Source organism: Panthera leo, chromosome E1 (genome assembly GCF_018350215.1).
Source record: "Panthera leo isolate Ple1 chromosome E1, P.leo_Ple1_pat1.1, whole genome shotgun sequence".
Lineage (NCBI taxonomy): Eukaryota > Metazoa > Chordata > Mammalia > Carnivora > Felidae > Panthera > Panthera leo.
In genome coordinates, this window is record NC_056692.1 from 35,120,548 (window position 1) to 35,184,183 (window position 63,636).

Genomic DNA, 63,636 nt, shown 5'->3' on the forward strand with positions numbered 1-63,636 from the left:
TATGCTGAAGTCTTGATTTCTAAATACCACTGTCTGCCAGAAGAAACCAGGACTTCTTGGAGAAATGGCTGATTACAGGGCTGGGGCAGGGAAAGTACAAGACAAGCCTGACTTATCTTGTGCAGAAAATACTCAGAAATGATTAAATAGAGTTACCATATGATCCAGCAATCCTATTTCTTTTTTAAAATTTTTTTAATGTGTATTTATTTCTGAGACACAGAGAGACAGAGCATGAGTGGGGGAGGGGCAGAGAGAGAGGGAGACAGAGAATCCGAAGCAGGCTCCAGGCTCTGAGCTGTCGGCACAGAGCCCGACGCAGGGCTCGAACTCACAAACCGTGAGATCATGACCTGAGCTGAAGTCGGTCAACTGACTGAGCCACCCAGGTGCCCCCCAGCAATTCTATTTCTAAGCATACCCAAGAGAAATAAAAACACATATCCACACAAAGACTTGTGCCGGAATGTTTATAACGACACCGTTCATAATAGTCAAAAGGTGGAAACAACTCAAATGCCCATGAACTGATGAAAACAAACAAAATGTGGTATATCCATAAAATGGAATATTATTCAGCCATAAAGAGGGACGAAGTACACTAAAACCTTGGTTTGTGAGCATAGTTTGTTCCGGAAACATGCTTGTAATCCAAAGCACTTGTATATCAAAGCAAATTTCCCAATAAGAAATAATGGAAACTCAGATGATTCGTTCCACAACCCAAAAATATTCATATAAAAAATGATTACAATACTGTAATGTAATACAAAATAATGATGAAAATACAAAATATAGAAATAAGCCATACAGAGGAAGACAGATACCATATGTTTTCACTCTTATGTGGATCCTGAGAAACTTAACAGAAACCCATGGGGGAGGGGAAGGAAAAAAAAAAAGAGGTTAGAGTGGGAGAGAGCCAAAGCATAAGAGACTCTTAAAAACTGAGAACAAACTGAGGGTTGATGGGGGGTGGGAGGGAGGGGAGAGTGGGTGATGGGTATTGAGGAGGGCACCTTTTGGGATGAGCACTGGGTGTTGTATGGAAACCAATTTGACAATAAATTTCATATATTGAAAAAAAAAAAGAAAATACAAAATATAAAGAAAAAGAAACAAATTCACCCGCACTTACCTTTGAAAACCTTTGTGGCTGGTGTGAGGGAGACCAGGGAGAGGAAGGTTATTGTGGAGGATGACTTTCACTATCACTCACGGAATCACTGCTATCTGTGGGCTCCATGGAATCTTTCTCTTTTCCTGAAATTTAACAAGGAACCTATCCAATGACACTTGCTTTTGCCCCCTTTTGAGGATTTCACAGAAATGTGACGTTGCGTTGTCGTTAAACAGATTCATCGCTCGCACTGTTACAGCCTTATTCGGGTGGTGATCTTCTACAAAATTTTGCACTGTTGCCCACATTTTACACATCTCCCTAATCTCATTTGAAGTGAGGGATTCCTCCACCTTTCCCCACCTCCTCTGCAGTCCTCCGTAACCTCTTGAGCTTTTTGCTCACGATGCGGATCCATCAGCTCGTCGGTGGTGGTCACCTGGGCCTGAGACCCGAGCACCTGAGCATGGGAGACGATCACCCACATCGCAGACAGAGAGAGAGAGAGAGAGAGAGAGTAGAACCACTGGCTCAGTTGTGACATTTGGTGTCACGTGCTACTCGTATTGCGAGACATCGCTCGTTTATCAAGTTAAAATGTATTAGAAAGGTTTGCTCGCCTTGCGGAGCACCGGCCAAACAAGTTACTCACAATCCAACGTTTTACCGTAATTCTATATGCTACCCCTTGGATGAGCCTTGAAAACATTATGCTGAGTGAAAAAAAGCCAGCAAACACCACCTGTTATATGATCCCATTCACATGAAGTTCCAGAATAGGGAGACGTATAGAGACGGAAAGTAGATTAGTGGTTGCCTAGGGCTAAAGTGGGGACAGGAGGATACGAGGATGATAGCTAAAGATTACAAGGTTTACTTTTGAGACAATGAAACTGTTCTAAAATTGACTGCGGCAATGGTCGCACACATCTGTGAATGTACCAAAAACCACTGAATTGTACACTTTAAATGGGTGAATTGTATGGTATGTGAATTACACTCAATAAAGCTGTTCTAAAAATAAGCATCCAAAGAATGATGGAGACATGTCAAAGGAATACAGAAGCCAGCTGGAAGGGACTTCCATTGGCAGCATCTGGTTATTTGGAACATCCAAATAAATAATGATATTAATACATTATAACTTACCGAGTAAAATGGGAATCCATGACTCCATACCGATACACTGAATGCAAATACGGAAAGTTTGTTGTGGAATGGGATATTGACATAATCTCAAAGTGTTTTCCTACAAAATATTTATCAATTGCAAAGGGAGAAGGGTAACTTTACAGTGGAGAAGGCCGGCAGACACCAACTTAATCAAGAGGTCAAAATAAACATCGCAGTAATAGGACAACTTACAATCGTGCACTACCCGATAGGAGGCAATGAGAGAGACACAGAGCATCGCTTCTGTGACATCGCTACATAAAGCGCACAAACCGAATCTAGTCATGAGGAAACATTGGACAAGTCCAACTTAAGGGAACGTCTACAAAATAACTGGCCTATAATCTACAAGAGTGTCCTCAAAGTTAAGAAAAGGCTGAAACACTGTTCCATATTGAAGGAGACTAGAGATATCTGAGAGCCAAGTGTAACATGTGATCCTGTACTGAATGGTTTTGCTGCAAGGGCATTATTGGGATCACTGGTGAAAAGTGAACGGAGGGTGTGGGTTAGATGGGAGTAATGTTCCAATGGTAATTTCCTGATTTTGATGATGGCATTGTGGTCATCCAGGAGGATGTCTTTGTTCATGGGAATCATGAGTTGAAGCGTTTGGGGGATGGTGGCAACACACCTCAGCTGAGTCAGGAAAATGGGTTTTTGTACTATATTTGGGACCATGCTAAAAATTTGAGATTGCTTCACATTAAATAAAATTAATTATCATGTATGCGAAGAAACTGAACTAATGCCTAAAACCTAAGAGAGAAACAGATCACATAAAATACAATCTCCCAGGAGATCCAGATATTGGAGTTATCCGGGGTTTTTTTTCTTTCCCGTTTTAAACTCAGATCAAATGTAGAAACCTTCGTAGTTAGAAAGGTCAGTTGTAAAACATTTTCTTCTTTTTTCCCCCAAGATTTTAATTTTAAGTAATTGCTGCACCCAGTGCTCAAACTCAAAACCCCAAGGTCAAGAGTCACATGTTCTGCCAACTGAACAGACAGGTGCCCCAACTGTAAAATCTTTTCATCATTGTTCAGAATTGATTAGCCTTTATATACACACATCTTCATTGTCATTCATCCATCAGCACCCACCCAATGTCATTCATCCATCAGCAAGTACTCAGTTATCCACTGTCACCTTAATAAACACACACACACACACACACACACACACACACCACAGACGTAAGCCTCATTGTTTTAAATTACTTTATACATTCGCTTCTCAAAACTACAGTGGTCATGCATTAGGTAGACTGGAAGGTCTTCTGATGCTCAAACTTGGCTGTTTCCATGAAGACACAGTTTGAAAATAACTAAGATCATACCGTATAACAAAACAGATGAAAAGCTGTAGAGTTTCATAAAAGAAGGGGGCTTAATGAACAATAACGAATCAAATGGAATCCTAGGATGGGAAAAATACAATAACTAAAATGAAGAATTTATTATGCAGATCTAAAGGCAGGACAGACGGAGCAGAAGTGAGAATTAGGGAACTGGAAAAGAATTCAGTAGGAAATACCTAGATTGAAACACAGACAGGAAAAGAAAGAAAAAAGATGGAGAACACAGAAAATGGCGCTACGGTTACATGCAACACAATAAAAGGTCTAACATCTGTTTCTGGAGGCGAAAAAAAGGAGAAGAGGAGAGATAATGGGGCAGAAACAATATTACTAGCCCCAAGTTTTCTATACTTGACGTAAGAATCAAGATAAATAGGGTAATTACAAGAAAACCATACTTAGGCACATTGTAGTTAAACCGCTAAAAATTAAAAACAGAGACAAATCTTAAGAAGCGCATCGCTTCAAAGAAACAGCCCTATGACTGACACACTGAAAGATGAAAAATATGCAAAATCTAAATGTGACTTGAATAGATAGGACTAGCAGCATCTTAGACATTGCAGAAGAGGCCATCGGTGGACTGGAAGCTATCTGAGGACGTATCAGCAGAACGTTTCTGAAAAGAAGCACACCGAAAACATAAGAGAACCAGCGACCTATGACAAGATATCAAGTACCCTAACACCCTTGTAGTGTTAAGTCCAGGAAGAGAGGGAGATCAGAAAAATAGGGACTCAACATTTCCCAAATTTGACCAAAACTAGGAAACCAAAGATCCAAGAATCTCAACGCTCACCACAAAATGAAAGCAAGGTTCATTATAATCAAATTGCTGAAAGCCTGTGACAATGAGAAGATCTTAAAGGAAGCTAGAGGGGGGAAAGGGATATTTTGTTACAAAGATAAAATGATCACAGCCTTACTGTCAGAGACTATACAGCCGGAAGAAAATAGAACACACTTTTTTAAGTTGTGAGTAAATGAGGTACTATCAACCTAGATCTGTAAGCTTAGTGAAAATATCTCTTTTCCTTAAAGTTTTATTTATTTAGTTTTTGAGAGAGAGAGAGAGAGCACAGGAGGGCCAGAGAGAGAGGGAGACAGAGAATCCCAAATAGGCTCCGCGCTGTCAGCGCAAAGCCCAACGCAGGGCTCGAACTCAGGAACTGTGAGAGCATGACCTGAGCGGAAATCAAGAATTAGACACTTAACCTGACTGAGCCACCCAGGCTCCCCAGCTTAGTGAAAATAGATTAAAAATTAAAGCGAAAGAAGATTTTTTTTCCACACTCACAAAAATAAAGGGATTTATCGTTAGTCAACCTGCACTATAACAAATGTTAACGTTTTTTTAAGCAGAAGGGACGTGATGCCAGATGGAAATTGGGATCTACACAGAGGAATGAATAGAACCTCAAATGGAAAATATGGGGTTAAATGTAGAAAATATTCTTCTCCATTAAAAATTTGTTTAATAGGTAATTGACTACTTAAATCAAAAAGAATAAAATGTGGGGCGCCTGGACGTCTCACTCGGTTAAGCATCTACCTCTTGAATTCGGCTCAGGTCATGATCTCACAGTTCGTGGGACTGAGCCCCAAAGGAGGCTCTGAGCTGAGCACTGCCTGCTGGGGATTCACTCTCTGTCTCTCATGGTGGCAAAATTTTCACGTAAAGGGCCAAATAGTGACTATCTTAGATGTCAAAGGTCATACAGCCTCTGTCGCAACTAATCAACTCTACTGTTGTCATATAAGAGCAGCCACAGACAATGTGTAAATGAGTGAGCATAGCTGTGTTCCAACAAAACTTTATTTGTGGACTCTGAAATCTGAATTTCAAACCGTTTTCATATATCATAAAATGTTATTATTCTTTTGACTTCTTCAGCCTTTGAAAAATGTAAAAACTGTTCTTTTTTTATTTTTTTATTTTTCATTATAAAATTTTTTTTAATGTTTATTCTTGAGAGAGAGAGAGACAGTGTGAACCGGGGGCGAGGTGGGGGGGGGGGTGGGGGCGGGATGCGGTTAGGGGCAGAGAGAGAAGGAGACACAGAATCTGAAGCAGGCTCTGGACTGTCAGCACAGAGCCCGACAACAGGGCCTGAACCCAGGAACCGTGAGATCATGACCTGAGCCAAAATCGGATGCTCAACCAACTGAGCCCCCCAGGCGCCCCAAAACTATTCTTAACAAATCTCCCAGGCAGAAGAATCCTAGATAATTTATGTAGATACTCTGTTCTCAAGGTCAGCATAGCTCCCCACTCCTTACGTGCGGGCTGGGCATGGCGACTTTCTTCCAAATAGTACAGTATGGAAAAGGATGAAAGGGTGACATTAGAGAAACCTGATAAACACTGCGTCAGCCAGGTAATCAAGATCTGTTTAAACAGTGATAAGTCATGTTGATAGTATGTACTCTTGATGTGATGCGATTAAAATAACATTTGAAAAAAATAAAAATAAAAAAAAATAACATTTGATCTGTGCGGTCTTCTTTCAAAAAAAACCCATAATCCCCATCAGGGCATGAGAAAAACATCACATAAATCCAAATAAAGGGACGTTACACAAAATATCTGCCTAGCGCACTCTTCATTGTCAAGGTCAACATTATTGTCAAGGTCGACATAGTGCCACTCTTAACATTGTCAAGGTCAACAACAAAACAAAACAAAACAAAACACTCCAAACAAACAGAATAAGTGAAGAAGAAAAGAGAGAAAAAAGAAAAAAGAAAAAGGAAAGTCTGAGAAACTGTCACAGCCCAGAGGAGCCTGAGAAAACACGATGATTAAATGTAATGTGATTACATTTGAATGGGATCCTGGAATGACAAAAGGACATTAGGTAAAAACTAAGGAAATCTCCCCAGTACTCACCGATGGATGGATGGATGGGTGGATGGATGGATGGATGGATAAACAAAATGTGGTAATATACAAACAATGGAATATTATTCAAGCATAAAAAAGAAGGAAATTCTGACATGCTACAATATGGATGAACCTTGAGGACATCATGCTGAGTGAAATAAACCAGCCATGAAAAGATAGATATTATATGATTCCACAATATATGAGGTATTTAGAGTAGTGAAATTCACAAAAATAGAAAGTAAAATGGTGGTTGCCAGAGGATGGGTGAGGGAAAAATGGGGAGATGTTGTTGAATGGGTATAGAGTTTCACTTTTGCGAGATGAGAAGACTTCTGGAGATCGGTTGCACAGTGATATGAATATACTTAACACTACTGAACACTTAAAATGGTTAAGATGGTAAATTTTTGTTATTTGTATCTGATCACAATTTCTTAAAACTAAGGAAGTCTGAATTAAGTATGGACCTTAGTTAATAATGATGTATCCATATTGGTTCATTAATTGTAGCAAATGGACCATACTATAATGGAAGATGCTAATAATAGAGAAGACTGAGCACAGGGTATATGGAAACTCCATGCTTTCTTCATAATTTTCTTTAAATCTAAAACTGTTCTACAAAATAACGTGTTATGAAAAAGAATTCTTGAGGCGCTCGGGTGGCTCAGTCGGTTAAGCGTCTTGATTTCGGCTCTGGTCGTGATCTCGCGGTCTGTTGAGTGCAAGCCTCGCGTTGGGTTTTGCACTGACAGTACAGAGCCTCCTTAGGTTTCACTCCCTCCCTCTCTTTCTTTCCGTTCCCTGCTCATGCTCTCTCTCTCTCAAAATAAATAAACTAAAAAACCCCCGAAAACCCATTCTTATTTCATGGGCCATAAAAAACAGGCCATGGGCCATATGCTGATCTCTGCCCTAAAACAACTGCTAAAGGTATTTAAAAACAATATAGATATTAAGACATTAGTGAATATCAAAGGAATATTTAAACATAATCAATTAATTACAAAGAAGGCAGGAAAAGAAGAAAAGAGAGATAAAGAATACATGAGACTCATAGAAAACAAGTAACAAGACCATAGATGTAGAACCAACCATACTGCTCATTGCATGAACGTAAATGATCTAAATACTCTAAGACACAGATGATCTGACTGGGTTTTTAAAAATCAAACCCCAACTGTATACTGTCTTTAAGACATAAGACTGACATCTAATGTTTCCATGGAAATGATGGGGATGAGAAAACAATGAAATGACATATTTGAATTTTTTTTTAACGTTTTTATTGATTTTTGAGACAGAGAGAGACAGAGCATGAACAGGGGAGGGGCAGAGAGAGAGGGAGACACAGAATCTGAAACAGGCTCCAGGCTCTGAGCTGTCAGCACAGAGCCCGACGCGGGGCTCGAACTCACGGACCGCGAGATCGTGACCTGAGCCGAAGTCGGCCGCTTAACCGACTGAGCCACCCAGGAGCCCCTGAAATGACATATTTGAAGCACTGTAAAATAACTGGCAAACAAGTGAAAATATCTTTAAAAAATAAAGATGATACCAGTCTGGCATGTAAGAAACGTAAAAGTCATAACCTCATCCCCAAAACAACTAAAAAGCTGAACAAACTGAAAAAATCAACAGCTTTTCCCAAATCCATGACAGGGCAAGCTCCTGTCCCCAATATTGGAGAGACTTGGAAAGACAGATGGGCAATCACAATTTACTTGAGCAGAAATCTCTGCAGGGACCAGGGCCAAGGTAGGAAAACCTGAGCTCTAACTGGTGAATTTTGTGAGGCTTCGTATGGAAAGTCTAAGAGTTAAAAATGTCAGAGGGACCCAGTTATAGAGGAGCCTCACACTTCTGTGAATTTTACTTCCAATAGCTCCAAAAGTTTCTATCAGAGAAAAATCCCCTCAGACTTCCAGGAAGGAGAAGGGGAAAGAAACCGTTGTGAAATATCTTGTATACATTAAAAGGATAATAAAGGACTATGATGAAAAACTCTATGCCCACAATTTGACAACCCAGATCAAATGGACAAATTTCTTGAAAGAGACAATCTGCCAAAACACACACGAGGAAAAATAGACAATTTGAATAGGCCTATATCTGTTCAAGAAATTGAATTGAGGGGCGCCTGGGTGGCTCAGTCGGTTGAGCATCCGACTTCAGCTCAGGTCACGATCTCACGGTCCGTGAGTTCGAGCCCGGCGTCAGGCTCTGGGCCGATGGCTCAGAGCCTGGAGCCTGCTTCCAATTCTGTGTCTCCCTCTCTCTCTGCCCCTCCCCCGGTCATGCTCTGTCTCTCTCTGTCCCAAAAATAAATAAACGTTAAAAGAAAAATAAAAAAAAAAATAAAGAAATTGAATTGATAATTAATAACTTTCTCAAGCAGAAAGCACCAGGCCCAGACGGGTTCCCTAGTGAATTCTACCAAGAATTTAATGGGGTGCCTGGGTGGCTCAGTCAGTTGAGCGTCCAACTTCCGCTCAGGCCATGATCTCACTGTCCGTGAGTTTGAGCCCCCCCTCGGGCTCTGTGCTGACAGCTCAGAGCCTGGAGCCTGCTTGGGATTCTGTGTCTCTCTCTCTCTCTCTCTCTCTCTACACCTCCCCTGCTAGCGCTCTCTCTCTCTCTCTCTCTCAAAAATAAAATTTAAAAAAAACATTAAAAAAAGAATTTAAGGAAGAAATAATATCCATTCCCTACAATCTCTTCCAGAAGATAGAAGCAGAGAGATTATTTTCTGTGTCATTCAATGAGACCAACATTATCCTAATAGCAAAACTAAACAGACAGTACAAGGAAAAAAAAAACTAGAGATCAACGTCTCTCATGTACATAGATGCAAAAATTCTCAACAAAATATTAGCAGATCAAATCCAACTATATATAAAAAGAATTACGTAGCACAACCAAGTGGGATTTATCCCAAGTATACAAGGCTGGTTCAACATTTGAAAACCAATTAATGTAATCCATAACATCAACAAGCTAAAGAATAAAAATCACATAATCAATAGATGCAGAAAAAATATTTGAGAAAATCCAACCCATTTGTGGTGAATACTCTTAGCAAATTAGAAATAGAGGGAGGGAAACTTCTTCTCTTAGCAATTGATAGAAAAGCAGGAAAAAAAATTCCGATAAGTATAGGGAGAATTTAAACCAATATGATTGAACTGTATATTATACGTACATCAATATAGTCAATAACTTAAGAATACACATTCTTTTCAGGTGCTTGGAAAAATTACCAAAATTGACTTTATACCACGTCACAAAGGAAGTCCTGGAAAATGTCAAAAAATGGGAATCATACAGAGTATGATCTTAGACGACCATGGAACTGGGCTAGAAATCAGTAATGAAAGGATAACTTGAAAATCTTACAAATCTTATAAATACATTTATAAATGACCTATTACTCAAAGGAAAAATATGCTTGATATCAGAAAATATTTTAAATAATAATTAAATATATTAAAATTTTGGGATGTAGCTAAACAGTTCTAGAGGAAAATTTATGGACATACATATACATTAAAATAGAAGAAAGTCTGAGAAATCACTTAAGATATCAAAATAAACCTCCTAGCAAAACAAACCTAATAAAATATAAGGGAGGAATAATAAAGACCAAGAATGATCATGAAAGAAAGAAAGGGCACAAATCAACAATATCAGGAACAAGAGGTCATCACTATAAACCCTACAGACAATTAAAATGTTATGAGGATATTTTATTTTTTAATTTTTTTAATGTTTATATATTTTTGAGAGAGAGACACACACACACACAACACGAGTGGGAGAGGGGCAGAGAGAGAGAGAGAGAGAGAGAGAGAGAGAGAGAGAGGGAGAGGGAGACACAGAATCCAAAGCAAGCTCTGAGCTGTCAGCACAGGGCCTGATGAAGGGCTTGAACTCACAAAATGTGAGATCATGACCTGAGCTGAAGTTGGACACTTAACCAATTGAGCCACCCAGGCACCTATATTATGAGGATATTTTAATGACTCTATGCCAATAAATTTAAAAATTTTGATGAAATGGCAAATTAATTGAAAAACACAACTTGCCAAATTTTACAGTAGACAATATAAAGAATAGTCTTATATCTATTAGAAAAATTTGTCGGTATTTAAACATTTTCCTACAACAAAAATTTTAAGTCCAGATGGCTTCACTGGTGAATTTTTCCAAACATTAAAGAAAGAAATTATGCCAGTCTTAAACTCTTTTAAACTCTTACAGAGAAGGGAGAGAGAGAGAGAGAGGGAAAGAATACTTCCTAACTTTTTGGATGAGGGGAACATAACCTTGATATTAAAACCCACCTGGGACATTTGAAAAAGGATAATTACAGAATAATATCTGTTAAAAACATAGACATAAATTCTAAACAAAATAATAGCAATCAAATCCAAAGTTATATAAAGATGATAATGCATCATTACAAACTGGAGTTCATTCCAGGAATGTGAGGTTGCCTCCACATTTGAAAACCAATTATGTAATTGACCACATTAAAAGTATAAAGGAGTAAAGTCATATTTCAATAAATGTGAAAAATAGCATTGAATAAAAATTCAACATTTATTCATGATAAAAATTCTTAGCAAACTAGGAATAAAAGGGAATTTTCTTAATTTGATAATATCAAACAAAAAAGCTATAACAAATATTACACTTAATGGTAAGGTATTGGAAGCTATCTTTTTTTTTTAATGTTTATTTATTTATTTTGAGAGAGACACAGGAGTGTGAGTGGAAGAGGGACAGAGAGAGACACACAGAAACCAAAACAGACTCTAGGCTCTGAGCTGTTGGCACAGAGTCCAATGCGGGGCTTGAACTCATGAACCATGAGATCATGACCTGAGCCAAAGTCAGACACTTAACTAACTGACCCACCCAGGCACCCCAGAAGCTATCCTTTTGAGACTGGAACAAATGAGGATGTCCACCACTATCACCACTTCCATTTAATTTTATGGGAAGTTCTAGCCATTGCAATAAGGCAAGAAAAAAAAATAAGATGTAAGATTTGAAAAGGAGAAAAAAAACTGTTGTCATTTGTTGATAGCATGATTATGTATATTGAGATTTTTAAACCTATAGATATGATAGAAGAATGAATAAATTTAGCAAGTTTACTGGAAACAAGATCAATGTGCAGAAAACAATTATATTTCTGTAAGTTGACAATAAGCAATCAGAAAATGAAAAAAAGATTTCATTGACAATAGTATTTTTTATATTAAAAAGCCTAAATACTTAGCAATAATTCTGACAAAATATGTTTATAATTCTACACAGAAAGCTACAGAGCATTACTGAGAGAAAAAGAGACTTTTTAAAAAAAGAAATAGGGATACACTGTGTTTATAGATTGGAAGTGTTAATATTGTAAAGTGAACAATTCTTCCCCCAACTGACCAACAGATTCAATTCAATCTGAATAAAACCTAACACACTGCTGGTGACATTTAAAATTTGTGAAACCTCAGGGTGCCTGGGTGGCTCAGTCAGTTAAGCATCCAACTTTGACTCAGGTCATGATCTCATGGCTCATGAGTTTAAGCCCTGCATCAGGCTCTTCACTGACAGTGTGGAGCCTGCTTGGGATTCTCTCTCTCTTTCCTAATCTCTCTGCCTTTTCCCCACTTGCATTCTCTCTCTCTCTCTCTCTCTCTCTCTCTCTCTCTCTCTGTCTCTCAAAATAAAGTTTAAAAAAATAAGAAGAAAAGAATTGGTACAACCTGCTTAGAAAATAGGTCGTCAGTTTCTCCAAAGGATAAATATAAGGTCATTATGTAACCCAGCAATTCCAACCCTAGGTATATGCCCAAAAGAAATTAAAACGTGTCCACACAAAACCTTGCACATGAATATTCACAGTAATAGCTCAATATATTCACATAATAGCTAAAATATGGAAACAACCCAAAGACCATCAACTAATGGAGAAATAAAATGTGATACTTCCCTACAGTGAAATATTATTCAGCCATAAAAATAATGAAATACTGACACAGGTTATAATGTGGATGGACTTTTTAAATGTTACACTAAGTAAAAGAAGCAAGTTATAAAAGACCACATATTTTATTATCCCATTTATGCAAATTGTCCAGGATAAGCAAATTATACAGACAGAAAATACAATTAATGATTGCCTAGGGTTGGGGCATGGAGGGGTGACTGCTAATGGGCATGGGGTTTTCTTGAAGGGTGATGAAAATTTTTGAAAATTTACTATGCTGTGTTAATGGTTGCAAAACTCTGAATATACTAAAATCCATTAAATTATACACTTATTTGAATGAATGATTTTTATGGCATGTGAATTAAATCTCAAAGCTACTATTTTTTAAAACTCAATTAAATATTTCTGAAGGGGTTTTTTTTTGGTGGAAATTGATGAGCTGATTCTAAAATTTATATGGAGGGGCGCCTGGGTGACTCAATCAGTTAAGTGTCTGTCTCTTGATTTTAGCGCAGCTCATGATCTCACAGTTCGTGAGTTTGAGCCCCATCTCGGGTTCTGCACTGACAGCATGGAGGCTGCTTAAGATTCTCTCTCTCCCTCTCTCTCTCCCCCCATCCTGATCACATTCTCTCTTTCTCAAAATAAGTAAATATATATATGGAAATGCAAAAGACAAAGAATAACAAAGATGGTCTTAAAGAAGTTCAACGTTGGAGGACATAAACTAGCTGTTAGGAATACTTATTACAAAGCTGCAAAAATTAAAACAGTAAAATACAAGTTAAATAGTTAAATACAAGTTAAACTTACAGACAAATAGATTGATAAAATACAATGGAGTGTCCAGAAACAGACCCACACTTACGTGATCCAATACTATGATATGGGGAAAGAATGATCTTTTCAATAGATGGTAGTGGATAAATTTACTGTCCTTCTGGTAAACTTTGATTCCTTCCTCACACTATACAGAAAACCCATTCTAGATAGATCATTAATATAAACATGAAGGACACTAGAAATATGCCTTTGAAATTCAAAGGAAAACTATTTGTCACCTAGAACTATATACCCAACAAAATTATCAGTTAAGTGCAGGGGTAGATTAAAGACATTTTCAGATGTTCCAAGTTTCAGGAATTATATCCCTTTCGGACACCTTCCCTAGAACCTTTTGGAGAATGTACTCCTAAAAACAGGAGAATAAGACAAGAAAGAGGAAGACATAGCTTTCAGAAAATGAGGGACTCAGATATAGGAAAGAGGCAAAGGGAACCCTAAGGAAGAAGGTGGACGACTTCAATATGAGAGCTGTTCTTGGGGGCTAGAGAGCCATGGGATTGGGGTAGATCAATGGTCTGCAGGAGAGATTGGTACAAGAAGAGAAAACTGGCTACCTGATGTGTCAGAACATCTTAATGGGACACTTGGACAACTAAGGTTGCAATGGTGGTTATTATTTAGAAAACTAAATGAACACCAGCAACAACAAAAAAAGATAATTATTAACTCCAGAAGAAAAAGCAAAAGCGACCATACTACACCATACAGCTCAGACACAAATAACAATTACATAGTCATAATAGGGTAAGTAAACACTGAAAATTGGCCTAACCAAAATTATCATGTAACCATATTGCAAGATTGGTGGGACTGGAAGGGTGATTAAGTGTGGTAGAGGCAAGGAATTAAAAGTAATTAAACCCTCATCTTCCACACTGGGAAGTCAAAAGAGAATGCCCAAAACTGAAAAATCAAGAATTGGCAACAAAAGCTTGTTATTTAGAGATAAGGACAACTTTTCTAAAAAGAGAGAGAGAGAGAGAAAGAGAGAGAGAGAGAGAGAGAGAGAGAGAGAGAGAAACAAAAACAAAAACCCCCCAGCTGATTGAAATGAAAATTGTGACTTGGGGAAGCACTTATTTATTTTTGAGGAGAGAGACAGAACATGAGCAGGGGAGGGGCAGAGAGAGGGAGGCACAGAATCCAAAGCAGGCTCCAGGCTCTGAGCTGTCAGCACAGAGCCAGATGTGGATTCGAGCCTCAAACCCTGAGATCATGACCTGAGTCGAAGTCAGATGCTCAACCGACTGAGCTACCCAGGTGCCCCAGACAATTCAATTTTTTCAAATAGGAAAAAAACAATATCATTTTCATTAAAAAAAGATATATACATAGCTAATAATACATTTTAAAAAACATTCCACAGTTATCAGAGAAATGCAAGTTAATGCCGCAATGAAATACTACTGCATATTCACCAGAATGACTAAAATTTAAAAGATGGACAATACTAAGTGTTGACAAGGATATGGCCACTGGAACTCTCACATTGCTGGGAGAAGTGTAAATTTGTCCAACCACTTTACGAAAACTCTGGCAATAACTACTAAAGCTGAGTGTACACATTCATTATAATTCAACAGTCCTGCTCTCAAGCACATATCGAATAGAAATGCACATATATACACACCAAAAGGGTATTGCGAGTTTGTTATTAGCCATATTACTCACATTAGAAAGAATCCAAATAGCCATTGGTAATGGCATGGGTAGATAAATAGTGGTATATTCATTCAATGGAATACTATACAGCAATGCCAAAGCACAATTCACTGCTACATGCAAAACCATGGATACATCTCATAAACATAGTGTTGAATACATAAAGTCAGTCACAAACAAAAGAATATACTATGTGTTTCCATTTACATAAAGTTTATTTTTTTTTTAATTTTTTTTAATGTTTTTATTTATTTTTGAGACAGAGAAAGACAAAGCATGAGCAGGGGAGGGCAGAGAGAGAGGGAGACACAGAATCCGAAGCAGGCTCCAGGCTCTGAGCTGTCAGCACAGAGCCCGACGCGGGGCTCGAACTTACAGACCGTGAGATCATGACCTGAGCCGAAGTCGGACACTCAACCAACTGAGCCACCCAGGCGCCCCACATAAAGTTTAAAAATAAACAAAATTATTCCATAGTGATAGAAGTTAGTTATCTTGGGAAGGGCAATAATTGGATGGTGTATGAGGGAGTCTTCTAAGGCTCTGGTAATGTTCTACTTTGTAGAAGTTTATGAAGTATACTCTTAAGATTTGTGCACTTCAAAAAAAAGTTTTTATTTATTTATTTTGAGAGAGAAAGAGAGAAAGTGCTAACAGGGGAGGGACAGAGAGAGAGGAGAGAGTGAGAATCCCAAGCAGGCGCTGCACTGTCAGCACAGAGCCTGATGTGGGGCTCGAACTCAAGAACCATGAGATCATGATCTGAGCAGAAGTCGGACACTTAACCGACTGAACCACCCAGGCACTCAAAGATTTGTGCACTTTAAAGTACGTATACCTCAGTTGTTTAAAATTCCTCTTCCTGTCTCTTTCCCCTTCCATCTTTCCTTTCCTTTCCTTTCCTTTCCTTTCCTTTCCTTTCCTTTCCTTTCCTTTCTTCCCCTCCCCTCCCCTCCCCTCCCCTCCCCTCCCCTCCCCCTCCTCTCCTCTCCTCTCCTCTCCTTTCCTTCTCTTTCCTCTCCTCTCCTCCCCTCCCCTCCCCTCTCCTCTTCTCTCCTCTCCTTTCCTTTCCTTTCCTTTCTTTTCCTTTCCTTTCCCTTCCCTTCCCTTCCTTCCTTTGCTTTCCCTTCTCTTTCCCTTTCTAGTTGAGCGATTCAACCCTAAAGCCATTATGCAGGCCAGACCAAGGTAGGTGCCCATGGTGGTGGTGGTGGAAGCCACAGTGATCCAGAGAAAGGGATCAGAGCCAGAGTAAGGCAATGAGGGCATCCACCTTGGGGAGAGGGTGGATAGAATGGTAAGTTAGCAAGACAGGGGTGGCTTTCCAATGCATGGAACCATCCAGTTTATTAGAACCTGACTAAAGAGGACATCCCTGCATGGGGACACATGTGGCATGGGAAGGCACAACCACAGTATGTTTAAGAAGGATTCCATGTATATAGGGTGGCCAGGCGTAGGGTGTCAGACCGAGAAGAGTAAGGAGGACATCCAAGGAGTGGGGGTGGGTTTGACCAAGTGTGAGGAGTTAGCCTGGGTGGCATAGGAAAGGCATCTATGCAGAAGGTGGCCTGGAATGGGGTACCAGAGCCCAGGCAGAGAGTAGATGGAATCCACATGAGGAGGAGGTGGCAGCAGAGATGGAGAAGATTTGTTACAAACAGGGGAATAGATCACATAAGTATTTATATTAAAGAAAATGGAAACCAGCTTTCTTGTTGTTGGAGAAGGACATTACATGTAGGAAAAAGGAGAAAATGAGAATGAACCCTGTGGTTTGGGATTAGAATTGGAGGTGTCTGTACCATTTTATAGTTTTCAATGTATACAAATAAACAGAGAAATAAATGTAGATGTGAATATATGTAGTTGTATGTATTCCCTAGTTCTGTCCTTTGAGAAGCCTTGGGGGCAGTGACATTCCAACAGCAATGAGCACTTAGCATCTACCTTGGTTTCTAAGTACCACTTTCCACTAAAGGAGCCAGAACTCTTTGGAGAAATGGCTTGGCTCCAGGGCTGGGGCAGGGAAAACACAAATGAGCCTGGAACATCTTGTGCCACAAAGCAGGGAATCGCTGAAAGAAACTCTTAGTTTGCTAGAGCTTCCATAACAAAATACCACAGATTAGGTGGCTTAAACAACAGAAATGTATTTTCTCCCAGTTCTGGAGGCTAGAAGTCCAAGATCAAGGTGTTGGTAGGTTTGGTTTCTCCTGGGGCCTTTTTTTTTTTCCTGGCTTGCAGATGTCAGCCGTCTGGTCGCGTCCACACACATGGCCTTTCCTGTGGCCATCCTGGTGTCTCTTCCTCCTCTTATAAGGACACCAGTCCTATTGGGTTAGGGTCCCACCTTGATGACCGCATTGACCTTAAGTATCTCCTTAAAGGCCCCACCTCCAAACACAGTCACACTGGAAGCTAAAGGTTCAACAAGAACTTTGTGGGAACGTAATTCAGTCCATAACAGGGACGGATCAAAAAGACACAGATGCCAGCTTGAAGAGGCTCCCGCTGGCAGAATCTGGATGGTTTGAACATCAAAATAAATAATAATATTAATACTGATATAAATAAATGAAGAAAAGATGAAGCTTTTCCATTGAGCAGAACAACAGAGAGTTGGTGGAACTAGGGAGTCACCATTTGGCAGCTATCATAATAACAATATTTCAGCCAAGAGGCAGCCGTGGATACTAAAATTAATGTGTCCAAGTTGGATGAGGAATGGGAGTTTACATAGCACTTTATGAAGTACCACACACACACACAAAACTTATTAATTAAACTAGGAAAAGGGATAGCTTTACAATGGATCAACCTGCCAGACAACATGTTAAACGTTGGAGAAACTGAAATCATGCGTTGCCCGATAAGAGGCAGTGAGAGCACAGCATCACGCTTCTGTGATGTTCCTGCCCCTGACGCATAACTTGAGTCCAATCACGAAGAAACATCAGACAAACCCAAATTGGATGCTCTACAAAGTCAAGGGGCCCATGATCTTCAAAGTTTACAGAGTTTACAATGATCTTCAATGGTCTTCAAAGTTTACAATCACTAAGGAAAGACTGAAGAGCCATTCTGCCTTACAAGAGTCCTGGACTGGATCTTTTTGCTACAAAGAACTTGATGGAGACAATGGGGGAAATATGAATAAAGTACAATAATGCATCTCTAATTTCAGCGGTTGCCTTGTGGTTATTTAGGAGAACGTTACTGTTTGCAGGATTTATACTATCTGGGGGTGATGGACATCATGTTGAAAATTTATTCTCAGACGCTCTAGGGGGGAAAAATATCGTTGTGCTATTCTTCGAACTTCTCTGTGAATTTGAAATTATTTCCAAACAAGAGGGGAAAAAATGGTGACAAAAAAGCTTATAAGAATTATATGTATGGAGGGGTGCCTGGGTGGCTCAGTCAGTTGAGCGACCGACTTCGGCTCAGGTCATGATCTCACGGTCTGTGAGTTCGAGCCCCGCGTCGGGCTCTGTGCTGATGGCTCGGAGCCTGGAGCCTGCTTCGGATTCTGTGTCTCCCTCTCTCTCTGCCCCTCCTCCACTCATGCTCGGTCTCCCTCTGTCTCAGAAATAAATAAACATTAAAAAAAAAAGAATTATGTGTATGGAAAAAGTATGTGCGTGTATATATGCTACCAGCCAAAGGGTAGAATGTTTTAGACATCTACTGCTCCTGCCTTCCCTTGCATTCATTCCTCCTTCTTCCAGAAACAGCATCCAGATTTATGTGGGGGGACTTCCCCTCCCCCACACTTGGTTCACGTGTTGTTGGTGTGGGCAAGTGCCCAGGTCAGCTAGCATATTTTATCCGCCTGGCCACCGTCATCGGTCGAGGGAAGGGCTCCAGTCAGCCCAATATAGGTCAACACTGGGATTTTTTCCTGACACTATTGTGAAAGAGGTTCTGTTTTTCTCCTGGGGTTGCTTAGCTTTTAGAAAATAAACCTAGAATTGCTTGAGACCACTGCATGGAGCTGGACTGTTTCAGGGGTTCGGGTGTGTGTGTGAGGGGCGGTGGGGGGAGTCATTTCAGAGAAAAAGAAAGAGAAGAGATCGAGAAACTGTGTCTTCTTGGTATCATTTTAGCCCATGGATCCAGCTGTACTTGGACTTGTGGGTTAACTAAGCCAAGTATCTTTAATTTTCTGCTTAAGCCACTTTGAGTTAGGCTCTTGGCACTTAGCACTAAAAGAATCATGACTAATGTTAGGAATTCCAGCTGGCTGGAGTTCAGGGGGGAGGAAGGGGGGTGGGGAACTGGAGCCGCCAGCCAGACATGACAGGGCCCCTGGACCTCAGGGTTCAGTGGGAGCGGGGCCCTCAGGCGCACTTGAAGGTAATTCTGGAGAAGGCGTGAGCAGGTAGTAGGGAGACGATGGCCGAGCAGAAGTCCTTGGGTGACTCTGGACAAAGCTTGGGGGCTTAAGACTTTATCCCCAGTCAACCCCACCTCCTAAGAGCTTGCTGCCCAGCCCACCGCCCAGGGGTCACACCCTTGGCATAGCCCTGACCAGAGCCACTTGTAGATTTGGTCCTGCTCCCCACTTCCAAGGCCGCTGTGTAACTGTGGCTCGCATTTCTCCACACTGCCTCCGTGTACAAGGTAGCTTTTCTCCGGTTTGTGCAATTGACCATCAGGAGAACCCGATGAGGGCGGCCGGTCTGGGATGATTCCCATTTCACAGGTATGGAAGGTAAGGCTCGGAGAGAGAAAGCAACCCGCCCAAAGTTACACCGACATCCAGCGGCAGGGCCGGGACTAGGGGACAGGGCTCACCTCTCTAAGCCCACGGCTCTCTCTAGAGCTCTCCGAACTTTGGAATTTCTGAACTGGGGCTGAGGAAGGGCTCCTCTACCCTCATATGGGACGTGTGATTGCAGATAGAAGCTCTCCCGTTGGATTCTGGGAATGCCCTTGAGTGAGGGGGGTGGGGTGGGGTCAGGCTTTCACAGAGAGGGGCGTGAAAGGGGAATACTCTCAGGGGTCAGGATGCTGATTGGGGCAGGGTAGGGAAGCTTCACAGAGCACTCAGTTGCAGGGGCAGGACCCACGAGGTAGCTCCGGGCCATGCATTGATTGGGCAGCGCTCTGAGGAATCGGGAATTGAGAAAAGATTAGATTGGACCCCACGCGGAAGAAGCCTGCTGGTTGACGGGAAAGACCCGTATGAGAAAAAGTAAACGAACCACACAAATAAGATTAACAATAATTGCATGTTACCTAATGCATGACCCATACGCTTACTTACGTCGGGTACTGTTCTAAGTGCTTTAAGTTCTCACAACGAGCCTATGACAAAGATCTGTCAATTGCCCCCATTTTAGCGACGAGGAAACTGAGCCACGCCGCTGGAAAAGGAGGGGCTGGGGTGGCACTGGAATGAGCCCAAGCTCTCGAGAGCTCCACTGTCCTGCTCCTTCCAGATTCGCTGAGCAGTCACCACGAGCTAGGCCCCGTGCTGGGAGCCAGGGTGAACATGACAGACCGCTCCAGTCCTCCCAGAGCTGCGGGGCTGGAAGATGGGATGGGAGAGGCCAAGCAGCCACGTGAGGTGTGGGCTCTCTAGGGGAGGTGTGGGTCCCGTGGGAGAAGCCTATGGGGGCGGGTCAGGGACGGCGTCCCCCAGAGGCGGTAGCCAGGTCGAGTCCCAGAAGGGTGGGGAGTCCAGCAGGTGACAAGGGGGGTGCTCCAGGCACAGGAGGGGCAGGTGGCAAGAAGGCCTCAAAGCGCTGGGGGGGGGGGGGGGCAAGGTTAAGGGGGCCCCTGCAGTGCTAGGCTCCTGGACCTCACCCTGAGGCCTGGAGCCCTGTGTGCCGGCCTGGGGACTGGTGGGTGCGTGTTTCCGAAACGCAGGTAGGGCACAAGGGACCTGGGGATGGGCAGGACAGCCACCGGATTCTAGAGACACCGAGGAAAACGAGTCTACAGAAGTGACTGGGCAAAGAGAGGTGACGGTGGCAGAAGCCTGTGTGTGTGTGTGTGTGTGTGTGTATGAGAGAGAGAGAGAGAGAGAGAGAGAGAATGAGCCATGGGGGCCTTCTAGGCACAAGATTCAAACCAAGGAAAGCCAGTGGGTCATGGGGAGCTCACCGGAGGAGGCCGGTCCCCCAGGGGTGCGGGGGTCCGCGGGGGAGCCCCATGAGCTGGGCCTCCGGGGCCCAGGAAGGGCGGGCTGGGGATCCAGGCGGGCAGGATGCAGGCGGTGGGTTGGAGGAGGGGGAGCAGGGGACCCAGGCAGCGGGATCCAGGCAGGGGGAATCCAGTTGGGCGGGAAGTGGGCAGAGGGGATCCTGGCTGGGGGACACCGGGCGGGGCGGATCCAACCGGGCTGGACGGAGAAGGGGGTGGTATCCAGGCCGGCGGGCAACCGCCCAGGGACCCCCACACGTTCCGAGTCTGGAGCTGGAGGCGCTGGAGCTGGGAGGCCAGACCCGTGGGAGGCAGGGCTAGGGTCCTGCCCAGGCTGGGAGACCAGTGCCCTGGTGGGGGGGGGGGGGGGGAAGGGGCAGAGCGCGGAGGAATGAGCAGGCACGCGCCCAGAAGGCCACCCAGGCCTTTTGGAGAAGGGGCTGGACAGGAGCAAGGCCGGGGCAGGGGGAGGAATAGGAAGCTGTTGGGGGGATTCGCAGAGGGCCACGGGCGGTGCAGATCCGAGCCCCGGGATCAAGATTTTAGGGGGAGAAGAACCTGGATCCCAAGAGACGGCACTCTGAGCGGAGGGGTGTTAAAAGCCTGCCCAGTTCAAGACTGATGCTGCCGTTCCCCAGCAAGGCAACCGAGGGCACGTTTCTCAACCTCTCCGAGCCTCAGTTTCTTCATCTGTAAAGCGGGGACAATGATCGGTTTATCCTAAAGGCAACCCAAGCAAGGGGGCTGGTATTACGTCCTAAGTAAACCGTAGCCATCGTTCCTCTATAGTTTGGGTTGTTTTGCAGGAAAGAGCCTTTTGGGGAGCATCAAAAGTCTTGGGTTATTGTCCTGGTCCTCCCCCCCCCCCAAGCGGGGTGGATGTGCAGGGGCAGCTCCCTGGGGCGTCCACACTGGACTCAGAGTGGAGTAGATAGGATGTTGGGTGAGCCCGAGCTGGTGACCCACCGGGAGGGGCTGTGAGAGGGTCGGTCCAGCCGCACGTGGGCCTGCACCGACAAGCAGGCCGCTAGGTCCTTGGGGCCTCCCCGGATTCACTGTAGGCATTTCTTTATCTGCGGTGGAATGTGCTGGCAGTCAGGGAAGAATGTTTCTCACACTCTGACATCAGCAATCCCTTAACGGGCGTGGAGCGCACACACCGACCACCGAGTTTAAGCAAATCTTAAGAGAACCTTGTGTTTCTAACATGAAAAAAGTGCAACTTGGGGAAGTCGTACCAAAGGTAATTGTTTTGTATCAGGAGAGAGGGGGTACCTTCTGAAAATTTGCACCCGTGGTATCTTCGCCCCGTGACCATAAGACGCCACGAGGGTTTTCGCATCCTGTCAGCTTCTTTTCTTACTCCTTATCTGTGCTAAGTTAGAAAAATCCCAAACCACAATGACAGGTCATTAGAAATGGCAGCAAACGTTTGGTGGCTGTCAGACGTTGTGGCTTCAGACCAAACAAGAATCCAGAAATCACAGAGCTGTCTCTCCCTGCAGGCTATTTTCTACTCTTCTGGACACTAGGTCAACAGGTACAAAGCTTCCGAAAGTTAGAAGACTGACTATTGCCCCTTGGGAGAGAGTGCGTGTGGCAAACGAGGTATTTAATCCTCTCTTTGGTTGAATTCTTTAGGTTCTGATGTAATATTTGGATGTGGTTTTACATTAATCTTAATAACATGTCATTGATTCCGTTCCCGTGCTCAGAAACAAAAAATCGCCAAGTGTTGAGAACCAGACTCCACGATGGAGCAGTCACAAGGCAGTTTGGTTTGAAGAAATTGAGCTAAGACACTTCAGAGCCTAGAAGTGGTCTTACGTGGCACTATCAATGACAAAAAATGATTTTAAGTCATCTTTCTTTTTCACAACTTATGGGGACCTTTTTTCTCCAAAGCTAGCCTACTTCAAGGGCTAGGGGTGGAGAGGTGATTCTTCCCCATTGGTTTGTCCAGAGATACAGGCTCCTTCTATGTTCTTGTTCCGCTACCCTTGGTCTTGCCCTCACTGGCATGCTCCAAGGTGGCTCCAAGCAGGAGTTGAAGGAAAATGGAGTGGGAAGGCACGCCCACTCCCTCTAAAGACCTGAAAGTCCCCCTTCAGCTCACGTCCCATTGGCCAGAACACTGTCGCATGACTGCATCTAGCTGAAAAGGAGGATGGGAAGTGTAGTTTTTGTTCTGAGTGGTCATGTAGCCTGCTAAAAAAATTGACAGAGAATGGGGACAAGGAATATTGGGGGGGGGGGGGGGGGGCAATAGCTGACATTGCCCAAATGTGAGAGAAAGATCAGGAAGCAGATGGGAATTGGCTTTCAGCCACAAGATCAGGATCCTCCCACTCTTCTGACTGAGCCAGCCAAGCACGCCTGTGCATCATTGATTTAAAGCGATTTCACAGGGGTACCTGGGTGGCTCAGTCGGTTAAGCAACCGACTCTCTTTTTTTTTTTTTTTTAAGTTTATTTAATTATTTTGAGAGAGACAGAGACAGCATGAGCAGGGGAAGGGCAGGGAGAGAGGGAGGGAGAGAATCCCAAGCAGGGTCTGCACGGTCAGCTCAGAGCCCAAAGTGGGGCTCGAACTCACGAAACCATGAAAGCCATGAGATCACGACCTGAGCTGAAACCCAGAGTCAGACGCTTCACCAACTGGGCCACCCAATCGCCCCAAGGGACCAACTCTTGATTTCAGCTCAGGTCGTGATCTCACAGTTGGTGAGACTGAGCCCTGGGCTGGGCTCTGTGCTGACAGGGTGGAGCCTGCTTGGGATTCTCTCTCCCTTTCCCTCTACCCCTCCCCTGCTTGTGCTTTCTCTGTCTAAATAAAGAAAGAAACATTTTTTTAAAAATGTATAACGGGCGCGCCTGGGTGGCTCAGTCGGTTGGGCGTCCGACTTCAGCTCAGGTCACGATCTCACGGTCCGTGAGTTCGAGCCCGCATCGGCTCTGGGCTGATGGCTCGGAGCCTGGAGCCTGCTTCTGATTCTGTGTCTCCCTCTCTCTCTGCGCCTCCCCTGTTCATGCTCTGTCTCTCTCTGTCTCAAAAATAAATAAATGTTAAAAAAAAAATAAAATAAATAAAATAAAATAAATGTATAACAATTTCACACACACAGGCCCAGATGAAAAGAGAGACAGATAAAACCATCTCTTTAAATCACTGATCATGCCGCTTGAGACCGTTCTAAGGTCCTTTTTTTTTTTTTAACTTGAGAGAGAAAGAGATTGAACAGGGAAGAGGGATGGAGAGAGAGAGAGAGAGAGAGAGAGAGAGAGAATCTTAAGCAGGCTCCTGCTGTAGGGATCGATCCCACTCTGGGATCATGACCTGAGCTGAGTCAGACGCAGACGCCCAAGACCGGTTCCCGGTTCTAAGATCTTAAACAGCTTGCTCAGATGGCGACAGGTTCCCTGTGACAGTCCAAACTTAACCTTAAGAGCAGCACAAGGGTCCAACTTCTAAGGAGGAGTGCAAGACGGCCGGGCTCATCAAAACCCAATTATTTTCTCATAATGCACGCCTCTGGTACGATGTGACGTCCAACGCTGTCTTTCCATCAAGGAAGTTTGCCAAAAGCCACTTCTGCATTCTCTCAGAGAAAAATGTGTGTCATGAATAAACAGTTCTTTTACAAGCTTCTCAGAGAGTATTACGGGGATCTGCATTTGACTAAGAGGCGTGCAATTTTAAATGCTGCCTGTGTAGTTTTGTTTTTCTTCTTGACTTTGGTGGGGGGAAAATCCGTCCATTTTGTCCTGGAAAGCTTATTTTACTCTTGTTCTCAAAAAGAAAAAAAAAGGGGGGGCTCTAATGGTTTACCAGAAAGGTCACTGTACTTTGTTTGAAAATGATGTTAAAGGCTTGATGGCTTTATGCCACTATTTGACAAAGTTTCATAACACACAACGCTCTGGGGATTAAGATGGGCCAGTTAGCAAGTCTAGTGAAGCCCAGGGTTGGATATTCGATATCGTGCTCGCTATTTACACTTTTCTTTCTCAGCTGCCTGTGTGAAATCGTCACACGTGTCCCAGTTCTTGGACATTTACATTTTTTAAAGCCAGATTTTTGTTCTCGATCTACTCTTACAACCCGGTTCTCTGCTGTAGTATTTGGATTACTATTTCCATCGCTCCTTCTCAAGCTTTAATGAGCCACTTTTGAACCATTGACTTACTTGAGTTAAGGATATTACACATCACAAAACGAATAACCAAAACCCATAAATGACATGAAAATATATCGCCTGACACAAACTGCCGAGATGGATCGACCAAATCCAAACCCGTAGTGCGTGCGCGGTGTGGAATAATGTGACAGTTAACGAAGGGCATAATGGGATCGCGGTGAAAATCTTAATGAGTTTTGCGTGTTTTGTTTTTTTTTAACGTTTATTTATTTTTGAGACAGAGAGAGACAGAGCGTGAACGGGGGAGGATCAGAGAGAGAGGGAGACACAGAATCCGAAACAGGCTCCAGGCTCTGAGCTGGCAGCACAGAGCCTGACGCGGGGCTCGAACTCATGGACCGCGAGATCATGACCTGAGCCGAAGTCGGCCGCTTAACCGACTGAGCCACCCAGGGGCCCCGAGTTTTGCATTTGAATGTTAGGAGTCAAAGAAGTCCCTCCTTTTTTCCTTGAAAATCTCCAACACCTGAGCTTGAGGGAGCCCCAGGGGTCCATGGACCACACTTTAGGAAAATTTCTGTAGCCAGCAAGCCTACCTACCGTCTGAGTCATGACATAGGGGACGGGGGGGGGGGGGGGGGGGGGGGGGGGGGGGGGGGGGGGGGGGGGGGGTTCCTGTTACACTGCTGTCTGGCCACCTCTGGCTGGAAGTGAGTGTTTTTGGCCGGGCGACACGTTACGTGGGAGGAACGCTGATAGACACATAAGCGGCCACCCAAGAGAGATCTAGGACAATGTAATGACCAGAAACCTGGGCAGCTCAGTTTGAAGGAGACTCGTGGAAACATGAAGGGCCTGTCAGAACCCAGCTCGTCGTGGGCAACTCCAGCCACGTGGTCACCTGATGTCCCGGCTTTAGATACTCGGCCTCTGCCAGGGCCCTTCTATAGGGCACACCAGAAGCTGTTTTTCCAACAGTGCCTAATTCTCCAATGCAGAAGGTCTTTCTCCAGAACCCCAGGGGTCTGCATCGTGGTTCTCCTGTTGGGGTGTCAAAATCCTTTCTGACGCCACAGATATGGTATGACGATACCATAGGGTCTGCGGGTCTTACGTCCAAGTGGCCACACCTGGAACTGTTACAGGGCTCTTTCCTGCTCTGGGTCTCACTCAAATCTGGCAGCCTCTCACGCTACCTGTAAATGGGTCAGAGCCATCTTCCCAAGTGTAGACTGTGTTTTCTCCAGCGCTAGCAAAGCCCTACTAAATGTACTTACTTGCAGGGGCGCCTGGGTGGCTCAGTCGGTTAAGCGTCTGACTTTGGTGCAGGTCATGATCTCACAGTTTGTGAGTTCGATCCCTGCGTCAGGCTCTGCGCTGACAGCCCGGAGCCTGCTTCGGATGCTGTGTCTCCCCCTCTCTCTCTCCCCCTCCCCTGCTCACGCTGTGTCCCTCTGCCTCTCAATAATAAATAAACGTTAAAGAAATTTTTTGTACACATGATGTTAAGTGTAGGTCATCCAAAATAGCCGATCAAACTGATAACTCTGTAGGCAGTCCAGACGATCCAGGTCCCCTCAGGCTATGTTATGACAGAGAGTGGGAGTGAAATATACCCGGAGACAAGACCTCAAAGGCGTGCTGCAATCCAGCCCAAGTGAATGCAAATTGTTTCCGCTCCTCTTGATAGGGAGGAAAAAAGAATGCACTTGTGGGACCAATGGCCGTGTACCATACACCCGCAGTGTGTTCAATCCGTTTAGTAAAGCCATCCCACCTGGTCCAGAGGCGGCAATGAGACTAGCACTTGGTGCGTCCATTGCCGTCGTCCAACGGCAGCTGTCTGGTGACTTTCTGGTTTTGCGTGACACATCAGCAAGCCCACTTCTCTGCGCCTTTTGATCCTTTCCTGTCCGCTCTGGCAATTCGAGCATTTTCCACTGCACTCGGCGTGAAGTCGGCCCGCAGGTGATCCAGGTCCCAAATCCTGTGATAGAGTCTGTTTTCCTGAGGTGCCTGTAGAGCCTGTGACTCTTGATCTCGGGCTGCGAGTTCGAGCCCCACACTGGGTTTGGAGATTACTTAAAAAAAAATAATAATAAAGTCGGCTTCCTTGACCACTCCTGGCCACCAACTGTCTTAGGACAAGCCCCTGGGAAATGGACTCTGAAATGGAGATTTGGGTGCAGGAATTTGTTGGGGAGTGAATCAATCAGGGCTCGACAGAGAGAGAGAGATCTTTAACTGCAATACATTCATCACGGATGTCTCCACCCATCCCACGAAGAGTTCTGGAGCTGAGATGGTCCTTTGGAGTTGTCCCCCCTGGAGACAAGGGTTTGGGCGTTTGTACCCGCACGTCAACCAGTCATAGGATGACTGCCTCCGAGGAGGAAGCATGATCTGTGGCAAAGGCAATCCCTGTGGCGGACAGCGATTCTGGGAGAGGGCTGGGGAGTCAGCGGCTCCCACATTGCCATCCGCTTGGGAAATGGGTGTCTCAGTCCTGCGGTGGGTGCCTGGACGCACATCCCAGGAGTGCCTACGGCACAGGTTGGGGAAAGGCAGATTTCAAAGACCCCTCCGGCCATCAGAGCTTCTTTGAAAAATAGCGACAGCCCTGTCACCAGAAGTATGGGAGCCTGAACCTATAATTACCTGTCCTGGGTCTTACAGAAAAAAAGCATGGACCGAGCAGAGCTTGGGCTCAATCAACAGTTTTCAGGGGCACCTGGGTGGCTCAGTCCATTAAACGCCCGACTCTTGGTTTCAGCTCAGGTCATGATGTCACAGGTTTGTGAGTTCAAGCCCCACATGGGGCTCTGTGCTGATAGTGTAGAGCCTGCTTGGGATTTTCTCTCTCCTTCTCTCTCTGCCCCTCCCCTGCTTGTGCTCTCTCTCTCTCTCTCTCTCAAAATAAATAAATAAATTTAAAAAAAAAAAAAACAGTTTTCAAACTGGGTTCCAAGGCACCTGGAGGGTCTCTCAGACTTCTCAGGGGCCACATGGAGATTCAGGTTCAGGTTCATCCCATGCCCCTTGCCCATCACTGCTGTGACCAGGACAGCTCCATTGTCATCTGCTGATACACTAGGGCTCTCTGCACAAAGTTTTGTTTGTGGAAAGTCTTTTGCTGCTGGGAAATAACACGAGGAAATTTTGCAGAATACCTAACCAGGACTCCTCAAGATATCAAGGCGACGAAACATAAGGAAATACTGGGAAACCATCATAAACCAGAGAGGACCAAGGAGACATGACAACCAGATACAATGTGACGTCCCTGATGGGATCCTGGAACAGAAAAGGGACACGGGCAGAAAAACTAGTGAAACCCAAGTAAACTCTGGAGATTAATTAATAGTAACATACCAATATTGACTTCTTCATTTTGGCAAATGCACCGTGGTGATGTAGTCTGTGAATGCTGGGGAGAACTGCGTGAGGGATAAATGGGACTTTTCTGTATTTCCTTTGCAACTTTTCTGTAAATCTAAAATTGTTCCAGAATAAACACATTCTTCTGGAAAAAATCGCATTAGGAGCCCATCGGACAGATGAGTTCCAAATATTTCCAGAAATGAAAAGACAGATGGGCTTTGCTGATCTAGGAAGGCTTCCAGGAGGAGGCCAAGCTTGGATCTTAGGTGGGATTGGGATGTCAGGATTGGGTAAGTTTCCTGCCCACAGATTTCTCTGTGGAATGTTGGATGTTTATATTCCTGTCTTTCCTTATCTCCAGGAAAGTAAGGACCCATCTGGAAAGGAGGGAACTGAAGTTGGGCTCACTGGGGTGGATGGAACTATTGAAACATTAAAGTTCGAACAGGCTTTGAAGGGAGATCGAGAGGCTGGTTTGTGCCTCGGTCTCTTCATCCTTGCTTAGGAGAAGTCAGACAAAGGAGGAGACACAGGCCATGCCCCCAGTCTGATGGAAAAACCCAGGGTTATTATCTCAAGGGACCCCAATGTGGTGGGGACAACACAGTCCCCTGCTCTCAGGGAATCTCAGTCTCAATGAGGAGACCATAGTTCCTGCCTCTGGGAGCCTCCTGTCCGATGGGAGGGACACAGTCTGAAGGAGGAGGCAGGATACATCCCACACATGCAGCGATATCTAAGCTAACTTGCGGATATTGGTATTCAGGGACAGGGAGAGCCTGGGAGGAAGGCTCGAAGAGAAGAGGACTGTGGCTCTTGTACAAAGAAACCAGTAGGAAGGGTCCTGGGACAGAGCTGATAGGCCCCCTGGAAGGGGTCCTGCTCAGATACAGATGTTCGCTCTGACAATGGGGGCCATCAAGCCTCTGATCCCTTGTCCTCACAAGGACTGAGAGCAGCTGAGAAGCAGTGAAGGGACAGCGAGGGACAGGCGATGGATGGATACACACGGAGGAGACAGATAGGGAGAGACTCAGCCAGAGATGCCAGCAGAAGATCTGAGATGGAGAGACACAGAATGGATGTGAGCCTAAGACCAACATAGGGGCAGAGGCAGAGAGCCCGCGCCCCTGTCCCTGTCCCTGTCCGCCCCCCCCCCCCCCCCCCCCCCCCCCCCCCCCCCCCCCCCCCCCCCCCCGCCCAGGCCTCGGCCTCCAGCCGACCCAGCCATGGCCCCCCGCTGGCCTACCCCATTTGCATCCGCCTGCCTCCAGGCTCTCTCAGCCTCTGGCACTGCCCCAGTGTTTTCCCTCACTAGGTATGAAATGCAAGCTAGAGCCAAAATCCACGTGTCCTAGCTGGCTGGGGAGGAGGCTCCCTGGGAAGGGAAGCGAGTGAGTGCGGGCACAGCCCCCGTCCACTGTGCGGTGCGGGGCAGGGGCAGGGGCAGGTGGAGGAGGCAGCGAGGACCTGTGCCTTGCTCCTCTGGGTGTGCTCAGGGCCTGGCCCAGTGCTGGGCACGACGGGGCGGTCAGCGGTGGCTCCTGACTGGCCGAACGAGTACTGCCCGGTCAATATTAAAGAACGGGTGATGGCACGGTGGTGAGAGCCTGGGTTCAAATCTCAGCTTCACAACTTCCTGGCTGTGTGACCTCGAGCATGTTCCTGGACCTCTCTGAGCCTCGGTGTCCTCCTCTGCAAAGCAAGGATAAGGATGTTAACAAAACCCGGCCTTGTAGGATCGTTGTGGCCGGTGAGCTACTGTGGCCCTTAGGACAGTGCCTGGCACACAGAAAACACCAAACACTCACGGGTATGGTTTTCCTGCCTGTGTCACATGCATATGTGTTCAGTGTGGAAGTGGTGTGGGCAAGGGTGCCCGTGGGTTGGGGCATGGGATCTAGTCACAGATTCACCACCTCTTGGCTGGGGGGGGTGGGGGGGGTGGGGAGGGGCGAGGGTCCCTAGCAAGGGGCTTCTCTTCCTCTACAGAATGGGTGTAAGATCTTCCTGGGGGGGGGGGGGGGGGGGGGGGTCAGGGAGGAGGAGCCAAGTGCCACTTGAAGCCCGATTGAGGGCCGTATTCCTTCCCGCGTTGGACGTGGTCTGTTGGACGCGGCTATGCGTGTCTAGCCGTTTGCACGGATTTGCAAATAGGGGAGGCATGAGACCATGGAACGAAGCCTGATCCAGCTGTCGGGGCACCTGGGGCCTGCCTCAGCTCTAGGAAGAGCATCCTGGGGCCCCGCCTTGATCCCCCCGGGTCTCAGGTTCTCCATCTGTACCAGAGACGTGCCAAGACTGACCTCCCAGAGCTGTCGTGAGGATGAGATGAGATGAGATGATGCGTGAGGTGCCGTCGGCCGACGGCCCTTCTCAAGAGCTCTCCGGCCGCCACGGTGCTGCGGTTCGCTTCCGGCCGCCTGACACTGTGAGCCTTCCCATGCGTGCACGCAAATGGAGTGTGCCGTTTGCGCAAGGGGCCAGATCTTCAGGAAACGGAGGAGGAGATCCCTTGGCATCCATCCTGGGTCTCTTGGACCCGTCCAGTGGCGCTTAAGCCCGCGGAGCCAGGCTGCCTGGGTTTGAATCCCAGCTCAGCCACTTCCTAGCTTTGTGACCCCAGGCAACTGACTTAACCTCCCTGCGCTTCTCTTTCCTCGTCTGAAATTGGAGACAGCAACAGCGCCCCCCTCAGGGGGCTCTGTGAGGAGTACACAGTTCAAGCGCGCAAAGTGCTCAGGGCAGAGCCTGGTACAGATGTTTGTGGTTATTCCTGAGCGGGACTGGGTCTGTGGGGGTGCGTTCCGCTGCCCAGTTCCCATGTCTCTCCTGGCCAAACAGATAGCTCATCCGCTGGAACAGCCCTTTCTGAGTTCTGACCAGTTTCTCGTAGGCAGAAGTTCCTAGAAGGGTGCAGCCTGAGGCAAAGCAGCCAGCACAAGCTGCTAAAATAATCACACTTACAGGAGGCCCAGGATGTCGGTGGGACAGATAGTTCTGAAAGTGAATGTGAGTGAGTTTCTGGAAAGAGAAGCTGGGAGACACGCTTCTGCAGGTCCCCGGCTGGGTGGGACAGAGCAGGCTCCTCTGTGCTCTATTCCTCCCTCTCCCAGGCCCCCTTCCCACCCAGAACCTCCCAAAGAGGCAAGTGACCTGAGGGGGCGGTGGGAATCGCCCTTGGCAGGGACGGAGGTCTCACCCTCTGAGGGTCAGGTCTCCCTTCCCACTGTTCCTTTCTGCCCTTGCCCTGCCCGTGACCTCAGGAGTGGGAACACGTAAAGGGGAGGGGGTGGGGGTGATAGGGATGGGAGGAGAAATGAGGGGCTGTCAGAGAGAGGGAGATGGAAAATGGGGGGGGGGGGGGCGCTGTGACCGGAGCAGGCAGAGGCTCATGCGCTTGTGAAGGGTGTTTGCCTGAGTGCGTGAGCGGATGTGTGTGACGCAGTACCTGTGTCTGTGCCCCGCTGTCTGTCCGTCTGACCGGGAAGGGGCAGAATCGTAGACCCACGCCACCAGCAGGGACATTTTCTGACCAGACTCCTGTTGTGCAGAGGGACGAACAGGCTGAGGAATGAAACGCCCAGTCGCTGGGCAAGTCGGGTACCAGACCTTTGGTCTCTAGACCACTAATCCGGGGCTGGGGGTGGGAAGATGAGGAGGAAGGGGGCTGAGAACACACGTTTCGTTTCGGGGGGTGGGGAGAGGATTGGGAACTCTTCCTAACTCCTGCCCTTGCCCTCGGTCTCGCCTCCAGCCCCCAGCTACTTCCTCAGGCTGGAGGAGGAGACCACCCTCAGGGATGCCCCAGAGGAGGTGGGGGAAGCAGCCTTGCAGGGTGCAGGGCCCCCGTGGGAAGGGGCCAGGCATCCAGCCTCCCACGTTCCTGCAGACGTGGACTCCCCACCCCAGCTGGGATGTGTCATCCTTGGAGTCCGTGACAGTAGCTGCAGCCTCTCTCCAGCTTTCCTGCCAGACCCGGCCTCGAATGTGGGGAGGACCCTTCGGCAAGCCGTCTGGGCACATCCCCAGCCTGGCAAAGCTGAGCCCTAAGACGGAGGGGGGCGGGGAGGAGCCCTCCAAAGTCCCGGCCCTCCCCTACCTGGCCCTCCTCAGTGTCCCCACCTGGGAAATGGGAGAAAAGGACAGAACGTTCTAGCGGCGAGGGGCGAAATGGAATCTCCCAGCAGGGCCTCACCCTGGTCTGGCATATGGCTTCCCTGCTCCTCCTCCCTGAGCCCCCTGCCTCGGCCCTAAGGGAGGAGCGCCCTCGGCCCTTAGATTGGGGGAGGAGGGGAGAGAGGGTCCACGGCCAGAGGAGGGAAGCTGCAACCAAAGCAGACATTCCCGATGACTCACGGGCCCGGAACGCCTCTCCAGGCGGCAGGGCAGCCTCTGTTCAGCGGGGGCAGCCTGAGAAGACCCAGGCCCCAGCAGGGGGTGGGGGGGAGGGGAAGGCGGAAGGTCGAGAAGCAGAACCCAAGAGAGGCTCGGGGACAGTCACGGAGAGGTGCCTTAGGGAAGAGGGGACAATGTGTCTCTCCCAGGGCAGCAGCAACAACGAAGGCTGGGCGCTACAGGAGACACCCGTCCCCCACCTCCAGGGAACGCCCTTTCTGGAGAATGGCTTGAGAAGAGGAAACCGGTCTGCCCCTACCCCTTCCTGGGACTGAAAATCACACCCTCCTGCCCTGAGGAGGCAGGGGGGTGGCTTTGATGGTCTCCACAGAGCCCCCCCTTAGTTCTTACCCACCCCAACTTTCTTCGCTGCCGTGCCCCACCAGGGGCCCCAGCCCCTTCCATTTGCTCGGTCTCATCTTTGGAGAGGGGAAACTGAGGCCCAGAGCGGCCCAGGGGGTACGGGGAATGCAACTGCTCCCTCCCAGGTCTGCCTGACCTGGCAAAGCTCTGGGCTTAGGGTGCCCCTGTTCAGTTCCTCCTCTCCCCCCCCCCCCCCCCAGCAGAAGAAGCAGTAAAGCCATCGGTCTACGTGGCAGGCAGAGGGGGGCCTGCGAGGGAGGGGAGCTGGGAATGAGGTCAGCGGGTTGGATGGGCCAGGCTGTGGCTGTGAAGGCATCTGGGCTGCAGCAGTCTGGAAGGTAGGGGCCTCCGGGCCGGCCACTCCCAGCCCCAACCCGCCATCCACCCGCCCACCATGGCCTGTCTCCCGGCTCCTGCTCCTCCCCTCCCTGCAGCCCACACTCCAGCCAGGCCAGATGGTTCCCATCAAGCCTCTTCCATGTGGCAGTTCCACCCTGCCCACCGGGCTCCCTTCCCCCTCTGGCCACACGGCTCAGCTGAGAGTTGGGGAGCAGCTCTCTTGCCCTGTCCCCCCAGGCCTGGATGAGTATCCTGTGGGATCCTTGTGCCTCTTGACTGCCCTCCCCCCCATCCCCAGTTGCTTCCCTGGCCCCTCCAGCCCCCCAGCGGCCCTCACCACTCAGGATCTTGAGGTGGAGCAGGGATGTCACCCCTGACCCCTCAATCTCAGCCGTGTGACCTTAAGCAGGTCAGTTCCCTACTCTGAGCCTTAGTTTTCTCATCCGTGTAAGGAGGAGAGAGCAGGGCAGAAGGAGTTCAGAGGTGGAGTGAGTTCATTCCACCCGAACATCTGTTGTATCATATTCCCACTTTACAAGAACAGGAAGCTCTAGAGTCTAGTAGAAACCGACTTCAGAGGAGTCATCTGGTCTACCTCTTTGCGCTCTCCCAAGTGGCGTTTCCTTGATGGTCTGAGACCTGTAAGTCCCACCCACTTTCCTTGCATTTTCCCCCCTTCCCCAGGGGCTCCAGACTTCAAACTTGAATTCTGCAGCTACCAAGGGATAGGTTTTCTGGGCAAGCCCTTTGGCAAAAGGCTTACGACCAAACCCTACTCAAAAGCAGTCACTGGCTCTCTGGCCCCCAAATAGATTTGAAATTCTTGTGCTAGAACTCCAGGCCTCTAGAAGTTGGCCCCAGCCTAATTTTCCAGCTGTATATTCCGTGTTTCCTCTGCCCAAGGCCTTTTCCCCACCACCTCTCTCTCTCTCTCTCTCTCTCTCTCTCTCTCTCTCTCTGTTGGAGTCAGGGGAGGTTTCCCAGGTTGGTGACGCCCTCCCTCCCATTCCAGCCCTGCATTCAAACCCTGTCACCCACCTCCAAGGCTCGGCTCCAAAGCAACTCCTCTCTGAAACCTGCCTTATCTCCAGTTGGCGTTCTCGTCACCTTTGCATCTCTCTGGAGGCTTCCATTTACTGAGCGTGACATAGGGCCAGCGAGGTGGCCTCCCGCTGCACCGTTTCACACACTGGGGAAATGAGGATCGGAGAGATGGAGAACCTTACACAAAATCACACAGCCCGTGCTGCCCTGGGTGAGAGACATTTCCAGCTTTCTTTTATTCCCCAACCTGGCTCCCCATTCTCTAAGGACAGGAGCTGGCCCCAGGAGGTCCGCAGTAACCCTCCACTGAACAGAATTGACTGGAGTCTTTGCAGTGGGCACTGAACTCAGGATGTCCTTCCGTGCACGGGGCCCTCGCCCAATCTCCTCCTTTCCAGGGTATCACACCATCCAGTCCGTCAGTCAGAGGGGCAGGAGTCATAGGGATGACTGCTTCTCACCACCATGCTCCCACATCCACCTGTAAACCCTCCCTCTTGAAGCCATGCTTTTCTCTGGTTCCACGACTCCCTGGGATGCCTGCCACTCAGAGCTCTGTGCTCCTTTCCTTCAAGACCTTGATGGTTGCCATCACGTGTTTATTTATTTGTGTGATTTCATCCACGTCTGTCTCGACCAGATATAAGTTCCATGAGGGCGGGCACCGACGGGCCAGACCCCAGTGCAAAGTGCCTGACATGTAAATGTTGTTGAACGAATAATCCTGGATCCTTTCTGTGCCCAAGCCACGCTCTGTCCAAAGGGGTGCCTTGCCCAGGGCTGGAACAAGTGAAAAAACTGGGATCCCCACGCGCCCCCCCCCACTCAACCCCCACCCCAGAAACTCCAGAATCCCAGGTTTGCCAGGAGGAACCAGTGGCTGAAGGGGAATACACCAGACACCTGTGGCCAAGGCTTCCTTGTGGGGGCGGGGATGGGGTGAAAGAAGTAAATGATGGGCTCTGGACAGGTGTCTCCATCTCACAGAGGCTCCCCACCCCCCCTGCTCTTTTTTTTTTTTTTTCTTCAAATCTAAGCCTCCAAAGAGCCTTTGCACCCACCTCCTAGGCACTTGGATCAGACATCTGGTTGTGATGAGAGCCTTGCCCCCCTCTGCCCCACCACCCCCCCCAGGCTGGCAGCTTTCCTGGGGTGGAGGCCTGCACACAGCATCAGGAGACAGCCCCACCATGGGATCGAGGTGCCAGAGATACCGGAAGAGAATGGGAGAGAAAGAGCAGGGAGGGAGGAAGAGAGCGTGGGTGGAGGGGCGGGACAACGGGGCGGCCAGACGCAGAGGAGAGAAAGAGCACGGGAAGGAAAAGATCTAAGGAAAGGAAGGAAAATCTGTGACCAGGAGAAATGGGGGGGTGGGGGTGGGGGGGATAAAAGAAAGAATCAGGAAGGAAGTGGGGAAAGAGAATGGGGCTAACACCAGTACAGAAAGGAACCAGGCCAGAAAAGTCATTCAGTTCCTTGGCTCACCCAACCTCTGACAAGAACCTTCTCTGCCCCCAGACCAGGTGAGGGCGAGAGATGGGGCGGAGCCCCTGCCAGGTCCCTTTCCGGGGAGCTCACGCTCCAGCAAAAAAGATGGGCATTGACTCCTCACTTGAGTTCCCCACGGAGCGAGGCGAGAGCCCATTCAGCACACTATGCTCATCTGGGACCTGGCGGAGACCTGGTAGGGGTGGCTGGAGTGGGCCTCGGGAGTCCTGATGTCACTGGTGGCTCACGCTCCAGCCCCTTCCCTGGCTCCCCTGCCCCTCCCTTTTCCCCCCTCCTGGACTGGGCCCCTCACCCCAAGAATAGTTGCCAGGGCTAGAAATCAAAGCGTTCTCTTCAAGAGCCCGGACTGAGGGCACATTCTAGAAGAGAATGGGGTGCCGGCTGGGCCTGGATGTGGGTATCCGAGGGGAGAGAGGGCCAAAAGCAAGGGCGATCCAGAAAAAGAGCTCAGGAGAGGGAAGGGTGGGGAAAGAAACACAGTTTCCTGGAAGAAAAAGAGGAGGGAGGCAGAAGACAGACAGACAGACAGGAGTGGGGGTGGCTCCGAGCAGGCAAAGAAAGGACAGGAGGGAGGATGGGGCATCTACTCACTCTCCTCCCCTCTCGGCTAAGCTCCTCCTCCAAGCCGGGAGCTCTCCGACCCCATTTCCTGGCCTCCCACTTGCTCCCCAGCTCCTTCCAGTGTGGCTTCGCCACCCCCCGAAACTTAGGGCGCTAATCAATCACCGCCATGTTGCCAAACCCAGGGAGCATTCCACCCCTTGTACTAAATTCTCTCTGCAGCATCTAATTCTCCCTCCTTCTAGAACAATCTTCCCTTGCACCCACCAACCCTGTCCTCCGCGCCTTCCTACTCCCACTCTTGTCCTGTCTCCCGTGCGGGGCTCCTGCACCCCTTCCCACCCCTTCAACCATGAGGGTCCTTATCGCTTCTCGGCCTTTTGGCTAAGATCAAGCGCAGCCATGAGGGTCCTCAGGCTCATCCCAGCCCTTCACCGCTCCTGCCTCCATGATGACTCCCTCCACACCACCGTCCTGGGGTCCCACATAGGGCTTTCCTCTGAGCTCCAGGCCCAGCCACCCACGGGTTTCCCACACCTTGCTGACCGGACATCTCGCGGCACCTAACACTCCACGTGGACAGGCTTCCTTCCCCACCTTCCCCCTGAGCCTGGAAAGGATGGAGGAGACGGAGGGACATCTCGGAAGGCTGAGGGACTTGGATGGAGACTGAGGCTGAGAGAGAGAACAGAGCCCGGCCTGGAAGCCAAAGAACTTCGCTGAGGCCCCAAGGGCCCGGGTGGTGTGAAGCTGAGGAAAGGGAGGAAGAGAGGATCCCACACACTTGGGGTCTGCCCCAGACTCTGTCCCCAGGGACCCTCGACGGGACCGAGCAGAGCTCTGTGATGGGGACCCGTGGAGACCAAGCTCTCCACTGCAGTCACACTCTCAGAACCCCTCCCCTTCTCTCTCTTCAACCCTCTCCTAGGGTCCCTCCATCACCAGCTGCGGCCAGGGTGGGGTAGAGGGGCATTCTGGAGGGTCAGACTGGGGAAGGAGAGTCAAAGCAGCTGGAAAGGGCTGATCCCCACTCCCCACTGCCCCCAGGTGCACCACTGCGTCCTTGCCCCACACCACAGAGTCCAGACTGGGGACCTGGGTGGGGGGGGGGGGGGGTCCCGAGGGAGGGGGGGGAGCTGGGGCACCCAGGCCTGCCCTCTCTCTCATGGAGGGAGGGCACTTGGGGAAATTTGGAGAAGGAGAGAACTCAGAGCTCAGCATTTTCCTCTTTCTGTTTTTCTTCTTGAGGAATTTTTTTCCCTAAGTGCTGATGACTTTACCATTGCTTGGGGTGTGTGTGCAGGGCAGGGTGGGGGGAGATTTTTGGCTTTTGCTCCCCCCCAACTCCAAATGCCGGACAAAGCCTAACATTCCACAAGAAGCCAGAGCTTCAGAGTTTCCTAAAGATGAGGTGGCGTCTCCTCCCCTCTCCCAACTCCCTCCCTCGTCCCTCCGCCCCCCACCCCCTCCAAGTCTCAAGCCCAAGGAGGCCCAGCCAGGCTGGGAGGAGACCCCAAGCACATTCTTCCTCTCGCTGTCATGCTGTAGAAATTAAAGACACATCTTCGGGCTGGGTGCCCGCCAAGCGTTTCAAGTCGAAAGTGGCAGAGGAGGCCCTGGGCCTCCGCTCTGTGCCACGTGTAAAAGAGTGTAAAGGATGCTTGGAAAGCCTCTCCCCGCAGCTCCGGGGACAGAAGTCTGAAACTGGATGTTGGGGCAGTGATCACACACACACACACACACACACACACACACCACCCGCCAACCTCAGGGGTCCCTGAACATCCTTCAGAACCCCAGGCCCAAGAACCCCAAGCTCCTACTTCTCATCCGAGGCTTAATCTCTTCTTTAAAACAGGCGTGGGACAGCCTGGACCAGGGGACTGCAGGCTGGAGTCAGTCAGGGAGGTCGGCATGAGGCACCAACCCTCACCCCAAGCCTGTGACGCCCTGCCCCAGGCGATCACTGCCAAGCGACAGGACCCTTGTCCTCTGTTGGGGAGGGGCGCCCCTTGACCCTGACCCACACTGGGGGGGGGGTGCAGAAACTGCCATCTCAGCACCTCAGCCCCTGTCCTGCCCTGTAGTCGCTGGCACTAGGCGGGGGCAGATCCTGGGCCACAAGCTGTTGCCACATGGTGAGGATAATTGATGAAGGCCCGTCCCTCCATTGCTGTCTGCAGCCCTGCCTCTCTGGAAACTCTATATTTTCCCTTTAATTATAGCCCCTGCACTCTCCCTCTGCCGCCCCACCCGCACCGCTCATCCTGGCTGCCCACGGCCCACGCCGACGTGGCTCCCTCCCCTTCTGTTCCCTTGGTCTTTTTTTTTTTTTTTTCCTTTGCCTTCGTTGCACAAAACCAGCTGGGGGAGGGCGTGGAGAGGGGCGGGGTGGGGGGGAGGCAATGGAATCTTGGATGGTTTGGGGGAGGCGGGGACTCCCCGCTTCCACGTTAGCAGCTCTGGAGCGGTGGGGGTGGGGGCCCCAAGGCAGGAGGGCCTGGAGTTGACGGGCATTGCAAGGGACCCCAACTGGCTTCTCTTGGGCCCACAAATTGTGGTAGAGCCAAGGGTAGGGTGCCATTGGGAGGTTGGGACACGGGCAGGGGAGGACACTAGCTTTGGGGGCATCTCCCCCCAATAGAGCCTGTTGTTCTTGGGATCCTCACCTCCATGCAGGGTACAGAAGAACCTCTCCTGGTGCCAGGGGCAGAGAGCAATGCCCCGGGTTTTCAGGCAAGAGGGACAGCAGTGGGAAACATCCTCTAAAATAAAGTCATCAACCTCCCCTTCAATTCCATCCCGAGCCCCCAAAGCCTAGTCCCCCCCAGACACCCAAATTCTCCCTCTGTCCCCAACCTCAAGTCCAGGTACAAGCAGTGAGCGGCTTTCCGCAGCTCCCGAAGGAGCACCCTCTCTCTGACCCAGTGCCTTCCACCCAAGTCTTCCTCTATGCTGTGTACGGGGGTCTCTAACCAGGCCCTGGTTGCAGCCTGGGCCAACCCCCCAGAGGACCCTTTTCTAGGTCACTAGTGATCTTGGCGCTCCCGTGCAAACCCACTCCCCTGGGGGTAAAAGAGTCCCAGTAACTTCCCACGACCACTCGGCTGCCCGGCCACTTAACCACCAAGCCTCCTTCTGGAGAGACCACGCAGTCAAATTTCTCATCCAGTGCCTCATCCTCCCCACCCCATCCTCTCCCAGTCATGCCTCGGGTTTGGGGGAGAGAGTTCCAGGCTTCCATCCTGAAGCCTCAAGCATGGCAGAATTGACATCCTCAAGATAAACCCCCTCTGGCCAACAACCCCCCCCCCAAGTATCTGATTCTTAATGTCCGCAAAGGAATCTCTAACGTGTTCCCCAAATATGCCTAAGCTTCATATCCCAGCCACACCAGAAGACACCCCTAAACGGGCACATCTTTTAGAGGGAGAACCTGGTCTCTTCCTACCCATCCTTTAGCTGTTGCGGGACAGGTCAGGAAGGCGAATGAGGCACGGCCAGGACGGCCCTCTCCCAATCACCCCCAGTCCTTCCACCTCGGGAAGTCTCCCCTGCCAGCCCCTCAGTTCCAGATCCCCCAGACGGAGGGATCCCAGGAAGAAAGCCCAAGGGGGCTCCACGACCCAGTCTTAGCCCGCACTATACTGAGGACCTAGCCGTCCCTCCGCAGCAGCACCTCTGGCCCAGCCTGGGCTGGGGGGCTGGGGAGGCAGCACTTCGAAGGGGGAAATGCGTGGTGGACTCCCTTCCCCGTCCTCCCCTCCCCCTCTCCCTTCCAACTCCCAAATTGGGGGCCGGGCCAGGCAGCTCTGATTGGCTGGGGGGCGGGCGGCCGGCTCCCCCTCTCCCAGGGACCGAGTTCCTCCCCGCACTCCGTCAGGATGGTATAAAAAGGGCCCGGGCCAGTCGTCGGAGCAGACGGGAGTTTCTCCTCGGGGTCGGAGCAGGAGGCACGCGGAGTGTGAGGCCACGCATGAGCGGACGCTAACCCCCACCCCAGCCGCAAAGAGTCTACATGTCTAGGGTCTAGACATGTTCAGCTTTGTGGACCTCCGGCTCCTGCTCCTCTTAGCGGCCACCGCCCTCCTGACGCACGGCCAAGAGGAGGGCCAAGAAGAAGAAGACAGTAAGTCGCAAACTTTTGGGGAGTCCAAGGCTACTTGGTACCTCGCCCTGCGCTCTGTCCCGGGGGTCCGCGACTTAAACTAAGACTCGGGATGCTCCGGAGACTCAGGGACGGAAGGGAGATGGCGAGGGCTCTTCCTGGGCGCCCCGGGAGAGAAAGCAGTGTACCCTGGGTGGGGGGTGTAGAGGAACGCGCCCCCCCCCCGCCCCGCCGGTAGTGAGAGGGGAGAATGGAGCGCCGCCCGAATTGGCACAGGAGGGAGTCCCGGGCTCGCTCTGTGGAGCACCACGGGGGAAATGGGGGTCTGCGCGCCGGGTGAGGGGAAAGTACGTCGGAGATGGGATGGGGGGCGCCGTGCTGGGAGTTTGGAGCCCGAGATGTAAAAGGGATCAGGAAGGCTTGGGATGATTCATAAGGAAAGATTGTTTGCCCTCTCTGCAGGCTAGACAGTGTTCCTGGGGCTGCGGGGGTGCTGGGCTGAGGGGGGAGGGGGCGCGGAGAGTGGGCGGGTTGGAGGACGAGAAACTTTGGCGCGGAGTTGACAGGGCGGGGTCCTTGCGCCCTCTGCTGATCCGCACGGAGCCCCGCGCCTCCCGGTCCAGCGCTTCCCCGCGCAGGGGCTGCGTGGAGTGGACGGGCGCTATTGCCGGTTGTGGACCCCACCTCTAAACCTGGAAAATAAAACTGGGGACCCGGTAGCCTCAGTCTCTGAAAGAAGTGGCCGAGGCCGAGGAAATTGCTTAGTGTTGCCCGCCACCTAGTGGCTGTCTGGGTAGAAGCTCGCGCGGTGGGCGTGGTTAGCTAACTTCGTTACTATTTGCGGACTTTTTGGTTCTTTGGCCAAGGAGTGACCCAGAGGTCCTGGCTAGGTTTAGGAAACGGGGGTTGTCCCGAGAGAGGGCTTTTGAGATGTCTGGGGGCTGGAGGGTGGGGTGTATCCTACTTTGGAGGTATAATTCAAGTCTCTGGGCGGGACCTCAGGCCAATAGGCCCCGCCCCATCCTCCTGGCACCGCCCACGCCATCCCACCTGCCCCGGGATGGGCGGGATGGGGGCTGGACCTCCCTTCTCTCCTCCTACCCGTCCCCGCCCCCGTCTCCACCCAAACCACTCCCCAGGAGCCTGCCCTCTGGTTGGGGCCCCTCTTGTTCTCCTCCCCAGTCCCCCAACTCCCCTCCCCCACCCAATGGCTTTTTATTTCACTTGGCTTCAGCGCCGATGGGCTGGGGTTGGAGTTGGAAGCAACTCCGGCCTAAAGCTTTGTTTAAATTCCTGAGAACTGGAAAGAGTTATAGCCGCCCTGGCCGGGCGCCTCGGCGCTGTCACCGGCCCTGATGAGGAGCAGATGAGCTTTTAAGGATTTGGGGAAAGGGTTGGGAGGCGGGGCGGTGGTGAAGGAGGTGGCGGGAAATGGAAAATCTAAATGTGTCTCTAAGACAAACGGGAAAGGAGGGTAGGGTTGGGGGTTCCTGGAGCCCCGAGGTGGGGGGGGGGCTCGAGCGCCGCTGACAGCCCCTCCTTTCCCCTCTTGCCCCAGTCCCACCAGTCACCTGCGTACAGAACGGCCTCAGGTACTATGACCGAGATGTTTGGAAACCCGAGGCCTGCCGGATCTGTGTCTGCGACAACGGCAACGTGTTGTGCGATGACGTGATCTGCGACGAAACCAAGAACTGCCCCGGCGCTCATGTCCCCCCGGGCGAGTGCTGCCCCGTCTGCCCCGACGGCGAGGGTACGGCGAGGGGCCTGGGGCTGGGGGAGGGCGGGGCCGCCGGGAGCACCCGGTGCAACCCCGCCGCTCACCCGCGTGTCTTCTCCCCTAGCGTCACCTACCGGCCAAGAAACCACAGGAGTCGAGGTAATCCTCTGCCCTCGACTTTTGCCACCCCCCCCGCCCCCCCCCCCCCCCCCCCCCAGAGTCCTCAAGCGCCTCCCTTCTCTAACTCGACTTCTTTTGCTTCTTCTCCCCCTTACCCCTTAGGGACCCAAAGGAGACACTGGCCCCCGAGGCCCAAGGGTAAGCGTTGCGCTCTCTGCTGTCGGGGCTGGAGGTGGGCGTGGCTCCAGGCCTGCGCTCACCGCCGCCCGCCCTCTCCCGCTGCAGGGACCTGCCGGCCCCCCTGGCCGCGACGGCATCCCTGGACAGCCTGGACTTCCTGGACCCCCCGGCCCTCCCGGACCCCCCGGACCCCCTGGCCTCGGAGGAGTAAGTGAAGATTCAACACACTCCTGGCAGGCCGGCCCTGAGTGCTCCCCTCACCTCCTGTTCTTTGGTTTTTTGTGTGTTTTTTGGCAGATGGCATACTTTGTATTTTGAAATGGTTCCAAACTAACAGAAAAGCTTCAAGAATAGTGCCAAGAACTCTCACATACCCTTCGCAGTTTGTCACATTTGCTTTGTCAGTCTCTATGTATACATATAATCGTCGTTATTTTTCTTTCTGAACCATTTGTTCCAGAGTCAGTTGTTGATGTTGTGTCCTTTTGCTCCAAACTACTTTAGTTTTGGTTGTATTTCCCGAGAACAAGAACTTTCTCTTACGTGACCGTTGTAGAGTGATTACATTTCAGAACGTTAACACTGATACATAACTATGATCTGAATATACAGTCCCTATCCAAATTTCACCAATATCCCAATAATGCCCTCTGTGGCATCTTTTTTCTGGATCCAGGATTATAAATTGCATTTAATTGTCATAGCTCTTCGGTTTCCTTTACTCTGGAACATGCCTCAGACTTCCTTTGCCTTTCATGACCCTGGAGTTTTTTGAAGAAGCCAGTTGCTTCAGAAAGGCCAATTATTTCAGTGGCCCTCAGCTCAGGTTGGCGGGATGTGTCCCCATAATTGGAGTTGGGCCGTGCCTTCTGGGCAGGAATATCTCACAAGTGATGTTGTTGACTTTCTTCATGCATCAAGCCAGGAGGCATATGTCAATATCCCATTGTCAGTGATGTTTTTGCCTCTCAACCCACTGATTTCTCATGCCCTCTCCTCTCTCTTGTTTCTTCTAGAACTTTGCTCCCCAAATGTCTTACGGCTACGATGAGAAGTCAGCTGGAGGAATCTCTGTGCCTGGCCCCATGGTGAGCCACTGGGGTACAGAGATGACAGAAGAGGAGCCCGTGGGAATCTAGACAGGATGGGCCAGTGGTGGTTTATGGGGGAATTTCAGAGGTGGTTTCAGAGGCGGTTTATGGTGGAAATTCAGAGAGGATGCCAGACGAGTGGGAACACTCCAACAGAAACCACTGGAAGACAGCAAGATCACATCCATGTTGCACCTTCCTACAGAGGTATCAACACGGCCGCTCTTTTTTTTTCCCCCTTCTGTAGGGTCCTTCTGGTCCTCGTGGTCTCCCTGGTCCCCCTGGCGCACCTGTAAGTATCCAGGATATCATTACATACCACCCTGGGCTTTGGTCTTTTGAAGGGAGGATGGGGATGAGGGCAGGTCAGGTGCTCTGAGAGATCTCTTGGTGAGATGGGGAAAGACTGACAGGGACCTGTCCTAACTGAATCCCTCTTTCCTTGTCCTCCAGGGTCCCCAAGGTTTCCAAGGCCCCCCTGGTGAGCCCGGCGAGCCTGGAGCTTCAGTAAGTGCCACCCCCCCACACACAAGTTGTACTCTATCCAAATACATACTCCCTCTACAAATATGTGGATTGTCCTATTGAAGGACTCCTCCACCCCTGCCATCTGAAGTCTTCCTTGACTCCTCCTTCCAATCCCAGCCTCCCCCTTCTTTTTTTCCCCCTTATTCTGGTCATTCTAATCTCCTTTCTTCCTGCTTCCTCTAGGGTCCCATGGGTCCCCGTGGTCCCCCTGGTCCCCCTGGCAAGAACGGAGATGACGTAAGTAACCCAGGCAAGATGATCCCATCTAGCCCCCAATGCCTCCATGGGCTAGGTTCCTGTAATCTCCACTCCAGTGCCCCACCACCTTTGAAGGTGATACCCAGAGAAAGGAGGCCAAGTTCTCCCTGATGCATGCGACTGCCCTTGAACAATGATCTTCACCCTTTATGGGATGTTCCCCCTTTCCCCAGTGGAGGTGACTGACCCTCCCCTCACCCCAGCCACTTCAAAGCAATCCCCAACACTGTCCCTCGGGATGAATGACTTCCTTAGGCTTGACTGCCCTGGGCACCTCAGATTTGCTCTCCCTATACAGAAATAAACAGAAATTCCCTCGGAGGGACTCAAAATTCACCAAGCAAGGATTTCACTGTAGATTTACGCTGCGCTCTAAATCCAAAGACAAGATTCTGGGCTCCTAAACCTGACCTTCAGCAATGCCAAGAAAATTCAGACCTTCCACACGTTTCCAAGGCATGGGCATCATGGCCTTTTCTCTCCCTCTCAGGGTGAAGCTGGAAAGCCTGGTCGTCCTGGTGAGCGTGGGCCTCCTGGACCTCAGGTGAGCAGGAATGCGTGGCCGGCCCTGGACGTTGCCACAGGGGGGCTCCACTTGGGCACTGGGTCCACACTGGCGTCTCCTAATGGCCCTGCCTTTCTCCTCCTTTTCTTTTCTCTCCAGGGCGCCCGGGGATTGCCTGGAACTGCTGGCCTTCCTGGAATGAAGGGACACAGAGTAAGTCCCCTTTGTAGCACCCCACCATCCTACCCCTTCCCCCAAAGGATCCTCCTGCGGGTGTCGAGGTGGGGTGGCAGCTACAGAAGTCCCAAGGGATAGAGAGTAGACATCCAAAAGAACTTCCCTCCATTGGGAAGGAAATCTCCGTAGGATTGGGTGAGATCTTGGGCCAGTTGGGGTCTAGTCTAGTGCAGAGACAGGGGGGATGGCTGTGGTGACCCCCTGAGGCACCTTGCCAGGTCAACATGAGGGCCAAGGTGGTCCACCCCTCCCAACGGCACTCACCTTGGCCCTTCTTCCCTATCTTAGGGTTTCAGTGGTTTGGATGGTGCCAAGGGAGACGCTGGTCCTGCTGGTCCCAAGGTAAGAGGATGCCTGAGTATCTGGGGCCCCCACCACCCAGTCCCAACAGGAACAAATTCCTAACTTCATTCTCTGTTCTCTAGGGCGAGCCTGGTAGCCCTGGTGAAAATGGAGCTCCTGGCCAGATGGTGAGTGTGTCCAGTTCTAGAAGGAAGAGATGGAACAGGGTAGAGGGGCGAGATGGGATTTGGGGGGAAGAGTGTGTCTCTGATCTCACTCGGCTTTCCTGGCTTTTGTCGTCAGGGTCCCCGTGGTCTGCCTGGTGAGAGAGGACGCCCCGGAGCCCCTGGCCCTGCTGTAAGTCCTCTTGGCCCCTTGGGGGGATCCCGGGGCACTGGAAGGGGCTCCTGAGGGGTTGCGGGGACCCGCCAGCACTCGGTGCACGTGACTGGGGCCACCCCTCTCTCTCCCGCAGGGTGCTCGTGGAAATGACGGTGCTACCGGTGCCGCCGGCCCCCCTGTGAGTACAGCCCCCGGGGTCTCTGTGCCTGGGAGCCCCGAGGGCTCCTGGGGCTCCCACCGGGGGCGGGCCCCGTGGCCATGAATCCCAGGACCCCTTCTGCCGCCGGGTGTGACTCACAGTGGCCATTTTCCTTCTCACTAACAGCTCCATTTCATTCACAGGGTCCCACTGGCCCCGCTGGTCCTCCCGGCTTCCCTGGTGCTGTTGGTGCTAAGGTGAGATCCCTGCCCCAGCTCTAAGCCCAGCACCCACAGGCCAAAGGATGGGTGCCTCCCTGCTCTCCAAACCCGGAGAAGCCCATGCCATGCCCCAGCACCTTTGTCCTCAGGTCCTCTTCTGTGATCTTGGAGTCCTAATTCCTGCTCTCCTGTCCCTGCCCTCCACCCTCACCTCCCGGCGTCCAAAGACGCACTTGGGCTCCTGACCTGTCCTTGTCTCCTACCCAGGGTGAAGCCGGTCCCCAAGGAGCCCGTGGCTCTGAAGGTCCCCAGGGTGTGCGTGGCGAGCCCGGCCCCCCCGGCCCTGCTGGTGCTGCTGGCCCTGCTGTAAGTGCTCCTCAGTGCCCCCGTGCCACCCCCCAATTCAGAGTCCTCTCCTGTCACTCACCCTCCTCTCTCCGGGCCACAGGGAAACCCCGGTGCTGACGGACAGCCTGGTGCCAAAGGTGCCAACGTGAGTATCCTGCAGCTTTCAGAGCCGCCCCCGGCGCCCCCTCCCCCCTGCCCCACGCCCTCCGCTCCGGGGCTCAACCTGTTCTGCCTCCCACAGGGCGCTCCTGGGATTGCTGGCGCTCCTGGCTTCCCTGGTGCCCGAGGCCCCTCTGGACCCCAGGGCCCCAGCGGCCCTCCTGGTCCCAAGGGTAACAGTGTAAGTATCACTCTCTCACTTGTGCCCACCCGCGCGCCGGCTCCATCCGGCGTGGCCCCGCCTGAGAAGCGTGAGGATGCGAACCAGCCCCCCCCCCACCTCTCTGCTCACCTTTTTTTCCCTCCCGCAGGGCGAACCTGGTGCCCCCGGCAACAAAGGAGACACTGGTGCCAAGGGAGAGCCCGTAAGTCCCCCCGCTCGCCCCCCACAGCTCAGCCCATCTGCCCCCGGGGAACCCCGGGAGGACGGGAGGGGGCCCCCGGTCAGCCCCTCACTGCGGGCCCTCTTCTCGTCTCTGCCCCTCTCCAGGGCCCCACTGGTATCCAAGGCCCCCCTGGCCCCGCTGGGGAAGAAGGAAAGCGAGGAGCCCGAGGCGAACCCGGCCCCACTGGCCTGCCCGGACCCCCTGGCGAGCGCGTAAGTGTCCCCTTCTTCGCCCCCAAGGCCAGCCCGGTGCCCCCCGTGTCGGAGCTCACTGGCCTCTTCTCCTCCTGCAGGGCGGACCCGGTAGCCGTGGCTTCCCTGGCGCAGATGGTGTGGCTGGTCCCAAGGTAACTTCTCTTCATGGCTGGGGTGCTGGCCCTGCTCCGTGGACATCACCTGCCCCTCCCCATGTAGTCACCGCCACCCCACCCCCGCCCCCGCTCCCATCAGTGCTCCGCGCCGTGGCCGCGCACTCTCTCTTCACACTCGGCTTTGCCTTGACCTTCCCCCTGCCACCGTCTGAGCCACCTGACCCTGCCCCACTGGAGGAATAAGAGGCCGGCCCGTGGTAAAAAAGAAGCCCAGACTCAAGCCCCTAATTGTCCCTGTGACTCCCCCCGACCAGGGTCCCGCTGGCGAACGTGGTTCTCCTGGCCCTGCTGGCCCCAAAGGTTCTCCTGGTGAAGCTGGTCGCCCCGGTGAAGCTGGTCTGCCTGGTGCCAAGGTGAACCCCCCGCCCCTCTGCCCCGCTTGCCCCGAGACCCTTGCCCTGTGTGGGGGCTGGAATGAGGCACCCGGAGCGGGACCGCGCATCTGCCCTCTGAAGGGCCCTCTCGCCTCTTCTGTCACCCTCACTCACATGTCTCTGTCCCCTCTCCACTAGGGTCTGACTGGAAGCCCCGGCAGCCCCGGTCCGGATGGCAAAACTGGTCCCCCTGTAAGTACCGCTCCCCCGGGGCCCCTCCCCTGCTCCCGACCACCCACCTTCTGTCCTCGCCTCCCATCTGTGCCTTCCGTCCGTAGGGTCCCGCTGGTCAAGATGGTCGCCCCGGACCCCCAGGCCCCCCTGGTGCCCGTGGTCAGGCTGGTGTGATGGGATTCCCTGGGCCTAAAGGTGCTGCTGTGAGTATTCCTCAAGGGACGTCGCAGAGCCAGGGACAGGCACTCCCGGGAGATGAAAGGCCTGGGCGCCAGTCCCAGCTTTGCCGCTGGCTTGCTGTGTGGCCTCAGGCCGCTCACTGCCCCTCTCTGGGCTTCAGTCTCCTTATCCATAAAAATGAGAGACTGATCCTGGCTCCACTACCATTGCTCTATCCTTGGAAACAAGCATTGTTGGAGCCCCCCCCCCCGCGCCCCCCCACGGGGTAGAATGGGCCTTTTATAAGATAGGCACCCCCAAATCTTGGTGGGTTCTTTGAAAAATAGGTCCCAGAGGAGGTGAAAGCCCTTTGCAAGCAGGTCACCGTAGGCATATGGTGGCGAGAAGGAAAGGGGGGGCAGGGGGACAGCAGCCTGAAGGGGCATGTGGTCTCAGGGGGAAGAGGCCTCAGGGAGACACCAAGGGACCAGCAGAAAAAGCCAGCAAAGCATTTCCCCAGGCCCAGAACTAGGCGAGAAGAAAACCCCTAAAAGAACCACTCAGGGTAAACAGGAAGGACCCAGGGGACCCGTGTTCCCACTTAAGCCCCCTTAACTCCCTGACTGTCTTTGCCTGTAGGGAGAGCCTGGCAAAGCAGGAGAACGAGGTGTCCCTGGGCCCCCTGGCGCTGTTGTAAGTATCGCCCTATGGTCCCCTGTCCCCTTCCTGCCCCTGCTCGTGACACGTCCCCTCCCCTGCAGGAGGGGCGCAGAAGGCCACAGCCATCACCAGGGCATCAGAGGCCCCCCAGCGGGGTCTGCCCTGTCCCCCCACCCCCTCCCCGGCACCCCACCTGCCCTGCTCCCTCTGTCGGCTGCCCTCCTCACCTCCCTGATCCTTTGCTCTCTCCCCACAGGGTCCTGCTGGAAAAGATGGAGAAGCTGGAGCTCAGGGACCCCCCGGCCCTGCCGTAAGTGTCCCTAAGAGACAGCCTGGGGAGGCCGCACTGTGGAGATACCCCCCCCCACCCCTTTTCTCCTGTGTCTTCTGGTGACCGCAGCGTTCTCTCTGTGACAGGGCCCCGCTGGTGAGAGAGGCGAACAGGGCCCTGCTGGCTCTCCCGGATTCCAGGTGAGGCCTCAAGGCTGGTGGGGGGGGGGGGGGGGGGTTAAGGTATGGGCTCCCCTTTGTCCTTTTTCAGATTCTAATCCCACCCCCTCCCCTCCCCCATTTCCCACCTCCAGGGTCTTCCTGGCCCCGCGGGTCCTCCCGGTGAAGCAGGCAAACCTGGCGAACAGGTAAGAGGCAGCAGGTGGGGAATGCAGGGCATTTCGAGGGAGAGGTCAGTCCTCCCGGCTGATCAGATAACCCTCGGCTAGGATCAAGGTTAGACCCCCTCCCCAGAGGACTTCCTTCATGAAGGGAGCCACACAGAGGGAAGCTGGGCGCTGCACAGCAGCATGATATGATCTAGAAGTTTCCGCATGGCAGCCAGTCTGGATGACTTTTTTTTAGAGCTGCAGGGATACCTCTGACTCTCCCTCAGCCCAGAGTGTGAAGAGAGGGCCGTCTTTGACACATCCCCGGGAGAAGTAGAGAAGTAGCATCCCAGTTCAGGTCCTGAGAAGGGGCTGGTCTCTAATGACAGACCCCAAGGGCCAGCCCCCAGGAGGAGAACAGGAATGCTTTCTAGTGGGGAGGGCAGGGGGGGAGTGTTGCTCACTGTCTGTCCCTCCCTCCCCCTCAGGGTGTTCCTGGAGATCTTGGTGCCCCCGGCCCCTCTGGAGCCAGAGTAAGTAGCACTGTTCCCGCCAAGATGCCCTATGCCTGGCCCTGTCTCTCGAGCAGCCATCACGTGCCCTGTCCTTCTTTTCCAGGGCGAGAGAGGTTTCCCTGGTGAACGCGGTGTGCAAGGTCCCCCCGGTCCAGCCGGTCCACGGGGAGCCAATGGTGCCCCTGGCAATGATGGTGCTAAGGTGAGGCCAGCACGGGGACCGGGTCTAGGCCCTCTCGAGGCAGGGGCGCCTGGCCATGGCCAAAGCCACCTAGATGTGGGGGAGGGCTGGGAGGGGGACAAAACTGGGTGGGGTCCCCCAGCAGCCTGATGTTCCAGGCTGGGAGCTTTTCCTCTTCTTAGCCGGCTCATCTTTATCCTCACAAGCAAGCCTGGGAGATCTCACGAGGGCGCTCGGGGCTGTGACCCACTCCTGGGACCCCAAAGCTCATGGCCGTCCTCTCGGTTGTCACCTAGGGTGATGCTGGTGCCCCCGGAGCCCCCGGTAGCCAGGGCGCTCCTGGCCTTCAGGGAATGCCTGGTGAACGAGGTGCAGCTGGCCTTCCTGGCCCTAAGGGTGACAGAGTAAGTCCCACAGTCCCACACCTCCTCCCCTGATCCATGTAGGGTTCCCATCTCTGTCTCCCTCTACTTTGGATGCTTCAGCCTCCCTCTTTACCCTCCCTGGGGTCTTTCCCTCTTCTCCTTAATCCTCCCTTCTTCCCTTCTGGCCTCTTCACTGATAAATCCTCCACCAGCCTATGCAGGCTCTTCCCTCCCCCTGAATTACCATGGTAACGGGAAGCAGGGTGGCCTCCTGGATGGGGGAATCCCTCATTCATCCCTCCACACAAGGCATGGGCCTCTTAACCTAGGTTCCACCAGGCTCCCCTGAAAGATCTCGAGTCCTGAGCGCAGGTCGGGGCAGGGCAGAGCTGGGGAGGAGTGGAAGCTGGTAGCAGGATGCTATGGGTCACCTCCCTGCCCCCGCCGGAAGTCTCAGGCCTTCCCTGTGTCTTTAGGGCGATGCCGGTCCCAAAGGTGCTGATGGTTCTCCTGGCAAAGATGGCGTCCGTGGCCTGACTGGCCCCATTGGTCCTCCTGGCCCCGCTGGTGCCCCCGGTGACAAGGTGAGGTGGCCCCACCATCTTCCCTAACACACAGCTTCTCCGGCAACCCGGGGTGTGATTCCGGCCTGGGGGAGGGAGGTCCTGCCATTCTGAGCTGGTGACCTGAAGGTGGGAGGTTCCAGAAAGGAGGGGAGACCCTCCCGGGGTCATCTGCTGGGGGCGCTTAGAGCGCGCAGCTGACCTGCGCCTCTTGTCCCTCCCTCTCAGGGTGAAGCTGGTCCCAGCGGCCCCGCTGGTCCCACTGGAGCTCGTGGCGCCCCCGTAAGTACCGAAGACCCACACGCTGCCCGCCCGTCTGCTTCACCCCTTCCCGGCCCTCTTTCTGTGCCTCGTCCGCCTTCACTCTCACCTGCTCTGGGCCCTAGGGCATGCTCCTCAGGGCCCCGCTTCCCCTCCTGCCTGCGCGTCCACCTCGCCTCCCCCAGGTCAGAGCCCCTCTCAGTCCGCCTCCTTTTCTTCTAGGGAGACCGTGGTGAGCCTGGTCCCCCCGGCCCTGCTGGCTTCGCTGGCCCCCCTGTGAGTACCAAGACCCCCATCGTTTTCTATCACCGCCTGGGACCCGGGACCTCGGGCGACCGCATAAGGACAGAGGCGTGGAGAGGGGACGGTGTCCCGTTCAAGCATCTTTGTGCCTGGACTTACCGCCCTTCCCCAGCCCCGCGGAACCGCCCAGTTCCCCACGCTGCCCCATCCCCCTCCTCCGCTCACCACACCCCTTCCTCCCCCAGGGTGCTGATGGCCAACCTGGTGCTAAAGGCGAGCCCGGAGATGCTGGTGCTAAAGGCGATGCTGGTCCCCCTGGTCCCGCTGGCCCCACTGGACCCCCCGGCCCCATCGTGAGTGTCCCACCCTCTGAGCCCCGAGCTGCAGGCGGGCCTGGGCCTGGGTCTGGGCCTGGCCCAGTCTTCATGGCTCTGTGCTCTCCTACAGGGCAACGTTGGTGCTCCTGGACCCAAAGGTGCTCGAGGCAGTGCCGGTCCCCCTGTGAGTATCGCCCTCGGTGCCTCCGCTGGGGCTGTCACTCCAACCTGGGTTCAGAGATGGGGGCGCTGCGCCAGGTGAGGGGGCTGCTGTCCTCCTGACTCCTTTGTCCTCTCCCGCCAGGGTGCTACTGGTTTCCCTGGTGCTGCTGGCCGAGTCGGTCCTCCCGGCCCCTCTGTAAGTATCTGTGGAGGTGACTCCATTGCTCGGGGAGCGGGGGACAGGCTGTCGGGAGGGTGGCGGGCCCGTCTGAGGCCTCAGCGGCGCTCCGGAATCCACCGGAACCTGACGGCCCCTCTTCTCCCCGTCCAGGGAAACGCTGGACCCCCTGGTCCTCCCGGCCCTGTCGGCAAAGAAGGCGGCAAAGGCCCCCGCGGTGAGACTGGCCCTGCTGGGCGTCCCGGGGAAGTCGGTCCCCCTGGTCCCCCCGGCCCTGCCGGTGAGAAAGGATCTCCTGGTGCTGACGGACCTGCTGTAAGTGCTCCGGAGGGGCCCCGGGGCGGGGGCCGTGCTCCCGGGGCCCTGCAAGGCGCCTCACCTTCATCGCCCTCCCGCAGGGTGCTCCCGGCACTCCCGGACCTCAAGGCATTGCTGGACAGCGTGGCGTGGTTGGCCTGCCCGGTCAGCGAGGAGAAAGAGGCTTCCCTGGTCTTCCCGGCCCCTCTGTGAGTGCCCCCCTCGCCTTGGGGGACCCCGAGAAGAACCATCACGGGGCTTGGAGGCTGCAGGGGGCGGGGGGGGGGGTGCTGGGGCCAGACAGGACAGGTGTGGTAGACGAGCTTGGGGGCCCTCGGGCCCTCCCCCCAGCCCATCTCTGGCCTGACTCCTTCTTCTCCTTCAGGGTGAACCTGGAAAACAAGGTCCTTCTGGATCAAGTGGTGAACGTGGCCCCCCTGGTCCCATGGGCCCCCCTGGATTGGCTGGACCCCCTGGCGAGTCTGGACGTGAGGTGAGCGGTCGCCAGCCCCACACCCGCGCCCTCAGCATGGCCATTTTGGCCTCTGCCTGAGCCTGACTTCCTCTGGCTGACACTCACCTGGCGCTCTCTCTCCGCAGGGATCTCCTGGTGCTGAAGGCTCCCCTGGACGAGATGGTTCTCCCGGCCCCAAGGTAAGATGGCTGCATCCCAGGGCCCCAGCCCCACCTGCCACTCCCCTGCCCCAGCCTAGCCCCTTGAGCTGGGACTGATTCATAGCCCCCTCCCCTCCCCTTCCCAGGGTGACCGTGGTGAGACTGGCCCTGCTGGCCCCCCTGGTGCTCCTGGCGCTCCTGGTGCCCCTGGTCCCGTCGGCCCCGCTGGCAAGAATGGCGACCGTGGTGAGACTGTAAGTAGCCAGGCCCCGGGGACTCTCCGGGCCTGCCTACGGGCCTGCAGATGGACATCTGGCTTCACCTAGGCTGGGGGAGGAGAGGAGGTCTTACATGACATCGGGGCCTCTGGGCCTTCCTGAGAAAACTGAGCCACAGCTCAGTCCCGAGGCCCCTCCCCCAGGCAGTACCACCCTTATTCCCCCGGGGAATGGGGTTCGTCCCCAGGTGCCTGCCCCAGCTCACGTGAAGCCTGAATTCACATGAAGGTTCATGTGGGGCTCAGGAGGGATGGGCACGGCGGGGAAGGGTGTGAGGAAGGGTGGATGTGGCCGAGGGGTGGTTTCGTCTGGCAGCTCAGGCTGTAGCAGGATCTAACACACTCTCCACTCTCCCCAGGGTCCCGCTGGTCCCGCCGGTCCCATCGGCCCCGTCGGTGCTCGTGGTCCCGCTGTAAGTGCCCTGCTCTGGCCCTCGTGTCCTCAGAACCCAGCCCAGAGGTGGGCTATGCCCGACTCGGTGCTGACGGATCTTCCGCCTGACAGCCTGTCCTCTCCTCTCTCCTAGGGACCCCAAGGCCCCCGTGGTGACAAGGGTGAGACAGGCGAACAGGGTGACAGAGGCATAAAGGGTCACCGTGGCTTCTCCGGTCTCCAGGGTCCCCCTGGCCCTCCCGTGAGTATGCTCGGCACCCCTCCAGCCCCCAGCTGCCATTGAGCCCTGCCACACAATGAGGGGCGATTTTGCCTCAGTTTCCCCTCTTGATAGTCATTTTCACTCCTCCCTAGCGGGGACCGGGGTCTGAAGAGTTATGGGCATTTCCAAGGGGCTTCTGAGACGGCGAGGCTCACAAAGAGGGGTTGTGGGAGGCGTCTTAGCCTGTGGACACCTTGGGACTAGACGTCCGGAATAACGAGGCGGGGGACAGGTTGCTGGCCGCGTGTGACCCCCACTGAGCCTGCGTCGCCTTTGCATCTGTCCTTCAGGGCTCTCCTGGTGAACAAGGTCCTTCCGGAGCTTCTGGTCCTGCTGGTCCCCGAGTAAGTCACGCCTCTGTCTATCTTCTCCTGCTGGGACCCAAGCCCAGGCTCCCTTCAGGGCCCTCTGCCTGGTATACAGGTGTCTCCGCCTCTCTGCAGAAGGGTCTGGGGGCAGGGGTCGGGAGAAGAAGGGTCCTGGACAGTCTTGCCCGACTGTGGGAATGGCCGATGATGAGGTCGTGGAACCAGAGGCAGGCAGGGAGGGTGGTGGGTTTCTCTGAAGAGTTGGGCTGGTGGTCCTGTGCTTTCTGGCAGGCTTTCTCCAACCACCTTCCCCTTTGCAGGGTCCCCCCGGCGCTGCTGGCTCTCCTGGCAAAGACGGACTCAACGGTCTCCCAGGCCCCATTGGCCCCCCTGGTCCTCGTGGTCGCACTGGTGATGCTGGCCCTGTTGTACGTAGCCCCTCAGCCCGTCTGCCCGTGGCCCTCCAGCCCCATGGGCGCTTGGACCCTGGTAATCCCGACTCCTCTCCCTTTCTGTGCAGGGTCCCCCCGGCCCTCCTGGACCCCCCGGTCCTCCCGGTCCTCCCAGCGGTGGTTTCGACTTCAGCTTCCTGCCCCAGCCACCTCAAGAGAAGGCTCACGATGGCGGCCGCTACTACCGGGCCGATGATGCCAACGTGGTCCGTGACCGTGACCTCGAGGTGGACACCACCCTCAAGAGCCTGAGCCAGCAGATCGAGAACATCCGGAGCCCCGAAGGCAGCCGCAAGAACCCTGCCCGCACCTGCCGTGACCTCAAGATGTGCCACTCCGACTGGAAGAGCGGTGAGGGCTTGCCCCAGCTGTGCCCTTCCTCCTCCTCCTCCTTCCCCCGTCCTCCTCCTCCTGCCAGCACGGGCCTGAGCCCTGAGGGGCCCAGGGGCCCATGTGTGTCCCCGCTGCCATACTTCCCCTGACTCCATCCTGCTCGGTTCCACTGCAGGAGAATACTGGATCGATCCCAACCAAGGTTGCAACCTGGATGCCATCAAGGTCTTCTGCAACATGGAGACAGGTGAGACCTGCGTGTACCCCACTCAGCCCCACGTGGCCCAGAAGAACTGGTACATCAGCAAGAACCCCAAGGACAAGAGGCACGTCTGGTATGGCGAGAGCATGACCGACGGATTCCAGGTGCGGAAGTTGGCCCTGGAGCCACTCTCACAAGATGGGGCGGGAGGCGAGGTCCGCACCGGGCTAGGGGCAGACGGAGCTGGGGGGCGGAGGCTGGAGTCCTGGGTCCCCGATGCTGGCTCAGACATCCGATGCCCATGCATGATGCCACTTCTGGATGGGGGAGGGGTCCGCTGGGATGCCGTCGGAGGACTCCAGGGAGGGAGGCCAGGACTAGAGGCTCCATCGTGGTCACTCACCGGCTTCTCCTCCTCCCCCCGCAGTTCGAGTATGGTGGCCAGGGCTCCGATCCCGCCGATGTGGCCATCCAGCTGACTTTCCTGCGCCTGATGTCCACCGAGGCGTCCCAGAACATCACCTACCACTGCAAGAACAGCGTGGCCTACATGGACCAGCAGACTGGCAACCTCAAGAAGGCCCTGCTCCTCCAGGGCTCCAACGAGATCGAGATCCGGGCCGAGGGCAACAGCCGCTTCACCTACAGCGTCACCTACGACGGCTGCACGGTAAGTCCCTGGCCGGGCCCCTCTCCGGGCTCTGGCTTTCCTGGCAGGCCACACTTCCGTCACCCCCTCACTCCCACCTGGTGACACCCCTCTCCCGTTGTCTCCCCTTCACCCCAGAGTCACACCGGAAACTGGGGCAAGACAGTGATCGAATACAAAACCACCAAGACCTCCCGCTTGCCCATCATCGATGTGGCCCCATTGGACGTTGGCGCCCCAGACCAGGAATTCGGCATCGACATTGGCCCTGCCTGCTTCCTGTAAACTCCCTCCCACCCAACCTGGCTCCCTCCCACCCAACCCACTCGCCCCTGACCCTGGAAACAGACAAACAACCCAAACTGAACCCCCCAAAAAGCCAAAAAATGGGAGACAATTTCACATGGACTTTGGAAAATATTTTTTTCCTTTGCATTCATCTCTCCAACTTAGTTTTTATCTTTGACCAACCGAACATGACCAAAAACCAAAAAGCACATTCAACCTTACCAAAAAAAAAAAAAAAAAAAAAAAAAAGAATAAATAAATAACTTTTTAAAAAAGGAAGCTTGGTCCACTTGCTTGAAGACCCATATGGGGGTAAGTCCTTTTCTGCCCGTTGGGCTTATGATACCCCAACACTGCCCTTTCTGCTCCTTTCTCCATCCCTCCTTGGGGCCTCCCCTCCACCGCTCCCCAAATCTAAGTCTCCCCCAAAAAGACACAGGAAACAATGCATTGTCTGCCCAGCAACCAAAGGCAATGCTAAAACACCCAAGTGACCCCCGCCCCACACTCCCAGCCCACTCCCCTCACCCAGCAACCCCCAAACCCTGGGGGGACCTGAGGTTCGCAGACTACCAAAGAAGCCTCACCATCTGGCGTCCCCGTGGCTCCAGCAACATACCCCCTTCGTTTTTGAGGGGGCATGCGGGGGGACCACTGGCCCCTCGCTGCCTGCCTGCCGGGTCTGGAAGAAAGTCAGGAGGGGCCACGACAGAGCGGAAGGAAACATCGGATTCATTCGGGGACACGTGTCAATCCCCCGTGCGACAGGGCTGGGCGGGAGAGACTGCTCTGTTCCGTGTGTAATTGTGTTGCTGAAGGACTACCTCTTCTTGCCTTTCTGTGTCACCGGGGCAACCGCGTGGGGGCGGGGATGGGGGCAGGGTGGGAGGGGGCTCCCCATTTTATATCAAAGGTGCTACATCTCTGTGATGGGGTGGGGTGGGGAAGGAATCACTGGTGCTAAAGAAGTCGAGACGCCCCACCCCCCAGGCCAGCAAATGTTCCTTTTTGTTCAAAGTCTTTTTTTATTCTTTGGTTTTTTTTTTTTTTCCTTGCGGATGGGGACTCGTGAATTTTCTAAAGGTGCTATTTAACTTGGGGGGGAGAGAGCGTTGCAGCTCTGCGCGCTCCTTTCCACCCCCTCTCCACCCCGCTGGCCGCCTCTCTCTCTCCACCTCTCTCTCTCTCTCTCTCTCTCTCTCTCTGGAAGCCCTCCTCCTCAGCTGCACCCCATCCTCACAGCCTCTCTGTCCTGTGTCCTCTCTCTGGGTTCCAGAGCACAACTTCCCAAAGCACAAAGCAGTTTTTTTCCCCCTAGGGGTGGGAGGAAGCAAGATTCTGTACCTATTTTGTATGTGTATAATAATTTGAGATGTTTTTAATTATTTTGATTGCTGGAATAAAGCATGTGGAAATGACCCAAACATATCGGTAGTGGCCTCCTAATTTCCTGCCTTGGAGTCTGGGGAGGGGAGACCTGGGGAAGGGGCTTTGGCGGGGGTGGGGGAGGTTGGGGGATGGGCTCTCCTGTTTCTTGCCCCTTCCCTCCTCCTCCTCATCTAGCACCCTCCACAGGGGGCTCCCCCTGCCTCTTGCCTTTCTTATGCCTTAACCCTTCCCCCCTGCCCCACCTCCACTCATGCAGGCTTCCTGCTATACAGGCAACCCTCCCCAACAGGCGCCTCCCTTCAGATCCCCCGCCACCCAAACCTCAGGCCCACCCTCCACCAACACCATCAACTCCGCCGGGCACCCTGCAGGCTTGGGGGGCTGCGGAAGGCACGGCCCACAGGGCACTAGGAGGCCCACATGTGGCTGAGGGAGGTGGGACCGGTGGGGAGTAACCGGGAGCCCCTCATCTGGCCTCCCCTTCCTCCTGCTCACTCTGAGTCCCCCCCCCCCCCATAGGAGCAACAAGCAGGCCAGCTGAGGAGAGTCCCTGAGCCTGTCCTGAGGGCCTGTGAGGAGAGAGAGGAAGGGCTCCCGCTCCAGGGTTCCCGGGGAAGGAGGCAGGGAGCCTCCCCAGGGCCTTCGGAGAGCTGCCGTCAAGGCACTGACAAGGTGCCGTCCTGAAGGCAACAGGTGCTGACCCTTCTGAGCATGGGTCCCTCTTGGCCCTCTAAGTCCCTGTAACACCTGGGTGCAGGGTGGCCTGGCAGGTCATTGTGCCCAGGCCCCTGCCTCCTGCCCATTCCTTATCCTTTTTTAAAAAAAAACTCTTGCTTCCTCTTCCTCCTTCTTCTCTCTCTTTTCCCTTTGCTCTCACCCTCTGCCTGCCCCTCCCTGCCTGCTGGTGAACCTGAGGCCCCTGGAAGGAAGGTGACTGGTCAGCTCCCCAGTCTCAGGGAAGGGGGACGGATGTGAACAGTCACAGGGACACAGAGGTATCCAGAGGGTCAGAAGTCTGGAGCAGACTCGGCACCCAGAGACTTGGAGACAGGGAGAAATTGAAGCTGTGCCCCACCCAGGCACCCAAGGTCTCAGGGCCGATACCTCAAAGGCAGGAAAGGCCCAAGTCCCTCCCTCGGGTCTCAGAGAAATGGACAAGTCTACAGAGCCCATCGCCTGCTTACTAATGCCATCGCTGTCGTTAAGTGGCCCGTGGTGATTAATTGTGCCTTTTAATAATTCATCATTAGCACGTCCACCACAATCTGGACAGTGTAGAAAGGGAATTAGTCTAAAGTGGTTAAGAAATCATGACACAGAAATGAAGGTTTCTTCCTATGCAAACCACCCGAGCCTCTGCGCCGATTGACGGGTGAGGCCTTGGTAACCACCCCCTCTACCTGTGGGGAGGGGGCCTCCAGGCTGGCTCAGCCCCCGCCCCCTCCCCCTCTGGGGCCAACCAAGGCCCCACCCACCTGTCCTCACAGCCCCCTCCCTCGCCCGCGCCTGTCACGCTAGCCAAAAGGGGTGACTCCAATTCTCACAGAGGCACCACACTTTCCACCTCTAGGCCTTTCTTTGTGTCTCTTCCTCTGCCTGCGCGGACAGCCCTTCTCAATGCCTGCTTAGTCCCACCGTCCAGGCCACGCTCAAACGTCTCATGTCCCCTCATTCTCCTGCCCAGCCAGGCCCCGGTCTGCCCCCTCTCAATTTCCCAAGCTCTCCACACCTGCAAAATTCATCTCAGCCTTACCGGTAGACACAGCCCGGCAGGGGCTGACTGAGGCCAGACATCAGGTGCGTGTGCCACACGGGGCTGGGCACCAGGGCCTGGGCCAGGGCTTTCTGCAACGAAGGACACTCTGTGCTTTCCAGTACCACAGCCACTAGCCACACGTGGCTATGGAGCCCTTGACATGTGGGTGGTGCCCCTGAGGAACTCAGTGTTAAGTTGTGCTTAACTGGGATTAACTTTTTTTTTTTAATTTATTTTTTTCCCAATATATGAAGTTTATTGTCAAATTGGTTTCCATATAACTGGGATTAATTTTAACAGTGACAAGGGGCCCCTGGTCACATCTCCGGACGAACGAGAGAATATGCCTCTTGCTATGTATGTACAAATCCGCACATGGGGGCATGCGTGTGTGTGTGTGTGTGTGTGCGCATGTGTGTGTCTGAGGGCACCTGAGGTGACAGCGCCCGGTAGGGCTGTGGCGGCGGGCCTGGTGTGACAGCGCTGGTGCTCCGTGCCTGGGTCACGTGGGTGCGAGGCCAGAATGTGGTTTCGGTGTGTGTGCAGGACAGGAGGGGAGGGGGACAAAGGGGCCATTGTGCCACATTCCCAAACTCAAGCCCTCCTTTCCGCTGACATCACGGCTGCCCTAAATAGAGCTGCCCAGACCCGCTCCCCCAGACCCGGGCTGCCCCCTGCGTCGTGGCGCGGGGCCGGCCGTCCCCAGTGCCGCCCCACGGGATTCACCTTTGCCTTCTCTGTGACGAGCCGGGCCATGTTGCCCTGGCTGACTTCTCAGCCGACTTCAGGTGGAAAATTCTAGAAAGGAAAGAGGCTTCGTTTGGATGTGTTATGGCTGCTGCCGCTCTCAGAATCCTGGGTCCCTTTGGTGATGCGAGCCCACCTCCTGGCAGGATGTTTTACGACCGAAATATGGCGGATTCCCCCTCCTTTTTGGGGTCAGCTCTTTACTCCTCGGCTGCCTGGGGGCCTCCAAGACTTTTCTGGATGGACACGGGTGAGCGTGAGCGGAGAAGAGGCTGGGGAGGGGGCCGCTTAGCTGGAGTGTGGGAGTCTCAGGTGAGGGGCACGGGGGGCTGTGTGTAGAACGGGAGCGAGCGTGGGGCTGCTCTCAAAACCAGAACCCACAGGGAAGGCTGCGTGGACGCCGGGAGTGTGGGCCGCTGTGTGAATGGGTGAGGTGGGTGCCACCCAGCCGTCCCAGTGTGGATGAGAGTGCGTCTCACTCTCTGGTGCCCACCCACCCATGAACACGTATGTCTGTGCTTGAAGGGGCCCTACACACGTGTGGGTGTGTTGGGGGTGGATGGGGGGCTTTTGTGGGGGGGGGAACCGCTTCCCCCCACACATGACGGCAGAAGAGATGACTGTGAACTGAGACCATAAGAGTCAAGCCGTGGGGACGTGCATGTGCCTAGGCATGACAGAGGGCACAGGAGGGCCTGCTGATGAATGGGGGCAGCTGATCAGGAAGGAGCTGGGAAAAACCAGGAGAGCTTGGGTATGGGGGAGACCATTGTCCTTGGGGGAGACCATTGTCCCAGGGCCAGTGGAGCCCTAGCACTGGTGAGCAGCTGGGTCTCTGTCCTCCTCCTGGTGTGCCTCCAGAGGGTACCGAGCAGAGCTGAGAGATGTCCACGGACCGGGAGGCAAGACCCCGGAAGAAGGATGGCCCTTATCCTTAAGGGTAAGCAGACCCTTACACACGGAGATTGTGATACCTTTTCGGAGCATGCGCACTGCCTGGAGGGAGGTGGGTCTGGCGTGTGCAGGTGCTGGGGAGAGTGGGGGGTTCTCTGCCTAAGACAGTGGGAGGAAGAGGAGGACGGGGTGGGATGGGGACCAAAGCACATTTTAGAACAAGGAAGCCACATATTCAAGTTCTAGGTGACTTTACTGCTGTAGGCAGACCCCCCCCCCCACCCCCTGCCCCACCAACTCCTCAAGACTTTGGAAAACTCATGCATGCACAGAGGTCTGGTATAAGCCAGCGTTCTGGAGGAAGCAAGGAAAGGGGCCGAGTTCTGGGTCTGGGACGATCTGGAGTGGAGATAAAGGAAAAGCCATGAAACCAGCGCTGCCCAGTGAAAACAAAAGGGAAGCCGCACATGTAATCTTTCAGTTTTTTGCAGCCGTCGTTAAGACCACAAAAAGAAAACAGGTGACGTTAATTTTAATAACAGATTTCATTGAACCCCAATCACCCCCAAAGAGCATTTCACTGGCCAGCAGATCAGCGCCAGGAAGCATGGGAATTTCAGCCTCCCGCCCCAAACTTGTAAGGGCAGCTTGAACCCCTCACAGGGTGCAGAATGTAGACCGAGCTCATGTAACCTGGGCCTTGGGGGCCAGGGGGACCCCCGGGGCCTCTGGTGTGGGGGTGATCATGTGAGTGCTTGTACGTGATAATGTCTCTCCACTCCTGGGCACTGCCAGATGCCAGGCACTGATCCAGTTATCACCAATCCTCACAACGGCCCCGGGGCACTTATGATTAATGTCTTACCCGTAAACTAGCCGTCAGAGCCGAGATTTGAGCCCCGCTCGCTCTGATCCCAAGTCCCAACAACACAACACAGCCTGTAAATGGTGTGTGTGTGTGTGTGTGTGTGTGTGTGTGTGTCAAGAGTAAGGGAGACACACGCCATATGGAGACCGAGGCAGGCTGTAGGCAGGGCCCTGGGTCCCCGCCCTGGCAGAGATCCTCCTCCAGGATTGAGAGGTGGTGAGGGAACACCTAGAGGCAAGCCGTGGCGGGGCTCTGTTGAGGGTGACAGTGGAGGCCCCACACACCCACGGGTCATGGGGCCGTGCTCGCCGTGGGACTGGCAGAGCCGAGGGTGGAGCCGGGTGTGAGGCTGAGTCTCAGGGTGCGGGGGCTGGGGGGACACCTTGGCTACTTTTCCTCGGCTGTGGAGGGTTGGGCATGACCACCGCTGGACTCTTGCCCCTCAGTGGGAAGAGAGGGGCCGAGGACTTCCACGCCCTCCCCGTGTGCCGCCGAGGGGCGCCTGGGTGAGCTCACGCCATCCTCCCGGCTATTTGTCTGGGCCACTCCCTCCCAGGCCGGCAGCCAGGCTCCCGTGTGCTCCTTGGAGCCAAGATCCCAAGGCAAAGCCGGGAAGCCCAGGGAAGCGAGGGGGCTGGCCCGGGAACTCTCCCACCCCTGGCTGGTGCACAGGAAGAACACGGAGGCCTGAGCGGGCCTGGCTGCCAGGGTAGGAGCACAGAGACGGGGAGAGGACAGCCCCTGCCTCCAGGGGGCAGGGATCAAGGACCCCAGATGGCAGGCTGGCAGCTCAGAGCCTCCAACCTGAGCAGATTCGGCGCGACTCCAGGTTTCCACCGGATGAGGGGCCTCAAGGGAAAGGAGGAAATGACGCACGAGACGGAAACACTGTCTTACCAGAGGACCCATGTGGTTGGGGGTGGCCACCCCAACAGGCCTTCAGTCTGTCAACAAACGTCTCCCGAGCGCCTCCCGTGTGCCAGCCCTGAGCCTCTCTGCCTGCCTCCGCAGATGCTTATGGGATAACTAACCAGCTAACCAACCAACCAACTAACTAACAGGTATGGGATGCCCAGCAGGGGGGGAGGAGGGGGGCCGAACATGACCATAGAAGCACTTGCAATGGCCTTGCTTACCAGCTTTGCCCAGAGAGGAGGAGTGACTTTCTTAAGAGCTCTGAGCACGCCCAGACCTGAGCATTCCTTCGGAACCTCTGCCCCGAGCACCTACT

The 63,636-nt window shown here is 52.9% G+C and overlaps 1 protein-coding gene and 2 non-coding genes across 3 annotated transcripts; 1 reads left to right on the forward strand and 2 right to left on the reverse strand.

Moving 5' to 3' along the window:
• Positions 1–3,138: 3,138 nt before the first annotated feature.
• Positions 3,139–3,208, reverse strand: LOC122207461. The gene has a single exon (XR_006196873.1). It is a non-coding gene; the product is annotated as a small nucleolar RNA U2-30 (small nucleolar RNA).
• A 319-nt stretch (positions 3,209–3,527) lies between these two features.
• On the reverse strand, positions 3,528–3,607 carry LOC122207462. Its single transcript, XR_006196874.1, has one exon. It is a non-coding gene; the product is annotated as a small nucleolar RNA U2-19 (small nucleolar RNA).
• Positions 3,608–40,825: 37,218 nt separating this feature from the next.
• COL1A1 (collagen type I alpha 1 chain) lies at positions 40,826–57,607 on the forward strand. Its single transcript, XM_042915924.1, has 51 exons — positions 40,826–41,058; positions 42,596–42,790; positions 42,882–42,916; positions 43,040–43,075; positions 43,163–43,264; positions 44,074–44,145; positions 44,396–44,440; positions 44,602–44,655; positions 44,860–44,913; positions 45,425–45,478; positions 45,599–45,652; positions 45,965–46,018; positions 46,102–46,146; positions 46,262–46,315; positions 46,434–46,478; positions 46,643–46,696; positions 46,928–47,026; positions 47,109–47,153; positions 47,250–47,348; positions 47,479–47,532; positions 47,658–47,765; positions 47,846–47,899; positions 48,178–48,276; positions 48,436–48,489; positions 48,576–48,674; positions 49,270–49,323; positions 49,547–49,600; positions 49,708–49,761; positions 49,875–49,928; positions 50,378–50,422; positions 50,508–50,606; positions 50,882–50,989; positions 51,427–51,534; positions 51,742–51,795; positions 51,997–52,050; positions 52,263–52,370; positions 52,465–52,518; positions 52,639–52,692; positions 52,828–52,989; positions 53,073–53,180; positions 53,357–53,464; positions 53,572–53,625; positions 53,733–53,840; positions 54,223–54,276; positions 54,391–54,498; positions 54,810–54,863; positions 55,148–55,255; positions 55,348–55,630; positions 55,788–55,978; positions 56,242–56,484; positions 56,602–57,607. Exons 1-51 carry the CDS (start codon positions 40,965–40,967, stop codon positions 56,746–56,748), a joined length of 4,386 nt encoding a protein of 1,461 aa, XP_042771858.1. The 5' UTR covers positions 40,826–40,964; the 3' UTR covers positions 56,749–57,607.
• Positions 57,608–63,636: the final 6,029 nt, after the last annotated feature.

Bases quoted from the DNA above. Each gene is read 5' to 3' on its own strand.
- COL1A1 (XM_042915924.1), top strand. From the start codon at position 40,965: ATGTTCAGCTTTGTGGACCTCCGGCTCCTGCTCCTCTTAGCGGCCACC. The intron at 44,656-44,859 runs GTAAGTGCCACC...TGCTTCCTCTAG, and splicing joins CCGGCGAGCCTGGAGCTTCA to GGTCCCATGGGTCCCCGTGG. The intron at 52,051-52,262 runs GTGAGTACCAAG...TTCCTCCCCCAG, and splicing joins CTGGCTTCGCTGGCCCCCCT to GGTGCTGATGGCCAACCTGG.